At 40.8% G+C, this 72,089-nt stretch overlaps 1 protein-coding gene across 1 annotated transcript; it reads right to left on the bottom strand.

Moving 5' to 3' along the window:
* Positions 1–29,765: 29,765 nt before the first annotated feature.
* Positions 29,766–62,427, bottom strand: KLF5 (KLF transcription factor 5). Its single transcript, XM_073614258.1, has 4 exons — positions 62,096–62,427; positions 57,943–58,795; positions 49,114–49,173; positions 29,766–31,833 (listed from the first exon to the last, which is right to left on the bottom strand). The coding sequence occupies exons 1-4, from the start codon at positions 62,282–62,284 to the stop codon at positions 31,655–31,657; spliced, it is 1,281 nt and encodes a 426-aa protein (XP_073470359.1). The 5' UTR covers positions 62,285–62,427; the 3' UTR covers positions 29,766–31,654.
* Between the last annotated feature and the right edge of the window lie 9,662 nt (positions 62,428–72,089).

Here is a 72,089-nt window from a genome sequence, read left to right as displayed (position 1 = left end):
AAAGGATAACTGTAACCTAATTAAAGGACCACTACCTAAAATAAGAAAGCTAAATATTGTATGAAAACTCTGTTCTCTAACTGTGAGGAATATTCATAAAGATTGGCACAATAGCTGCTTTTAATTTTGATTCATTTCACTCCATTCTGCCACTAAAGTTTAAAAATTAAAGCAGTATTAAACCCAAAAGCAAACATTTATTATATTGCAGCTTACCAGTTCTTAGATGTGGTGGCTGCATTCGTTTTCATTTTAAGGCTTTCTTTCGTCTATTTTCATCTGATGATACAACCAATAAGTCTGTTTTCAAAAGTACAGGCTCTTGCAGTTACATGGATAAGACAAACCATTTAACACTGGCAGAAGTTCCTACAATAGTCAGCGTTTACTTATGTAAAACCTTTATCCCAAAAGAAAAAAAAAGGGGCAAAAAAGGAAAGCATATTCTTCAGCGTCACTGCAATTGAAAATGAATGATGATTCAATGTTAAATATTATCCAGAAAATTTCCTAAGAAATTGTAATTCAGATGGTAGTATCAGTGATATTGATTGATTTGCCTGAGCTGAGATTTGACTCATTAAGACATTTCACAATAACTGGATATTCGTTATCATTCAATAAATGGTTGTTCAATAAATAAACCAGGAGGCCTGGTTTTAGGTGAAAAACTCATCAGATGCACTCCATCCATAAAGACAGATACTTTATATATGGACCATACTTGATTTGTTGTAGCCGTATTAGTGCAATTGTGACAGAGAAAATTGAGTACTGTCCGTGATACTTTTTTTATTTGCACTAACATACAATTTTTCAGGACAAGCTTTTTTCTTTCTTCTTTAACATTCTGCTTAAAAATTTGTGAATCAGTACTGCTTGGACCTTGAAGAAGGGGACATACCCCGAAAGCTTGTCCTGAAAAATTGTATGTTAGTGCAAATAAAAAAAGTATCACGGACAGTACTCAATTTTCTTATATATGGACCAACATTTGTGGAACCAGATCTTCACATATACTGTATATGAGCTTTTTAGACCTTCCATTAGACATCCTATTCCATGGGCATTAACATGGAGTTGGAACCTCCTTTGTTGCCTCCACAGCAAACTTGCCAAACCATCTCTTTATGGACCTGTGCTTAGTGCCAGTGGAGCAGAAAGCATCTTCTCCAAACTGCTTCCCATAGTTGGAACTTAGCACACAACTGTCTATGACTTTGTACTGTATTCTGTAGCACAGGGGTCTCCAGACTATGGCCCTCCAGTTGTTCAGGAACTACAATTCTCATCATGCCTAGACATGTCTGTGAATGGCAGAGTTTTACAATGACTCATGGGAAGTGTAGTTCCGCAACAGCTGGAGGGCTGGAGTTTGGATATTCCTGCAGCATAACCTACACTGGATAAACCTGAACTCAATAATCTGGAGGGTTGTCTACATTATTTTGGTCATACTGCTCTTTAAAGCCATTTTAGCACAAACCTTAACCTTTCATATACCAAAATCACAATATACAATATACTGTATTACAGTGGAAAAATACATTATTTTTGTCTATCCTTTTACAATGATGGGTGACTCAATGAAAAATGTCCCAAAGAGAATAAATGTCCAATAAATGGAGTTCTCCCATAACACACAGGATATCTGTAATGCAAATGAGTCTCATAAGAAACATTTATCAGGAGAAACGCCATGTAGCCATTGTAGTAGCGAGTGCATGTACTGTAGATGGAAAGCTGCAAAGTTAGCAGCAGCATTGAAACAATGGATAAAAAAAATCACTACAAATGTGTATATGTGTGTAAATATACATATACAGAATATGTATACAGTGCCTTGTAAAAAGTATTCATACGCCTTCAGATTTTCCACATTTTAACATGTTACAACAAAAAACGTAAATGCATTTTATTAAGATTTTATGTGATAGACCAACACAAAGTGGCACATAATTGTGAAGTGGAAGGAAAATAATAATTTGTTTTCAAAATGTTTTAAAAATAAATATCTGAAAAGTGTGACGTGCATTTGTATTCAGCCCCCTTTACTCTGATACACCGAACTAAAATCTAGTGGAACCAATTGCCTTCAGAAGTCACCTAATTAGTAAATAGAGTCCACCTGTGTGTAATTTAATTTTAGTATAAATACAGCTGTTCTGTGAAGCCCTCAGATGTTTGTTAGAGAACCTTATTGAATAAACAGCATCATAAAGGCCAAGGAACACACCAGACAGGTTAAAGTTGTGGAGAAGTTTAAAGCAGGGTTAGGTCATAAAAAAAATATGCTAAGTTTAAACATCTCACCAAGCACTGTTTAATCCATCATCATGCTTTTCTTCGGTAGGGACAGGGAAGCTGGTCAGAGTTAATGGGAAGATGGATGAAGGCAAATACACAGCAATTTTAGAAGAAAACCTGTTAGAGTCTGCAAAAGACGACTGGGGAGGAGGTTCACCTTCCAGCAGGACAACGATCCTAAACATAGTGCCAGAGTTGCAATGGAATGGTTTAGATCAAAGCATATTCATGTGTTAGAATGGCCCAGTCAAAGTCCAGACCTAAATCCAATTGAGAATCTGTGCAAGACTTAACAAATTGCTGTTCACAGACGCTCTCTATCCAATCTGACAGAGCTTCAGCTATTTTGCAAAGAAGAATGGGCAAAAATGTCACTCTCTAGATATGCAAAGCTGGTAGAGACATCCCCAAAGAGACTTGCAGCTGTAATTGCAATGAAAGGTGGTTTTACAAATTATTGGCTCAGGGGGCTGAATACAAATGCACACCACACTTTTCACATATTTATTTGTAAAAAAGTTTGAAAAACATTTGTCATTTTCTTTCCACTTCACAATTATGTGCCACTTTGTATTGGTCTATCGCCTAAAACCCTAATAAAATACATTTACGTTTTTGGTTGTAACATGACAAAATGTGGAAAATTTCAAGTGGTATAAATACTTTTTCAAGGCACTGTATAATTACTATATACTGTATTTTTTTTAATCCGTTTATTTATTTATTTATTTACAGTGGTTTATTGTTTATGTCCTTGCTTTGAGCAATCTGTTTTTATTTTTTTCATCTAGAGGCTTAATTACAAAGAACAATGCACAAAGGCATGTAGCATCTGTCTTTTTGAAAGAGAAGAAGTGGGGAAGTCAGATAATGTAGGTCTTACACCTTTTATTAATTGTTCTATTTTTATTCATTAAAACAAATAACCACTTTTTCCCCAGATATTGATCTAAATTCTTTATTCTCATTCTTTTGTCTCTTTCTTCCACATTTATCAGCATCAGCACACAAGACATAGCACTAAAATCACTGAGAGAGCAATTCTGGATGTGTGGCAGAACAAAACAGGATAAATAGTTTAGTAGATAGTAAATAAGTGGTTATAAATTCCCTCTGTGAATGCATTTTTAGTTCTTGGTAAAGACTGGTATACACTATCAGTTTTTTTCATTCAACACAGCAGGCTGAACAGAAAAAAACTGATGTTAGTACAGTGATCTCCCTCGCTGAGCTTTTGTGTTCTGACAGGGGAACGGCCCCCGCTAGAACACACCGGTCATGTCAATAATCGGATGTCGATCGCCAGATGTTTTTCGGTTATGCCCCTTCAACAAAAGCCAGATCATTCAACTGGCTTCTGTCGTACCAGCTGCTATACACACAGACTGAATGTTGGCTGGTTTCAATTGAAAAGGCCAACAGAAAAAAAGGTGAATAAACTGCATATTTGATGTTCTCATTTTGCTGATCAGAGTCTTTGAAAGTCACACATATACAAGACCCATCATTTTCTTCTGATCCAGCATAGGAAATCCCCCATGACACAAGTTTTAGAACATGTGTCATCTTTACGGCAGGTGTATGTTGTAATTGACCTTTAGGCATTTTTCACTGTATCTCTAAAAGCTGGAACCCTTAACATACAGTTTTCAGTGGTATGTAAATATACTTTTTTTATAACTGCCTCTCTAGATAATTGTTAAAGGACTGTAGGGGCACCTTCATTTTCTAATGAATGGCTGAAAACCCGCTATAGTCATTTGTTGCAAACATGTGATTAAGTTATCAGGTGTGGATTATAATGTATTTTCCAAATCACCTGTGGTTCTTTTCATTAACTTCCTATCTCCAGTATAACTATAAGGTGAATAACGTCAAAACAGAAAATGATTTGGACTATAACCAGATAATATAGTGAATTTAGCTGGAAGGAAGGAAACAGCTTTGCATCCAATCAGAGATCAGTATTAGACGCTGAACAGACAATTCTTCCAGAAGAAGTTTCTTAAAGAAAGTAATAGATGGTTCGAATGTCGGTTGGTTCAGCAGGGACCGACTGAGATTCAAACCATGTATGGGCTGAATGTTCTCAGGTTGATCGATTGATCAACTTATGTTCAACCAGCCTGTTGGATTTTACATGTGATTATTGCTCCCCCCACCCTCCTGCCAGGAGAACACAATGGCTTTGTGGGAGGGATTTTCCCATCAGCACTGACTGCAACCCATGGTTGCAGGACAGAAAGTCGCTCCATCTATGGCTGGCAATGCAGAGCTGACCTTTAATTGTCATAACCTTTTCATAAAGGCTGTTTATTACCACTAACCTGGTCATAAGTGGCATGTTGCAAGATCTGTAGTGGAGCTACATTGGGTTGGATCCACCAAACCCATGCACGGGTACCTGTTTGTACTAATTTAGCGATATAAGAGGTCTGCCATGCTTTCTGTAGGGGTTGAATCAGGTAACCTAAGTTGAGTGAAGCCTTAATCTGTCTAGCTTGATCTAGTTTTAACAATTCAATTGCAGATTCCAGCTTTATTCTTTGTATTTACTTTGGCACTGGACATCCCAGTCCTTCACCGCTTTTGCAGATGGTTGTTTTCAGTGTGTGTGTATTGGTTACTCTATTTTATATCAAAACAAAATTGTAATTGTGTGTCACTCAGTCTTATGTCACGGAAGACAATGAGTGGTAAGTGATCTTGTTCTTAGACCTATTGCTGCACCACCAGAACCAGCCGCAGTCTTCTGCATCAGATCAGTGTTAGTGGCATATGAACAGTGCTATGCTCATTCCTCTTTCTTCATAGAGTTATCAAGAATATGGAACATTTCCTCATACCTCAGTCAGTGTGGTATTTCCCATTGGTCTCTGTATGGTTGTATATGATGTTTTAATTAGAGAGAGATTATTACACAGGGAAAAGCCACTGCTGTGCTATCTCTTAAACTGTAGATACAAAACTAGTGTCAGCCCTCGTTCACACCGATGCGATTTGTCATGCGATTTGACAGTTTAAATCACACCCTATTTTTAGCAATGAAACCTTCAACTCGCAGCAACTTTGAAAAAGGTTCCTGCACTACTTTTGTGCGATTTCATTGTGGCTTGCTTTGACTTCTGTTAAATGAAATTGCAAGCCACAATGAAAAGGCAGGTCCAAATGGCACTGATCTGCGGCTTTGAAATTAGGCTGAACTAGGGCTTATGGGAGCACATGGTAATAAATATTTATTTGTAAAATATTTTGTAGGGCAAATTAAAAATATATGTAGCAGCCACCTCTCCAGGGTGATCTAATCAGTAAGCGGAGAGCTGTCTGCTAGCAGACAGCTCTGGGCTTTTTCAACCCCCCTCCCTCTCTTCACACAGACACTCAGAACTGCTGTGTAGGAACCTCCTTATTAGGAGAGACTGAACCAATCATCAGGGAGCAGCAAAGCACTGTGGAATAGGAAGTCCAGCGCAATGCAGCCTAGCTGCCTGAAGTACGTAGCAGGACAACAAATCCCAGGCTGCATTTCATAGCAGGGAGTTGGTGGGAGAGGCAATAAGGACACAGGAACTAGGCCTGGAAGCCTCTCTTTGTTCCTGGACTCCATGAGAGGAGCATCTCCTCGGCTGCTGTCAAAGGGGGATCGCAGCCTACCAAGTTGCACACCGTTTGCAGCTCAACCCCAGAGGTACAGATTGTTCATGCTGGAGAAGGACGCCCTGCAGTAACTCAGAGACTGAACGCCACTGCGACTCACCTGTATCCAAGAGAGACGATCGATTGCCTGCCTGAGGATCGCTGATTGCATGCAGGATCTGGTGAGGGGGCTGGGCCCAGGAACCTTTATTGCTTTTCATAAGACACCACATCTAAATAACGTGCACATGCACCTGTTTTCTGGATCACACAGAGGAATGCTACATCACAGCATCAGCCATTCCACATTCTTTCTCATCACCCTGTTGTATTGAGGGATCCTTGTTCACAGAGTTCCTACATTGCTGGTGAAGATAACAAACGCAAAGCTTTGCTCATAGAACATTGTTGCTGTTGCTCCTAAAGGGGACACAACACGGGTATTGAAATTACTTCACTGTGTGTGTAATAGAGATATCACAGGCCAGCCTGAGGTCCTCCTTTAGTCATAGCATTTCACATACATCAAAAGCTTGTTATAGGAGCCTATATAATCTGTGCATATTGTCATTTATTTCTTTATTGTTGCATAGTGTTACTGACTGTTTTCTTTAAACTGTTTCAACAAAGTCCTGGATATTTAAACAGGTCTTGGCTGACCGGTGTTAACCTGAATTTCACTTTATTCCAAGTAAACTTGAAATACAACATTGTGTTGTGTGTTATTATCAGGTTATCCTGTTTACCACTAGCTAGGTGTGCCAGAGGGGCTGGGACAGTTGGCTGGGGTTGAGAGGCGAGAACAACGGATTAATCAAAAAGCAGCTCCTCCGGGGTTTGCTACATGTGGGGGCTCGCATCCGGGATTTCCGTTGCTCTGCAATCAGCTCCTCTACAAGCATCAGGATGGACCCTGCAGCTGCTATCCAGTGTGTGAGGAAGAAAGCGCCCGCTCAGAATTGAGCGTGGTGATCGAACTCCCAGGGGAGGCCTGGGCTGAGGAACAAATCAGCCAAGCTGTGAAGACACTATCCCTGGACAGGAAGGCGTGGATGATTGCTACAAAACAGATTGTGGGACCTCTCGCACCTATACACTATTAGAGTGCCATGAGAGAATTTGTATCAAAGTATCAGCAGGGCAATCCGGTGTGTTCTGGGGCTGAATACTGGAAGTTAAGGATTTTCTCTGGAAGACAGCCTGTACCCACTGGAAAGAAGGAATATGAAGTCTGGATGGAACAGGCTATACAGGCCTTAGAAGAGTGGGACCTGCCAGAGGCCCAAAAGAAGCAACGCATATTGAGAGTTCGCAGGGAACCGCAGCTGAGGCTATCAGTAACTTGAGATTCAGTAATACAACCTGTACGGCTTATGACTACCTGGCTATGCTACAGGAGGAGTTTGGGCGGACAGAGAAAGCAGCTGACCTGATCTACCAATTTGAACATGCCCTCCAATGCCAAGATGAACTCCTGTCTGAATACATCAGATGGCTGAACAAGATGTTATATCAGATTGTGCTAAAAAAACAGCAAATCTTAAAGGGGGCCCTATGCTTCGAGCCAGTCTGGCTTCAGCTAAAGACTTCTGCGGTCGTTATGTCCCTAAAATACTTTGATCTCATCAAAGTAGTGAGAGAAGAAGAGGCCATGTTTGATGACAAGCGAGTAGCGGTTCGTCAAGCCTCTACATCTCTAGCTGAAGTTGGGTCCGTAGCAGCAGTGGAGCAAAACTCTTAAATAGCCACCCTGAAGTCCCAAATGGCACAGATAATGGAGATGATGACTCCGTTGGCAGCGAAAGTCACCAAGACCCTTAGTGAGTGTGTCACAAAGACAGGACTGCCCTGAATCCATCTACTGCCACTGGCCAGAGGCAGGCGAATAATGCAGTTTGTTTCAAGTGCAGAGGAATTGGACATCATCGACGAGTATGCCCAAGCCCAGTGAAGCCTGAAGCACAGAGCCAAAAGCTGGCGGGAAACTCCAGAGGGCCCCGGTGAAGGAGTCAACCGGGTGCCCATCTAAATTAGCTAGCCCCAGGAAAACCAACGATGCAAAGAGACACGCAGTGGGAGTCCAAACCCCTGCAGAGGGCTCCCGTTGTTGCCTCCAAGCAACCCAGTGCTCCACTTCCTTTTACTCATGCTACCCGGCGTCAGAGAGTCAGTGCACACCAGACCCAACAGAAACTCGAACCAGATCAGAACTTCCGCAAGAAAGGAGTGCAGATACAAGCTACCAAAACAGGCCAAGTCTGCCACTCTCCACAAATTCCCTGCCAAGCTAGTGGGACCCTCTCCGGTTGTCTCCAAGTGGAAGGAATCTATAGCAAGGCCCTCCTGGATACTGAAGCTCAAGTGACTCTTCTCTACAGAGATTTCTATGACAGGCACCTCAAACACCTGCCATTGCAGAAGTTAGAAGAGCTAGAGATACGGGGCCTTGGGACTCAGAACTTCCCCTATGATGGCTATCTACCAGTCAAACTGACGTTCAACCCCTCTGTAGCTGGGAAGGCTGAGACTTTTGACACTTTGGCAGTGGTCTGCCCTCACCCACCAGGGGCTAGTAAAAATTTCCTCATCATCGGGACTAATACTGACCTGGTCAGAAGACTGCTAACACCTCTTGTCCAAGAGCAGAACACTTCAACCACAAGTGTGCACCCCATGTTGAGGCAAGCCTATCAGCGCCTGGTGCAAGAACAGAAGGCTCCAGCTGAAGGAGTGGGAAAGATCTGGCGTTTAGACCGGAGTGAGAAAGTGTTGCAGCCTGGAGAGGTAGTTTGCTTGAGAGCATCGGTCAAGCTTAATTGGCAGCAAGCAGGTCCCTTCATTGTTCTTGAGGCTGACAGTCAGAAAGAAGATACAGGGGTGGGGATAATTCCTGAAGTGGTTCCAACTAAGGCGTTGCAGAGAAGTCACGGGAACGTCTCAGTTACTGTCCGCAACATAACCACCTCACCTGTGAGGATGCCGGCTCGGATGTTGTTGGGCCAAGTGAACACAGCCACCCCAGTCCCACCGTCTGAATTGGTGAAGGGAGAAAAGGATGGGATATCAGTAGAAGAGTTCTATCTGAAGAACACACCTCTCTCTCCGGAATGGAAAGAAAGAGCCAAGACTCAGCTCTTGAGATGGCAGGCCGCATTCTCAAAGAGTGAATTCGATGTGGGGTGTGCAAAGAGTGCTCAACATCGGATCCGTCTGCAAGAGGACAAGCCGTTCAGAGAGAGAGTCCGACGGATTCCTCTAGGGGACTTGGAAGACCTGCGTGAACAGTTGGCAGAATTGAAGAAAACAGGTATCATCCGAAAGTCCCAGAGCCCATACACTTCTCCGATAGTGGTGGTATGGAAGAAAAATGGGTCACTGAGGCTTTGTATCGACTACAGGACGTTGAATAGAAGGACCATTCCCGATCAGTACACCACCCCACGGCTAGAAGACGATTTGCAGAGCTTGTCAGGAGCCAAGTGGTTCAGCGTACTGGACCTGAAGAGCGGGTACTATCAAATCCCCATGCATCCTGAGGATAGAGAGAAAACTGCCTTTATCACCCAGGTGGGGTTCTTTAAGTTCGACCGCTTGCCGCATGGTTTGTCCGGTGCCCCAGTTACTTTCCAAAGGCTTATGGGGAAGACAGTGGTTGACATGAACCTGTTAGAGGTGTTGGTGTACTTAGATGACATCATCATCTTCGGGAAGAACCTGGAGGAGCATGAAGAGCGTCTGAAGAAGGTCCTACAAAGGCTCTATGACGAAGGGTTGAAGCTGTCTCTGGAGAAGTGCCAGTTCTATCAACCCTCGGTCAACTACCTTTGTCATATCATGTCTGCCGATGGAGTGGCCACAGACCCCCAGAAGCTGGAAGCGGTCACTTCCTGGCCGAAGCCCACTAATGTGACTGAACTCAGGTTTTCTGGGATTCTGTTCTTATTACAGGAGATTCGTTGAGGGATTCGCTAAGATAGCCCGCCCACTCAATGAACTACTGAAAACTGAGGAGGAAGATGATGACCTGAAAAGGCCTGTCAGACCAGCTGGAGGGCCCAGAAAACCCAGAGAGTCTATTCAGGAACAGTGGACTGCCCAATGTGAAGAGGCCTTTAGGCAGCTGAAATGGAGCCTAACAACTGTCCCAGTTCTGGTCTATGCAGATACCTCCAAGCCATATGAACTACACGTTGACGCCAGTCGAGATGGGTTAGGCTGGGTGCTGTATTAAGAACACGACGGCCAGCTATGGCCTGTTGCCTATGTGAGTCAGAGCTTGGCACCCGCTGAGAAGAACTACCCCACACACAAACTCAAGTTTCTGGCCTTGAAGTGGGCAGTAGTGGATAAACTGAGAGATTGTCTATATGGAGCGGAGTTCGTGATTAAGACCGACAATAATCCTTTCACCTACATCCTCACCACTGCCAAGTTGGATGCCACAGGTCACAGATGTGGCTGCCCTATAGGGGTTTACTTTCAGCTTGAAGTTTCGACTGGGAGTCGGGAACAAGGATGCAGACGCTCTGTCAAGAAGGCCCCATTTTTCCAGTGACCCCCCCAGAAGAATGGGCCCGGCTGACCCCTGAAGGGGTATGAGCCTTGTGCCAAGGGGCAGAACGCCAAGCTGGAGGAGGATTCAGGGCCGAAGTCATTGGAGTTTCAGCTGCTGGTGTCCCCAAATGTTATTGCAATGTCACCCAAGTCGGGAATGAAGGTCTGCCAAAGCTTTCTAAGAAGGACTTGCGAAAGGATCAGTTGGAAGACCCTCTCTGCAGCCTGGCATTGAAGGCCTTGGAGAACCAATGACCTGATATGCTCCTCACTGACTTGCTGAAGGAGGCCAGTCTCCTGCACCAAGAGTGGGACCGGTTGCAGCTGCATCAAGGGGTGGTCTACCGAAGGGGCCCTTCTGATGAGCTTGAAGAAAAATGGCAGCTTTTTCTACCAGAAAAACACAGGGAGAAAATATTAACCTCTCTTCACGACAACCATGGCCACCTAGGACCAGAGAGGACTTTCCACCTGGTGAGGGACCGATTCTACTGGCCCTGCATGCGGGCTGAAGTCGAGGGCTACTGCCACTCCTGTATCAGATGCATCCAAAGAAAAGCTTTGCCTCACCGAGCCCCAATAGGCCATCTTCAGAGTCAGGGACCCATGGAGCTGGTGTGCATTGACTTTCGATGCTTGGAGTCTTATATGAGTGGACAGGGAAATATCCTGGTAGTGACTGACCACTTCACTAGGTATGCCCAGGCCTTTTCCACAAAGGATCAACAAGCTTCCACAGTGGCTAAGGTCTTGGTGGAGAAGTTCTTTGTACACTATGGCCTGCCCCAACTTATTCACTCTGATCGAGCAAGAGATTTTGAAAGTAGCCTCATCAAGTGACTTTTAGACTTGTTGGGCATTAAGAAGTCCAGAACCACTCCATACTATCAAGGAGATCCTTAGCCAGAGAAATTCAACCGAACCCTCCTGGATATGCTTGGGACTTTGAATTCAGGGAAAAGCAGCACTGGAGCAAGCATGTAGCTGCTATTGTGCACGCTTATAACGGCACCGAAAACGATGCCACAGGATACTCCCCTTATCGTCTAATGTTTGGGTGAGAGGCCCAGTTGCCAGTAGACTTGGCCTTTGGCACATCCTTGGGTCATACTTCAGCAACCTCCCACAGGGGGTATGTAGACCGTCTACGGAAAAGTCTGAAGACCACCTATGACAAGGCCCAAGCTACCTCAGGTGCAAGGGGACTAAGAAATAAAAGGAACTTTGATCTCAGAGTCTGAGTGCAGGACTTGCAACCACGTGACAAGGTGCTGCTGTGAAATCTGGGTGTCCCTGGAAAGCACAAGTTAGCCGACTGCTGGAAGTCACAGCCTTATGTCATTTGCAAGCAGCTGCCAGGACTCCCAGTGTACCAAATCCGACCAGAGGGGAGCACAGGCCCGCTGAAGACTTGGCATCACAACCATCTTATACCCTTATCAGAAGTAGTTTGTTTGCCACCACAGCTAAATTCACAGTCCACACCCACGGCCTCTCAGAGATCCCGACCGGTCACTAGGTCTCAGTCTGTACCTGCCTCTATAGACGATGAGGACAGCGAAGATGAAGAGATGGGGATAGACTGGTTGTGGCCACCTCAAATGCCAGGGTTTGCCACACCCCCTTTGTCTCTGCCTAAAGGGATAGAAACTGGGACTCTCAGACCAGAGGCTCCTGAGTTTGTGCCTCAGAGTTCGCCTTCGAAGAGTTGGAGGACACTCAATCTTCCCTGCTGACAGCAGACCCAGAGGATGTCCAATTACTCACAGAAGGGGGAATTGAGGCTGATATGCAGGAAGAAGAAGAAGCTGTGGATGAAGCCAAGTCCAGTGTGCCTTTAACACCAGAGCCAAAAGAACAGAGAGAGAGAGAGAAGAGCTATTCACCCACCTAAGAGACTGACTTATGATATGTTGGGTGAAAGCTCTGAAGAAGCTGTTTTCACCTCAAAAAGGACTCCTGAGGTGCCTGGTCCTTCCACCACACCTTTAGTGGAGAACAAACCCAACTCACCCCAGGCACATCTAGCTGGGCCACCCCAATTCAAGTGGCCTGTAGACAGAACAACCTTCCCTCTCATGACAATTGGTGGGAAGTTCATCTGTTAACTTTGTGTCATGATATGAGCTGTTTGAGTTTGGGTTCTTCTTATGAAAATGCAAACTATCTGATTTCCTGTGCACACTAACTCGTTGTTTCCACTTATACATAAACAGCATGTAACAGGTTACAGACTTTTACTTCCTTTGGGGACCAAAGGTTCTTTGGCGGGGTAGGGAGTGTGTAGCAGGCACCTCTCCAGGGTAATCTAATCAGTAAGGGGAGAGCTGTCTAGCTCTGGGCTTTTTCAACCCCCCTCCCTCTCTTCATCACCCTGTTGTATTGAGGGATCCTTGTTCACAGAGCTCCTACATTGCCGGTGAAGATAACAAATGCAAAGCTTTGCTCATAGAACATTGTTGCTGTTGCTCTTAAAGGGGACACACCATGGGTATTGAAATTACTTCACTGTTTTGTGTAATAGAGATATCATAGGCCGGCCTGGGGTACCCCTTTAGTCATAGCATTTCACATACATCAAAAGCTTGTTATAAGAGCCTATTTAATTTGTGCATATTGTCATTTATTTCTTTATGGATGCAAACTGACTGTTTTCTTTAAACTGTTTCAACCAAGTGTTGGATTTATACAGGTCTTGGCTGACTGATGTTAACCTGAACTTCACTTTATTCCAAGTAAACTTGAAATACAGCATTGTGTTGTGTGTTATTATCAGGTTATCCTGCTTACCACTAGCTAGGTGGTAAAAAAGTTAGTTTTAAAAAAGCATACACAGACAACACCCACACACACCTATATGTGAAAACATTTAAGGATCTTTTTATAAATATGCTTATGCATTATTGTTAAGATAATAAAAGTAATATTTACTATATAAATTTTAAAATAATATGTTACTCTCAATATTTCATATTCCTGATATGTGGTCAGGCTATGGGTTTTGACATCAGGCCAAGTCATTTCATTTTGTTGCTCCATTATCACTACAGGTATACACATGGGATATCATGCCCACAATGTCTACATTTCATATTCCTGATATGTGCCATTTGTACCATGTACTTACAGTGGGAAAAACATAATTATTTTATCCCCTGCAGATTTTGTAAGTTTACCCACTTACAAAGAAGAGAAGGGTCTATAATTGTTATCATAGGTGTATTTTAACCATTTGGTGACCGGCTCTAGCCGATATACGTCGGCAAAGTGGAACGAGTGCACGAAACGACATACCAGTAACGTCACTGCGTCATCGCGTGCCCGTGGGTCCTGCAAACTCGATGTCCACCGGTGGTCCGCAGTCGTGGCATGGAGGGGCAGAACGGGGAGATGCCAACAAGGCATTTCCCTGTTCTGCCTAGCAACATGACAGGGATCTACTGTCTACAGTGATCTCTGTCATGTTCTAGTGAGCACACCCCCCTACAGTTAGAACACATTGAGGGAACACACTTAACCCCTTGATCGCCCCCCCCCCCCTAGTGTTTTACGTCTTCCCTGCCAGTGACATTTACACAGTACTCAGTGCATTTTTATAGCACTGATCACTATATACATGCCAATGGTCCCAAAATAGTGTAAAAAGTGTCCGATTTGTCCGCCGCAATGTCACAGTCACAAAAAAAATCTCAGAGCGCCACCATTACTAATAATAAAAAAAAATTGTAATAAAAATGCCATAAATCTATCCCCTATTTTGTAGACGCAATAACTTTTGCGCAAACCAATCAATATAAGCTTATTCCAAAAATATGTAGAAGAATACATTTTGGCCTAAACTGAGGAACAAATTAGTTTTTTTATATATTTTTTGAGGATATTTAATTATGGCAAAAAGTAAAAAATATTGCTTTTTTCAAAATTGTCGCCCTTCTTTTGTTTATAGCTCAAAAAATAAAAACTGCAAAGGTATCAAATACCACCAAAAGAAAGCTCTATTTGTGGGAAAAAAAGGACGTCAATTTTGTTTGGGTACAATGTCACATGACCGCGCAATTGTCAGTTAAAGCGACGCAGTGCCGTATTGCAAAAAAGGGCTTGGTCAGGAAGGGGGTAAATACTTCCGGGGCTAAAGTGGTTAAATAATAGAGACAGAATATCAGCCAAAAATCCAGAAAAAACACATGATACAAATGTTATAAATTGAGTTGCAGTTCAGTGAGTAAAACAAGTATTTGATCCCTTACTAACCAACAATAATTCTGGTTCCCGCAGACTGGCTACAGTATGTGCTCATGTGGTACAAAAATTAGTCCTGTCTATTTAAGAAGGCGCTCCTAACGACAACTTATTATGTGTATAAAGGACACCTGTCCACAGAATCTCTTTCTTCCATTCAAAACTTACCATCATGGGCAAGACCAAAGAGCTGTCAAAGGATGTCTGGGACAAGATTGTAGACCTGCAAAAATCTGGAATGGGCTACAAGACCATCAGCAAGAACCTTGGTGAGAAGGAGACAACTGTTGGAGTGATTATTCGCAAACTGAAGAAATACAAAATAACCATTAATCGCCCTTGGTCTGGAGCTCCATGCAAGATTTTGCCTCATAGGGTAAGGATGACCATGAGAAAAGTGAGGGATCAGCACAGAACTACACAGGAGGAGCTTGTTAATGATCTTAAGGCAGTTGGGACCACATTTACCAAACAAACCATTGGTAACACATAACGCCACCATGGATTGAAATTCTGCAGCGCCTGCAAGCTTCCCCTCCTTAAGAAGGCACATGTACAGGCCCGTCTAAAGTTTGCCAATGAACATCTAAATGATTCAGAAAAGGATTGGGAAAACGTGTAGTAGTCAGATGAGACCAAAATTAAGCTTTTTGGCATTACCTCGACTCACCGTGTTTGGAGGAAGAAAAATGCTGACTATGACCCTAAGAACACCATCCCTACAGTCAAGCAAGGAGGTGGAAACATTATGCTTTGGGGCTGTTTCTCTGCTACAGATACAGGCCAGCTTTGCCTCATTGAGGAGCCAATAGATGGGGCCATGTGTTGTAAAATCTTGGATGAGAACTTTCTTTCTTCAGCCAGAACACTGAAGATAGGTCGTGGATGGGTCTTTCAGCATGACAATGACCCAAAACATACCGCCAAGGCAACAAAGGAGTGGCCTAGCCAGTCTGCAGATGTTAATCCTATAGAAAATTTATGGAGGGAGCTGAAACTTCGAGTTGCCAAGCGACAGCCAAGAAACCTTAAGGATTTAGATAAGATCTGTAAAGAAGAGTGGACCAAAATCCCTCTGAGATGTGTGCAAACCTGGTAACCAACTACAAGAAACATCTTACCTCTGTGCTTGCCAACAAGGGTTTCTCCACGAGTACTAAGTGATGTTTTGCTTGGGGATCAAATATTTAACTCGCTGAACTGCATCTCAATTTATAACATTTCTATCATGTGTTTTTTCTGGATTTTTGGTTGATATTCTGTCTCTATCATTTAAAATACACCTATGATAAAAAATATAGACCCTTAATTTCTTTGTAAGTGGGCAAACTTACAAAATCTGCAGGGGATCAAATAATTTGTTTCCCCACTGTATATGAAAAAGTATCCTATTCTCTTTGTTGTGCTTTCCTTGTGTGAAATACCTGGTGAGCCTGTCAGTCCTCTTTTTTTTCCTATTTCAAACTGTCTACGATGGAAGACAACTCACCCATCCCAGTGGGGTCAGTTTCTGGCTGTGCTGGGAGAACAGCCTTCCTGTCCTCCAACGGTCAAGACTTGTGCTGACACGTGCCCCCCACCCTTCACAGCCATTCACTGGGAAGATCAGTGTAAGGGTGTTTCTCCACCCCACCTCTCCAAGCCCCTTATCCCCTTCCCACCGACCATACGCATATATGCGGCCTCAGCTTTCAAGGGTTATACTGGGGTGATGCATGCAGTACCCCGGCTCTTTAGGGATAAAAACCGATGCTGCTAAAAGCCGCTCGGCTGTTATCCCGGAGCAGCGAGAGGGGACGTTCAACCCCCCCACCGCTTACTGCTGCTATTCCCGGGCCTCCCGTCCCCCCGGGAGACCCAATGCGCGATCCAAAACTTCTGCCGGCTAGAGAGAGACTGAATCAAAGCCGGAAATGGCTTGGTTCCAGTCTCCTATGTGTAAACACGGAAGTGACGACATGATGTCACTTGCGGTTTACTCGGCTGCCAATGGCCCTGAATTTAAAAAAAATTACAGTATTCAGAATCGCCGTTTTTGGCGATCTGAATACTTTGAAGTGCACAGGAGGGATTTGGGGTCTTTTTGACCCCCGATCCCTCCATAAAGAGTACTTATCACCACCTATTACTGTCACAAGGGATGTTTACATTCCTTGTGACAGCAATAAAAGTGATCAGAATTTTTTTTTCTTACAGAGACAATGTAAAAAAATAAAAATAAATAAGAAAAAAAAATTTTAAATTTTAAAGCGCCCCCGTCCCCGCAGCAAAGAAAACGCATACGTAAGTCACGCTCGCATATGTAAACGGTGTTCAAATCACACATGTGAGGTATCACCGCGATTGTCAGAGTGAGAGCAATAATTCTTGCAAAAGACCTCCTCTGTAACTCTAACCTGGTAACCGCTAATTTTTTTTAAAGCGTCGCCTATGGAGATTTTTAGGTACCATAGTTTGTCGCCATTCCACGAGTGTGCGCAATTTCAAAACATGAAATTTTAGGTATCTATTTACTCAGCATAACACAATCTTTCAGAATATACAAAAAAATTGCCTAACTTTACTGCTTAGTTTTTTTTTTAATTCATGAAAGTGTCTTTTTTCCCAAAAAATTGCATTTGAAAGACCACTGCACAAATACTGTGTGACATAAAATATTGAAACGATCGCCATTTTATTTTCTAGGGTCTATGCTAAAAAATATATATATATATAATGTTTGGGGTTCTAAGTAATTTTCTAGCAAAAAATACGGATTTTTACTTGCAAGCAACAAATGTCAGAAATAGGCTTAGTCATGAAAGGGTTTTTAAGCAGTTGAGAACAGAGGTCATGCGATCACTTAAGGAAAAAAAGGTATTTATAATGTTTTTATATAAATGCACATATGTTTGCCTTTATTTTTTATATTTAAAATGTAATGGGCTGTTTAAGAAGGTGAGGGTTCACATATACTTAAAGTTTAAATAAATACCGGCATACCCCACTTTTAAGTACACAATAAGGTGTATTTACTAAAGCTGGAAAGTGTAAAATCAGGCTCACTTCTGCATAGAAACCAATGAGCTTCCAGGTTTTATTACCAAAGCTTAATTGAACAAGCTGGGGTTAGAAGCTCATTGGTTTCTATGCAGAAGTGAGCCTGATTTTGTACTTTCCAGCTTTAGTAAATAAACCCCATTGCGTACTTAAAAGTGGGGTATGCCTGTACAGTATACATATAGCTAGACTTAGAGTCAGGGTATAACAGGTCATGCCAGAGGCCAATAGAAAATACCCCTCTTTTCCCAGAATAAACAAATATCATAGCGGCACAGGCACAACATACATACTATGGATGCTACCTGAAACACTGCACCATGTGTAGTTATATATTTTTGTGTCAGCACTTTTTGGGTGTGTCCTGCCAGAACAGTGCACACAGATTCAAGCAGTGATGCAGACAGGTGTAAGATTTAAAGTGATATTAAAACCATTTTTTTAATAGAAGCGGGCATCCCCACTTACAACAGACAATTGTACTTCTTTTTTAAATTGTCCATTTTTAAGTAGTCCATTGTCTTCTCCTCTGGCTGATCTCCAAACTGCTGCAGAGGAGCTTCCAGGGAAGAAGCAAAGAGGAATACTCCAGAGTATCCCTGAATCTACTGGGACTGCTGACATCGCATCCAAGATGGTGGCACCTATCACCAGTCTAAGGTCCTTTAGCTGTCTACAATAAAATACATTACATGCACATATGATCTTATATTTTATATATATTTTATGATCTTAAGATTTTTGCTGAAATGGGAATGGGGTATTTTGAAAAATTAAAAACATGAATACAGTCATTCAAAGAACTTCATATTTGCTGTTGTGCCATTGTTATAAAAATAGAACTCAAATTATTTTTATGCATTGTTACAGAAACATGGAATAAAAGGAGAGCTTGTGGTTTCATCTGTACGTAGCAGGCTGGCCGTACCATGAAATTTTAAACTAATCAATTAGAAGTTATTTATTCACCCCTTGACATGGTTTGCAAGTAATTGTTAGAGCTTCCATATCGAAAGATAATGCGTTGTATATTCTATAGATCATTTAACTAGGTAGGTACATTAATCATTTATGATCCATAAATCATTTCTTAGAACATATTTCCATATAGTTTAAATAACATATTATAGTTATTATGGATGTAGAATCAGCTTTGTCTATTTATGACAGAAGCAAAATGGTTGAGTATGCCTTACTTCTGTTGTCAAGTCATGGGGGATTATGGAAAAGAGCAAATGTGGTAAAGGTGTTTCAAAAAATGAGGAGTCTGGAATTCTGCACTACTGAGAGTCTAAGTTCCCATCTGCATCCACCCCTACCTATTTCCAAAAGGATTTTTAATGTACAAAGACAACCTCTATCCATCAAACTGAAGGATCTCCATCTTGGGTAAAAAAGTAGTAGAGGAAATCAATGTTAACATGCAATTCCATACAAGTGAATTGCTAATGTTATTTAAAAAAACACACTGCAACAGAAAACTCTGCTAGTTTAGCCTACTTTTAAACATGTGCCATTCACTGTAATAAGATCCCAAAGACATTCATATGGTGGGAAAATTTGGGTGGGGGGAGTCTGTTTCCTAAAACCTGTGTTGCGCAAAGTACACTCTCTATATTTGCTAAATGACAGTGAGGTTCAAACATCCATGACATGTTTGAACCTGATTCCTGGGTGAAAGGATCTTCTTAAGGCCCATACACACAATCAGACTTTTTGACAACAAACATGCAAATTAGCTGATTTAAGGCAACATCTGACTGTGTGTATGCTCCATCGAACAAACTTTTTCCTTTTTCATCTGACAAATGTTGGTTGTGCGAACAGACAAACTTGGCAGCAACAAAAGTCCTACGTCGGCTAGTCCGGTCATGTGTACACAAAACCATCGGACTTTAGTCCAAAGTACAAACACGCATGCTCAGAACCAATGCAAAAGATCAGACAACAATACAGAAGTTGACCAAAGGGTGGCGCCGGAGAATTGAACTTCCTCTTTTGAAGTGTCCTCAGTACGTTGAAACGTCACTACGTTCGTGTTTGTTACCTAAAAAGTCCTGCCGTGCGAATGCATACCAAGTTCATGGCCAACGTCCTTTGGGCAGAAATCCACAGAAAAGTTTGTTTAAAGTCCGATCGTGTGTACGAGGCTTTAGAACAGAACTAAACTGCAGCTAAGCACCACAAACCAAAAGTGCTATTTACTTATTTTTTTATATTCAATGCAAACTCTCCCATCCATCCATGGCTATATGCTTTATATTGCTGAGAAATCACTTTGAAAAAAAAAAACCTAGCATTTCTGGCTGTGACCAGATGATTCATGCAGCATTTACTTCTTGGAATCCATCTGCCCTTAGCAGATGCAGACAGCAGGGTGTGCTTAGCTGAGAAAGCCCCTTCTCCCCTCTGCAGACTCCTGGGATGTGTGACATTATTTGCCTAGTAAATAAAGGAGTAAATAAGTAAGTAAAGGAGTAAATAAAGAAATGTAAAAAAAAAAACAAGTAAATATGATATATTTTTCTATGTATTTACTGTGCTAGCAGGATTAAAATAGACAATGTTTACTGAGAGAGTGAAGTTCCACTTTAAGCTGGTAATATACTGTATGAATTGTTACAATGGGGGGCAGCCAATACCCCTTGATTGAACAATTGAAGGAGCCAGGCAGAAAATTGTCAGCCGAAAAGCATCTGTATCCAATCAGATGCAGCCACTGTCAAAATACAAAAGGCACAACTGGAGATTCATCCATCTGCACTGTATAGTGTGGATGGTGGAATCTGTTAGCTGCTGGCTAAATGAAAAATAAAACTATCACCGTTAGGCCAGCTTCAGCACTAACAATTGAATACACCTGGCATCTTCTATGTGAGAGAAAGCAAGGAGCCTTCAGCAGGTTTTTCTGGCCATGGCTGAATTCCAAAAAGATAAGCAAAAGGGTTCCCAGATCACCATGTTAACAAGACAGTAGTGGAATGGACCGAAACAACTTGTATGAAAAGCTACAATCCTAAACAAAAAAGTTGTGTACCCTATATGCAATTCACACACATACTTTTATTTCTAATGGTCTTCTAGCCATTTCTTCCTCTTCTCCTCCGGTGTTGCCAGAGGGTAGTCCTTACAGCTGCACTGAACAATGCTTATTTAATAATGAATGAATGCCATTCTGTACAGTAATGCACTCAGTAATACGCCTTCAATCCATCAGTATCTGCATCCCTTTAGGTGTAGGCAAGCCTTAGGTGAAATACCATTGTATAGGTTGCCTAAAATGTGACTTCTGAGATAATCAGTATTGCAATCACATTGCTTCATGAGCAGGAAATTTCTGGGGGCATTCTGTGTATCAATGATTTATGGAACCTATCCAGGTTGACAATTGTAAGGAAATGACATTTGACAGAAAATTACAAAATGATTCATGTAGCAAATTCTATATGTATGTCAAATTTTTTAAATAAAGAGAAGTTTTTTTTCTTCATCAGATGCATGCATTAAAGCAGCTTTTGTATTATTGTATCTAAAATCCCAGGGTTTTTCCAAAGAGATTTATCGGCGTATAACACGCACAGGCGTATAACACGCACCTTCAATTTAGGAGGGAAGTTTCGTGAAAAAAAAGATTTTTTTTTTTAAATAAACTACTTTGAAGCAAAATAATGGTCAGTGCCCATCAATGCAGCCCGATTAGTGCCCATCTGCAGCCTCAGTGCAGCCTGATTAGTGCCCATCTGCAGCCTTAATGCAACCTGATTAGTGCCCATCTGCAGCCTAAATGCAGCCTGATCTGTGCCCATCTACAGCTTCAATGCAGCCTGATCTGTGCCCATCTGCAGCTTCAATGCAGCCTAATCTGTGCCCATCTACAGCTTCAATGCAGCCTGATCTGTGCCCATCTGCAGCTTCAATGCAGCCTAATCTGTGCCCATCTACAGCCTGATCTGTGCCCCTCTGCAGCTTCAATGCAGCCTGATCTGTGCCCATCTGTAGCCTGATCTGTGCCCATCTGCAGCTTCAATGCAGCCTGATCTGTGCCCATCTGCAGCTTCAATGCAGCTTGATCTGTGCCCATCTGCAGCCTGATCTGTGCCCATCTGCAGCCTGATCTGTGCCCATCTGCAGCCTGATCTGCACCCATCTGCAGCCCATCTCTTATCAATGCAGCTGCCTGATTAATGCCCATCTGCAGCCTCACCATCTCTCATTAGGGCAGTGCAGGAAATCGCCAAGCCGCCATCTCCTGTTTACTCGGCTCTCAGTAGGCAGTCACATACACAGACCCATTGTACCAGCATTGGACCAGCTCCTGTGATAGAAAGAACACTGATCCAATGCCGGTGAAGGAGGCGGGACTGTGTGTGTGACGTGAGAGCCGAGTAAACATGAGATGACGGCTCGTGAATTCTGGCGGCGCTCGTCCCCCTCCTTCCCCTCCAAGGTAAACTATCGCCGTATAACACGCACCCGTGATTTGCCCCCTATTTTCAGGGGAAAAAATGCATGTTATACGCCGATAAATACGGTATTTCCCAGAGTCTATATAAGCTGATTAGCATTAGACAAGGCCTATATAATCGTATTGTCTATGCAAACCTTTAGATCTAATGTGCCTTAATAAATTGCCCCTAAATTAGGTCTATTTCATTTTATTGCTGGCTACAAACACATTTTCAGTTTTTGAATACCAGTAACTCAATACCAGATGGAAATCCCTGTTATTTATGTCAACTGGGATTGGAAACCATAATTTCTTAGCCAACTGTAATTTCTCTCTGCATTATATTAGCACATTTATGTATTTAAATAAAACAGAACTTCCCAAACCATGTGTATTTTCTTTGTTTAAAATTTGTAATGGGCATCTAGTAAAAATTCAATTAAAATCAAAACTTTGGATATGCATTATATTTACTAGTGTCTAACGTTCTTAATAAACTAGTCTGGATAATCAGGTCATTGAGGATATGTGTTTACACTGAATACATTTGATTTGTTTTACATTGGTTTGGAGGCTTGACAACTGAAAAGACCCTTAAAATGGGAAATCCTATTTGTTTAGAATAATACATGCCAGAATGTGTGACTTATTGCCCTAACCAATCGTGCAAACAACCAGGTATAAAACATACACAGTGTGATTGTGTATTATAGCTTGGAAGCCCAAGATCCAAATACAAAATTTCTGTCTATCAAATAGCTATCCTCATTATCAGTTATCCTATCTCATTCTGTGAATGAATGCTATCACATAGAGAATACATTAACAGGGTGAGTCCACTAGATTAAACCACATCTCCCAACCATTTAAAGAGGATTGAGTATCAGATATATATTTTATGGTAAATCCATGCAGGCTAAGTAATGTGCACATGCCTAGGGTAGGCACAGTCACTAGACTGGAGCTCGATCATTGCTTTATGATGATGAAAGGTAGAGCTTTTCTTGCAAAAGCATGCTGTTACTGTATATGGTGACATGTCAGCAGTGTATTCATGCAGTACAATACAGTATTGTTTACTATTTCTGAGGGAATTGTACGGCTTGTATGATGCCCTGTACACACGATAGGATTTTCCGATGGAAAATGTGTGATAGGACCTTGTTGTTGGAAATTCCGACCATGTGTAGGCTCCATCACACATTTTCCATAGGAATTTCCGACACACAAGGTTTGAGAGCTTGCTATAAAATTTTCCGACAACAAAATCCGTTGTCAGAAATTCCGATCGTGTGTACACAAATCCGACGCACAAAGTGCCACGCATGCTCAGAATAAATTAAGAGACGAAAGCTATTGGGTACTGCCCCGTTTATAGTCCCGAAGTACCTGTTTTACGTCACCGCATTCAGAGCGATCGGATTTTTCGACAACTTTGTGTGACCGTGTGTATGTAAGACAAGTTTGAGCCAACATCCATCAGAAAAAATCCATGGATTTTGTTGTCGGAATGTCCGATCAATGTCCGACCGCGTGTACAGGGCATAACAGTGTAAATTTGTTGTCCCCTCAAAATAACTCAACACACAGCCATTAATGTCTAAACCGCTGACAACAAAAGTTAATACACCCCTAAGTGAAAATGTCCAAACTGGGCCCAATTAGCCATTTTCCCTTCCCAGTGTCATGTGACTAGTTAGTGTTACAAGGTCTCAGGTGTGAATGGGGAGCAGGTGTGCTCAATTCAGTGTTATCGCTCTCACTCTCTCATACTGGCCACTGAAAGTTCAACGTGGCCCCTCATGGCAAAGAACTCTTTGAGGCATCTGAAAAAAATCATTGCTCTACATAAAGATGGCCTAGGCTATAAGAAGATTGCATACATCGGTTTAACAGAAGAGGTTCCACTCAGAACAGGTCTTGCCATGGCCGACCAAAGAAGTTGAGTGTACATGTTCAGCATCATATCCAGAGGTTGTCTTTGGGATAAAGACGTATGAGTGCTGCCAGCATTGCTGCAAAGGTTGAAGGGGTGGGGGGTCAGCCTGTCAGTTTCAGACCATACACCGCACACTGCATCAAATTGGTCTGCATAGCTGTCATCCCAGAAGTAAGCCTCTTCTAAAGATGGTGCACAAGAAAGTCCACAAACAGTTTGCTGCAGACTAAGTGCATGGATTACTGGACCCATGTCCTGTGGTCTGATTCAGATGGTGTCAAGAGTGTGTGGCGGCAACCAGGTGAGGAGTACAAAGACAAGTGTGTTTTGCCAGTCAAGAATAGTGGTGGGAGTGTCATGGTCTGGGGCAGCATTAGTGCTGCCGGCACTAGGGAGCTAGAGTTGAGGGAACCATGAATGCCAACATGTACTGTGACATACTGAGGCAAAGCATGATCCCCTCCCCTCAGAGACTGGGCTGCAGGGCAGTATTCCAACATGTTAACGACCCCAGACACACCTCCAAGACGACCACTGCCTTGCTAGAGAAACTGAGGGTAAAGGTGATGGACTGGCCAAGCATGTCTCCAGACCTAAACCCTATTGAGCATCTGTGGGGCATCCTCAAACGGAAGGTGGAGGAGTGCAAGGTCTCTAACATCCACCAGCTCCGTGATGTCGTCATGGAGGAGTGGAAGAGGACTCCAGTGGCAACCTGTGAAGCTCTGGTGAACTCCATGCCCAAGAGGGTTAAGACAGTGCTGAAAAATAATGGTGGCCACACAAAATATTTATTTACAAAAATGTAAGGGGTGTACTCACTTTTGTGAGATATTGTATATTTTATAATAAATCCATGCAGGCTAAGTAATGTGCCCATGCCTAGGGTAGGCACAGTCACTAGACTGGAGCTCAATCATTGATTTATAATGATGAAAAGTAGAATTTCTGTTGCAATAGTATGCTGTTACTGTATATGGTGACATGTCAGCAGTGTATGCATGCAGTACAATAAAGTAAGAATTTTTTTTATATGTGTGTGTGTACAGAAACCGTGATTAGTGCCAAAAGAGACACTGACAGAATCTATTTACAGACTGGAACCTCGGTTATCAGATTTATTGGGGGTACCTTTCATTTAAATCTGTAGGTGCAATCCTAGAGGGAAAGCACTGTAGGCTGTATGAAGAATGTTTTATGCTCTCAAATGGTTAAAGTTTAAACTCATTAAAAGAAAACTTTAGGTATGCTGAGAAAGTCTCCAAATTCGAAAGCCCCATACACACGGGCCGAATGTCGGAAGACATCAGCCGGTTCACTAAAAAACAACCGATATTTGGCCCGTGTGTATGTCAGCCGGTCAGCTTCTGTTGAATAAGCATGCTGGAAAACTAGCATGCCGACCGGCTCCCGATCATATAGTTTTGAATAGGGTCAAGTTTTTACAATCATCACATACACACTATATTAAAACGTATTCCCATTGAAAAATAACAATCATGTTGGGTTTTGGTAATGTTTGCTTATAGTTAACAACTTTTTTTTTAAATATTCAGCTATATGTGCATGTTGCTGTAATGCAAGGTCATTTTAAGATAATGGAGAAATCACTAAATTTCAAAAGCTGAACTCTAGGCAGATACAATATTACTATAATATTACTATATTACTTGGAAATACCAAGTAATGCGGGTACAGTTGTGTGAAAAAGCATTCGCCCCCTTTCTGATTTTTTATTTTTTTGCATATTTGTCACACTTAAATGACATCAAACAAATTTTATCATTACACAAAGATAACCCGAGTAAATACAAAATGAAGTTTTTAAATGATGGTTTCATTTATTAAGACAAAAAAGCTATCCAAACCTTCCTGGCTTTATGTGAAAAAGTAATTGCCCCCTAAACCTAATAACTGGTTGTGCCACCCTTGGCGGTAACAACTGCAATCAAGCGATTGCTATAACTGGCAATGAGTCTGTCACATTGCTGTGGAGCAATTTTGGCCCTCTCTTTTTGCAGAATTGTTTTAATTCAGCCACATTGGAGGGTTTTCCGGGCTTTGACTAGGCCACTCCAAAACCTAAATTTTGCTTGTTTGAAGCATTTGGAGGTGGATTTGCTGTTGTGTTTCGGATCATTGTCCTGCAGCATAACCCAAGTGCACTTGAGCTTGAGGTCACAAACTGATGGCTGGACATTCTCCTTTAGGATTTTCTGGGAGAGCTCCGAATTCATGGTTCCATCAGTTATGGTAAGTCGTCCAGGTCCTGAAGCTGCAAAGCAGCCCCAAGACCATCATGCTACCACCACCATGTCTGACTGTTGGTAGGATGTTCTTGGTATGAAATGCTATATTCGTTTTATGACATGTAACGGGATGCACACCTTCCAAAAAGTAAAATTTTTGTCTCATCAGTCCACAGAATATTTGCCTAAAAGTCTTGGGGATAATCAAGATGTTTTTTGGTAAATGTGAGATGAGCCTTTGTGTTCTTTTTTGAGCCTTTGTGTTCTTTTTTGTCAGCAGTGGCTTTGGCCTTGGAACTCTCCCATGGATGCCATTTTTGCCCAGTCTCTTTCTTATTGTTGAATCATGAACACTGATCTTACCTGAGGCAAGTGAGGCCTGCAGTTCTTTAGATGTTGTTTTGGGTTCTTTTATGACCTCCTGGATGAGTCATTGTCATGCTCTTGGGAGTAATTTTTGTAGGCCGGCCAATCCTAGGAAGGTTCATCACTGTTCCTAGTTATCTCCATTTGTGGATAATGGCTTTCCCTGTGGTTCACTGGAGTTCCAATGCCTTAGAAATGGCTTTGAAACCATTCCTAGACCGATACATGTACATTACTTTCTAATCTGTTCTTGATTTTTTTTAGATTGTGGCATGATGTGTGGCTTTTTGTGATCTGTTAGCGTGCTCTGCTTTGTCAGACAGCTTCTATTTATGTGATTTCTTGATTCAACAGGTCTGGCAGTAATCAGGCTTAGGTATGGCAAGTGAAATTTAAAAAATTGTGGTTAATCACAGTTCATTCATGGTTCAGCATGGGAGGGGGCAATTACTTTTTCACAGGTTTGAAAGGCTTTTTTCCCTTAATAAATTAAATAATAATTTAAAAACTGCATCTTGGATTTACTCTGGTTATCTTTATGTAATATTAAAATTTGTTTGATGATCTGAATCATTTAAGTGTGAGAAATATACAACATACAAAATCAGGAAGGGGGCAAATACTTTTTCACACAACTGTATGTACTCATTCAAACATCATGAAATGTATTCTAAATGCATACATTTATTTGACTTGATATTGGCATTTTGTAATCCACTGTACACATGTACATGTGCTGACAAGGAACATTTTTGCATCAGTATTTGCTGTTCCTTCACTGACCTGGGACAGAGAGGTGATCTAGCTGTTTTTCTTAACATTAGTAGGTAAAATCCAGGTCACTAACCGTGCTCTGCTTTCTGGCAGCAGTTAAATATGGTGCAAAGACAGTCTGAGAAAGAGGCGAAGCCTCAAACACGTAGCCATTCCCCCATTTTGGGTCCCACACTGTCACTTCCAGTCCACTTGCGTTCTAAAGACCTCCAGCTTTCCAATTCCTGCTCCTGGCTGCCTGGATCCTTCTACCCACTCAGGCGGTGGCAGTGAATCTTAGACCATTACCTGCTGAAAGAATGAACCTACCAAGGCCATTATCCAATATGCATTATCATTGACTTGATTGGGGATAACTGTTTTCTTCTACCTTGTACCACCTCATTGCTGTACTTAGTTTGAGCCTGCTGGTGTCTTTTCAGCTTGTTTCAGGTCCTGACCATCTGTTTGCCTGCTTCAGCTGTATTGGTAATGAATAAGCGCACTTGTTAGTGTGTGAAATGCGTCTACCATTTGAACTGTCTGTAACACTTGGGATGTTCGTTCATTAAATACGAATTTTGATGGATCTTGGAGTGCAGCCATTTCTTCAGTGTTGTACAGCTGTATCCAAATACTGCACCTCACCAAGGAGCCCCAGCCAAAGCGGACCATACATTATACAATTTACTTATTTAATTTCCTTTAGATTTACCTTCAATTTTCTTGTTCAATTTCCTTTAGATTTACCTATAACTATGTATTGCAGGGGCCTGCCAGATTGCATACAATTTGAAAGTGTTTAGGTTTGACCTCATATTGTATGGTTTTGGTAACTCTAAAGGAAAGTTGTATAATGCATGGCCAGCCCAAGTCTGATGTATTTGAAGACAAGCATATTTTGTCACTGTTTCATATGAGTTGCCACTTGTCTTTTCTGTTCACAATACATGTATTGCCTACTACACTTAGATTGTACACTCTGCCTCTTCCTATCTGCTTTCTGGCAGATCTGTGTAAATCTCAGGACAGATCAGACAAAATTACAAATCATTTTATTTATTTTATTTGTATTTGCCTGGAATTTAACCTTAACAATCCTACTGCTTTTTCAAAGCAATGGCTAGTAAAGATTTGCAGTTTTACAAGCTTACGTTGTATTTAAAACTTACAGTAATTCCAGACAAGCAGCTAAAACACAAGTGGGTATTTTGCCTAGATGGTAATTTTTTACAAATGATCTGTTATCCTATGCAGCCAGTCTTGTAATACAAGCATCCCTGGCAAACAGAAAAGTCAGGTCCTTAACCCTAACTGCAGTATCAGCCCAGCTTGATTTAAAATACTGGTTCAAAAACGGCATTCACAAAAGTGGTGATGGCAGGAGTGGCCATATGCTAATCCAATGCAAATGAATTCCAATTGTCGGTAAGTATGTGTTTACCTTCTTGGGGGGTACACACAAAAAAAAAATTAATTGCAGCTACTGTGCCATCAAACGCAGCCACTGTGCCCATTAAATACAGCTACTGTGCCATCAAACGCTGTCACTGTGCCATCAAATGCAACCACTGTGCCATCAAACTCAGCCACTGCGCCCATCAAATGCAGCTACTGTGCCCATCAATTGCTGACACTGTGCCCATCAATTTCTGCCAGTGTGCCCATCAATTGCCGTTACTGTGCCCCATCAGATGCTGCCCGGCACTTACCTGTCTCGGAGTGGGTCAGCGATCTCCTGCACGTCCTCCATATCTTCTTCCGTCCTCTCTCAGGCGTCCAATCACAGCGCCTGACGGTAACAAACCCGGCAACCTGATTGGCTGAGAGGCGGATTCAGTGTTAGCAAAGCAAATTCCTTCGCTTTGTTAACACACAGCTGAGTGAACAGTGAACGCAGAGCATTGTGCCCGCTGTTCGCCTTTTTGGGTGCCTTTTAGAGCCTACGGCTCTAATCAGGTGCTTCCACAAAACCACCCCCGCCGCTGTAATTCAGATGCCCGGCGCCCGAAAATGGGCTGGGCACCTGAGAAGGGGGTGTCAGCAGCGACCATAGATAGATTCATGCAATGCATGAATCTATCTATGGTGATTAGAGCGGTGCCAGGAGAGAGGGGGCGGAGCTCCTGCGCCGTTTATGGACGCACCGCCACTGATGTACCTTATTTATAATAATAAGAAAAATATGTATTTTTTTTTTTCTTTTAAAGGTCGTGTGAATAATAATACAAAGGCATAGTTAAGTACTTTGGTTTATTGTTGTTTATAAGTACAAATTACTTTCTTTTGGAAACAGTCTTCTGTCCCTTTTTATAATAACTACAAATATAAAAATACAAGGCAATAAAGCAACAAAAATGTGCACATCTTCATATAAACAAACGATCAAAAGTGTTGTACAAAATTATTTACATTTGTAATGTATTTACACATTCTAAAAGTACATTTGAAGGAGTACAATAATGTTAAGTTATCAAAAAGGTAGCTAAAATACAGTAGCAATCTTACAAAAACACCAATTTTAACCACAAAATAAATAGACAATAAAATACAGCATTTTATAGAACAAACAAGACCCTTTCTGTGAATTGTGTTTTGTCTTTACCATCCTTGGTTAATTCAAGCTTTTTTTGCTGCATCAAACCTTCATCAAATCTATTTTTGGTTACACCATTATGTAAGGTACTGCAATTATACAAGAGTAAATTGCATAGTAACTTTTAAAAAAAAATTACCGTGTCCGATAACATAGGTTGCATAAACAGTTTGAAACAAACGATCACTTACGTGAGTCTTAACATCAGCTTTTAAAATATTTAATGATATCCTATTTGTTAGTTCTGATGATAAGGATAATCCTGTAAAAGTTTACAGATCAAGTGCAAAAAACGTTGTGAAAAATTGACAAAAAGAATGTCACTGCCAACACAAAAATTCAGGAAGGACAGATGTAACTGTAAGGCGTATGTTGCTAGTTCTGAATGCTGTTGGTTATCCATAAAATATACTTGGTAGGTAGTTATATAATTGCATAGATGTGGCTAGTAGTGATATCACTCCTGTAGAAGATGTAGCGATATCACAGATGCACAGGCAAAATGATTAGTACTGTGGTTCCACGCTGGTAATCATTTAAACAGCGGAGCTCCTATTAGGAAACCCAGCAAACATTCAGAGAGTACAGTATTCTATTATGGATCAGATCAGTATCTGCAGTGACATGACACAGAGGAGCCTACAATGTATTAGGCGAGCTTATCAAACTATATATAATCAGCTAAATGCTTGTGTAGTGAACTCCACGTTGTACTTTTACATATAAATAGAAGAAATGCTTCCAAAAGATCAGTGCGGTTTTTTGTTTGTTTTTTTAAAGGCTAATGACATATATTTGGGTAGTTAGCTCTAAAAGACCTCACTTAACTACATTTAAAGCGATGTTAAACATATGGAGAGCCACGTTTTGGATAAATTTAGATACTAATGAGATTAAGAACAATATTAAATTATATAGTGACACTGAAGTGTAAAAAACAAAACAAAACAAAAAAAAACAAATACACATATAAAAAGATGTACTTGCATGCTCAAGTATTAAATGAATATTTCTGAGAATATATATATATATATATATATATATATATATATATATAAAATGGCTTGTCCTTTGCGTGCAGTCATCCATGACCTCATTTCATTTACTAAACACTGTAACAGTAAAGACAGTGCTTTGGTCAAAACATCACTAAACAACCCTTAAAAACCCTTGTGTGTTGAGATGTAAATAAGCTGTATTGAGATGAAACCTGCCAGCTACTGTATACTGCAAAAGAAAAGAAAACAGTATGGTTGTAGCAAACATTCTCTGACTGGTTGATCACGTGGTATTTTAATACGGAGTTATAAATAAAGAGAAAAAAAAAAAAAAAGCATGTTCTATTATTATGTTCCAGTTCCTCTTCCCACCCCACCCTCCTGCAAGTCCATACCACAATAGGGATAATAGGTTTGCATGCAGCAATGACCCTAGCGGCCTAGAGTTACTACAGTCTGCATAGTGTTTCAGCAATGAGGCAGTGGGGAAAAGATTGCATAGCGAAGAAGAGCCTTCAGACAGGATCCATTCTAGTTCTGATGTCTCTTCATGTGTAGGGCTAAGTGATCGGAGCGGGAGAAGCTTCGGTTGCAAACCGCGCACTGAAAGGGCTTAGCTCCTGTGTGTTTTCTGTAGTGACGTGTCAGTTCATCAGAGCGGGCGAATCTCCAGTCACAACCTTCCCACGTACACTTGTATGGCTTCTCTCCTGCAAACACAAATAGAAGACTCTTATGAATACAGAGGTTTCATACTACAAAAAAAATTGTGAAGGTCTATGATACATGCATAAAGATTAAAAAGGGATAAGGTTTACTTTCCCTACAGTGACTCATAGTCAGCCTGGGTGGGCAGTGGTCCAACAGCAGATAGAGCTGTCGGAGCAGATGCAGATCTCTACAGCTATTATAAGTTTTAAAAAGACATTCATGGGAACACAGTTTTATCTTTTGAAACAGGGAAACTTCTTTATTACTCTTTGTAGTAATTTAAAAAGAAGTGTTCGCCTACTCTTAGGGCTCATGCACATTGACGTGAATACAGGTGGTTGGCACTTTTGCCTAGCAGTACTAGGGTCGTTGGTTTGAAGCCCAACTATGGCGCTTCCTGCCTGGAGTTTGCATGTTCTCCCTGTGCCTGCATGGGTTTCCTCTGGGTACTCCGGTTTCCTCCCACACTCTAAAGACATGCTTGTGGCTTAATTGGCTGCTGTCTAAACTGGCCTTAGTATGCGTATGAATGAATGCGAGTTAGGGAACTTAGATTGTAAGCGCTTTGCGGGCAGGTACTGATGTGAATGTACAATGTATACGTAAAGTGTGGCGTAAATTGCTGGTGCTATATAAGTACCTGAAATAATACTGATAATAATAATAATAATAATAATAATAAATAGAGCATAAAATATGTCTGTATTTGCAACTCCCAGGATCCCCGGGTAGTAACTCTGCTCCTAGGAGGGTATTGCACGAATATGCTGCATCCAAATATGCGGCTGTAAACTGTAGTACTTTACAGGCACACGCATATGAGTATAAGTTCCTTAATGCAAATTTCAGTGAACAGTTACACAGCAGCTGGGGCTCCTGGGTGCCCCAAATTCAGGCGTATTTAATACTTTATGCCCATACACCTTTGTATGTCCATATGCATGAACCCTTATAAAAGAATTCTATAAAACTGGAGGAACCCAAAAATGGAAGGTGTGGCTCACAGTAACCAATTAGATCTGAGATTTCATTTTTCTATTATAGCTTACAGTTTTTCTATACCATAAAAACAAAAATGCTGTAATTGGATAGATTTCAAGTTTCAAATTTACAGAAATTGATTTTAAAGTCTTTAAAAATAAAAAAAGTACTAAACTTTCCAACCACCACCTACATTCACACCTAAACAGAGTGTATTCTTAGTGATTTTGAAGCATTTATTGGGGGAGTTTTGTGCACAAGTATCAAGCCTCAGGCATTTGTTTCTTAGCCTGGGCAAAGGGAGGAGAACAGGACTTAAGTCCCATACACACGATCAGAATATCGTACAAAAAAAAATACCGCTTTGAATCGATCGTACAATAATCTGATAGTTAGTACACAGCTGTCGTTCGAAATTTTCCGAAGGGACAAACACGAAAATTTATCCCGTACAACACCAGATCATAGGATTTTTGTTTAATCAGTACAGTTTTCGTCCAAAAATACAAATACAGTACGACGCATTACATCACTTTCGAATTTTTATTCTGTCATAGGAGAATTCTCATACTTTAGTAACCTATTCGTTTCCGATATGGAGATGGAAAAATGATTCGTCTGATAATCTCATCGTGTGTACTAGGCTTAAAGCTGGAGAGAGCAAAATCTGGTGCAGCTGTGCATGGAGGCCAATCCGTTTCTTACTTCAGCTTGTTCAATTAAGCCTTGAAAAAAACCTCTGGTTTTGGTAAATAAACCTCATGTGTTTATAGGTACACCCTTTGAAGTCAATGGGGGAAAAAAAAGCCTGAATACACTCAAAAAAAGCAGGTGTACTCTTTTGAGCATAGGGCGTAGAGCAACTGAGCGTACCAGTGTAAACAGGGACTATTATAAAGAATGGGATTGTGCATGCTGAGCGTAGTAAGGCCTAGGGTAAAAAGATTAAAATGTGTGAATGGGGGCTAAAGCATATGCATTTTCCTTTCGTATTTTCGTAGTTTGGCCCTCTGCTTTCGGCTGCTTTTTCCCCCCAAACTGTTTCATACAAACAAGCCAACTTTTATTATTTTCATGATAGTTTGACCAAAGAGTACAGCTATCTCTATTGACATTCATGATGACACATCATATAGACATGAGGCTTTATGGAAACTCTAGAGATAACACCACAAGCCTATCTGTGCAGGTATTACATAAAGCCATATATTTTAATGAACAATTAACAGAAACATCAAAGGAGTGTGTTAAATTATATCTAATCCCGGTCATTTCTTTAGCAATATGCTGCCTCCATAATCCTCTGTGGGTGAGGAGTTCATATTGCTCTGTCATTGGTGAGACATCACAAAAAAGTGTCTATTTGCGTCTGCAGAAGACGACTTTAATTATAACGGATATGACTGAAGTGTTCACACAAGCCTAATTCCATCAGTCAAGACAATGTATGTAGCTGCTATTTCTATGGCCACCAAATGTTTTCCCATTTAGTCATTACTTTTTGGAATGGTGACCCATTTTATATTATTAAACATCCAGCAACCAACAGAGAGAATATAGAGTTGCCAACGGAATGATTATTATTAGAACACTGACTTTATATTTCTATTTTTTCTTTGCAATTGTTTAACGGGAATAACTGCCAAGCAACAGGATCAATTATCAACATGGCAAAAAACACAGCCATCTGAGGGGTCAATGTCAAAGCACATGTAAACCCATTTGCACATAGATACACTATTGGGTTCCAAAGAATTTGCATAGCTTCATTGCCCAGTGAAAGTGGCTGTACATTTGTTCTATGTAAATAGGGCAATTTTTTTTATGTAAATAGGTCTTATCCAGAGCTGTTCAAATGCAAATCATTGATTTAAAACAGAAAATACTGAACCTGGCCATTAGATGGTGCTAAGTATCATAATTATTTCCTTTAATACTTAGCTCCATCTAGTGGTCAAATGTGGTATCTTCCATTTAAAATCACTCTTTTACATTTGCACAGCCTATATACATTCATTCTTCCCCCCATTCACACAGAACATGCACTCATTTCACTTGGCGGATGGTAGAGCTGCACGATTAATCGCTAAGAATCGTTATCGCAATTTTTTCCCCCTTGCGATCTTGACAAAGTATTTTCCCGATTTTTTCTATGCAGAGAATTCTCTGTTCTGCTGAAGCCACAGCCGTCAAAAGAAAAAAAAATGGGCAGTCTGCCAAGCATCACAACATGCTTTAGCCACTGAACTAAGTATAAATATTGTAACGATTTGTTCTTTAGATCAAAGGAATACACTTTGGTGTGTAAATGAGGGAAGTTTAACCACTTAAACACTAAACCTTTTTCTTACATTTGCTGGTTTCAAGTTAAAATCATTATTTTTTGCTAGAAAATTACTTAGAACCTCCAAACATTATATATATTTTTTTTAGCACAAACCCTAGGGAATAAAATGATGGTTGCTGCAATATTTTATGTCACACTGTATTTGCGCAGCAGTCTTTCAAATGCAATTTAAAAAAAAAATACACTTTAATGAAATTTAAAAAAAAAACTAAACAGTAAAGTTAGGCCAATTTTTTTTTGTATAATGTGAAAGATGTTATGCCGCGAGAATTGTGATCTTTATTCTAAGCAAAAAAATGTTGATTCTCATATTGCCCAGAATCGTGCAGCTCTAGCAGATGGCTATGCAGATTCTTTATAAATCAACCCATTAAAGGCCTGTCCCACTATCCCCTCTTTGGAATTACTATAACTTGTGATGTTTTTTAATTTGGTCATGTGATTGATAGTCTCATAGTTCCATATGTGAGTGGAGATATTTTCTGCCAAATATATTTGCTTATTGTGAATGCCACATTTGATTGCAAAAATACAATATTCATTATAATTATTTCAATGCTTGGGGTGGAGTTTATGATAAAGGACAGGGAGGACTTCCGACAGATGCAGGCTACAGGGTACATCAGGAGCAGTCAATCAAACTCCACTCCAAGCACGAAATCTATTATAATGAGTACTGTGTTTTTGTAACCAAATGTGGCAATTACAATAGGCAAGCATTGCTTACATAACCTTTTTGATTAATAAATTTAAATGTGAATTAGATATTTTTTTTGTCACCTGACTGCCAGAAAAAACGAGGGGGGGAGGAGGGTTGCACATCCAGGAATGCATGTTCATGAGAGTTACATATTACAGGGGAGAAAGAAAAGAGCAGGGAGCATCAAGCCAGTTGATGTAGCTGCCCTTCAAGGTGCAAAGGAGTGTCACGTGGGGCAGCTACCTGGGGAGTTTCAACGCAGAGCCAGCAGTGTTGCCACTCAGATGAAAGTGATACTGTACTAAGAACTGGAAAGATCAACAGGTAATTATTATGTACAAATGTTTTTTGTTTTTTTTTTTACAAAAATCCAATAGTTTGGGAGTCAGTGAGGGAAAATACATTTTTGGGTCTATGGTCACTTTAGTGTTTAATGGTATGTCTGTAGTGCTCCCAAAATGTCCTAATTAAACCTACTTAAAATATTCAAATAGTCTGGAAGGAGTTTTATAAATGTACTCCAGTGTTCTTTTTATTGATTATCACATGTCTGTACTATTTGGGCAGAAAATTGGTTATAATTGTAAGCACCGCATGGCACATTAACATATTATGAGCTCTCAAGCCAGAAGAGGCCACAGTTTGGCCGAGAATAGCACTATCCAGTTCCCTTTTCACCACAACAATCAGAGATCAACTGAAATCTTTTATTACATGATATCAGTCAATACTGGACAACTCCGCTTTGCGAGAGATAACTGTATCAGGATAAATGATGTCATATACATGCATACATCCCTGACCTACATATAATGAGGCAGCATTATAGAACAAGCCAGTTCCTACTATCCCTTTGGTTTACAACTTGATATACCCTGTGGCACTTAATCTGTTAGGTAAATCATCATAGCACATCATTTGCATTTTCTGTTTACGTGTAAGGCACTTCCCGCTTTATCTCACCGCCAATTAAAGGATAACTGGATGATTCGGTTGTTTAATCCTCTGCATTTATTTACAGATAGGCGACATTTCCACCTTACATAAGAACCCAATATTATTTACTTCTTAAAACGCTTACCTACTGTAAAAATACAGGACATTTAACTCTTTCTGCAAAATATATATAAATACACACACACACAGTTCTATGCCATTTCAGTCTCAACTGCCCGTTGAAAGGCAGAGAGGTGATCAGGAAAAGTTTTATATCTCTGATGGTGCTGGGTCATGCTGGAGGGTCTGCAGACATTATTTTTGGGGGTGTCTACTGTTATTAATTTGCCTATCATATGCTTTTTAATTAAAGTGGTAGTTGGTACAAGGGCTAATTAGTTGTATTTGGTGATTTCACTGGCTCCTCCCATTACATGAACATCCTTTAATTAGTTAGAGCAGTGCTTTTTTTGCCAGACCATTTAATTCAACAATTGCCCACTAAGATTATATGTGCATTTAACATCTTTCAGGTACATTATTTAATTGTAAAAGCCTCCTGTGGATGTGATGTCAGCAGCCCCACAGGCTCAGAGCTTTAGTCAAGTGGCACTCTATAGGGGAGGGGTCTGCAACCCATCGATCTACCCGTCGATCCCTTGTATTTTCCTCCTGCAGCAGCTGAGAGCCGGCTTCTCCTCCTCTCCCTCCCTCCAGCATTCAGCTGATGCAGGAGATAAAAACAGTGGATTGGTTCCAGTAAATGCCATCCCCACCGCCCCTCCTTTCCAGGTTCCCCTTCCTTCTGCTGTCCAGCCCCCCTGTGCTCCCATGACTGTCTCAGGATGGAGAGCGGGGGAAGGGGCCAGTAAATTTAATTTACTGTCTCCTTCCTTTTCTGAAAGAACACAGTGGGTGACTGGTACTTTTTTTCCAGTGTTATTACCTGCAATGCTTTAAGTTGGTGTCAGGGTCTCTTTAAAGGCTGTTCATAGCCATACACCACCCAGGTCAGTCTATTTCTGTTGCATCTTCAGCATGTTCAGCTGTGTCTGTTCAGCCTAGAAAAATCAATGACAGGCTCTGCTGCTGTCTGCATGTTATCATGCCTAGAGCAATTACCTGTGGTTAGGGATGGATGAGCATTCCTGGATGCAAACACTCTTTGTACAGAGCTGCCCATCCATCCTAAAGCTGGCTACACATTATACATTTTTCTTGTTCAAGATTTACCTTCAACTATGTAGTGCAAGGGCCTGTCTGATTGCATACAAATTGAAAGTGTTTAGGTTTGATCTCCTATTATATGGTTTCTAAAGGAAAAATGTATAAGAACACTGTATAATATATAGCCAGCTTTAGCCACATGGGTCTAATGTGTTGACAGTATCAGCCCGTCATTGACTGTACCAGCTTCCTGTCCAAAGCTGACCCTGAAAACTTGGCCATACCTGCCACAGAAAAATAGGCTGTTGTGAGCGATGTCCAGCAATAAACAGCCATGTGAATAAGCCCTAAGTAAGAAATCCAGAGCACACGAAAACAAGGCAGACTAGAGCTAGTAGAAGTTAGACACATTCAGCTGGACTTGGATAAGTGATTGTGACTACCAACCTCTACCTATACCATGACCTGAATAAAACAGAACCTTTCGGCTGGGTTCACACTAGTGTGAATTGAATGTGTTTTTTTTACGCATACAATTCGCATAACAGGAGATTGTGAAGATCTCAATGGAGCCAGTTCACATATCTTCGTGGCAGCTGTGGAGCAGCTTGCACAGGAGTCCTGTGTGTCTTTGGATTCAGGTCCAAAATTCGTCACTGATTCGTCCCTGAAACAGAACAGGACCCACTTGCTTTGAACCGCTCCGCACAGAGGTGTGAACCCAGCCTTACAGGCAAACCAGGCTGGAGTTGCTCTCATTTTGATTACTGTTGACTAAAGCACATTTACACAATGTTCAGGACAATTTTTGATTCTTTTCCAGCAAATTCTAAAACACGTTTTTTATTTCTTTTCATGAAATGTCCAGAGTGCTAAATCAAAAATACTATTCTTCAAAGAGTAATGTGTTTAAGCTCAGTTACTGGAACATGACGACTGAATCAAAACAGCGATTTAACTGTGCAGCAAAATGCAGCTACTCCTCCACTTCAGATGAACTTCTATGGCATTTGTTAAAATGTCAGCACTTTAAAAAAAAAAAAAACAGCATGGAGAAAACTGGTACCAAACTGCAGCCAAATAGTACACTCTGCTTGTTTCTTTCCAAGCCAGAAATATCATGCACGCTGCTTTCAAAAAACAGACTTTTATGCTGTGCAGAACTTCACGGCTGTCGGTGCACCCCTTCCACACTCCACTGCAATACTTCTAGGGACTTGTCCGTGTGAAAACACCACTCTCCCACTATGTCAGACACAGGAAACGTTTCCAGAAAGATCCACTCTAACAAATCTGTGGCAATAAATCAGGTACAGAGAAAAGCCTTCTAACAAACAGTTGGGCGTTTACCAGCTACCGTTGTTTCAGTTGAACCTGATAATCGTTATCGAGGTTATTGTGTAAACTGGTGGCCAATAAACACTAGCTACAATCAATTGTATGTGAGCCATGCCATGTCTTCACCTGCATTCTACAAATAACACATGAGGACTGATATATAGTTTGGGGTGTTTATGAGAACACAGGGCCCCCTGTATATATTATTATTATGCAGGATTTATGTATCACCAACAGTTTGCGCAGCACTTTACAACATGGCAGACATTACAGTTACAATACAATTCAATACAGGAGGAATCATTGGTCCCTGCTCGTTAGAGCTTACAACCTAAAAGGGAGGGATAAGTAAGTGATACAAAAAGGTAATAGCTGTGGGGAATGGGCTGATGGAGAAAATAAACGTACAGTTTTTAGGTGGAGGTGAGATAGGCTTCTCTGAAGAGAAACGTTTTCAGGGATAAAAATGGAGAAGCTCGGGAGAAGTCCTGGAGGCAAGCATAGGAGGAGGTGATGAGGGAACTAGAGAGCAGGAGGTCTTGGGAGGAACAATTTTAAGTATTTTAAGACTAGGTTAGTGAAGTAGCTGGGGGCCAAGTTATGGATGGATTTGCAAGCTATTGTTAGTATTTTCTATTTAATTTGTTGAGTGAGTGGCAACCAATGGAGAGACTGGCAGAGATGGGTAGCAGACACTGAGTGGTTTGTAAGGTGGATGAGTCTGGCAGCAGCATTCATAATGGTCTGAAGGGGGGATAACCTATATAAAAGGTAATCCAATGAGGAGAGCGTTGCAGTAGTCAAAGTGGGAGGAGAAAAAAAAATATATATATAAATGTAATATAAATTTTTTTAACTGCACTAGGGCTCTAGACACTATCAGATTGCAGTTTGTATTTTCTTCTTATGTTTACATGGGTTTCCTCCTGCACTTACTGCTTAATTGGCCCTAATATGTGTACATGTAAACACAGACACACATACACAAAATGTAAAGTGCACATTTTCACCTGGAAACATTATCTCACAGTTAGCTGCTTTTGAAGGAGCTTATGCAATAGTAAATCTACTTAATAAATCAACATTTTAGCCACTAATGGCAGTCCTAATTAGTACACTGTAATTACACTGTTAATAAACAAACACACTTTTACAATATATACCATCGTATTCTATCCCTTCAATACAGCTGTGTGAGGCTGAAGAACTATGACAAGTTGCTCATCTACAAAGGTTGCTGCAAGTGAGGTTGACAAATCTACTTATCTTTACAGGTGCAGCTTTTAAGAGCTTGCAATCAAGACTGAACAAGTTAGACTATTAATGACATCATGGCACAGCGCTGGATTTTTTTTTACTCCTCAACATAGTTGTACTTAGTGTTGTAGCTTGCTAAAGTGCAGTAACATGATTCAACTATCTTGTGCTGCCAATAGAAGCAGCAAGTTATCGTTCAAGTCATAAGCTGAACTTGTCCCTGCTAGGTGACCAGCAAGTGTTTCAAAGTAGACCAGAGAGTAGATCTTTGGTCGCCGCAGGAGGTAAGCCAGGTTTAAAATAACCATTGCATCTATGTTTAATAATTGTGGAGGGTCTGTATTTTGGGGAAAACCATCAATGGCTAAAGCCTGGGGCTGCTCAAAAATGTCTGGGGGAATACATAGTTCTGTTAAAATATTTTTTATTCGGGTTTAACAAGTGGTTAACAAGCAAAGGTTCTACCCATGCAGAGGCTAGCATTGAGCTTGAAACAGGTATTAGCTCACAAGAAGATTGAAAATAAGGTGACATATATAAACAGAAAAAATGAGAGCTAACACAGCAGTAGTAAATATAAGTGTTAATGATACCGTAAGAGAGGTTCCCCACAACTACGGGCACCCCGTATGCCCTTCTAAATCCAAAAGGTGGTGCAATGTACAGCCTAAACTTAAAAGGATAGAGGAGCAGAAAACAGAAGAAAGTTAGACAGAAAGGTGAGGCTAAAGAGGGAGGGAGGTTGCTCACCTACTGAGTAGGGAGCTAGAGAAGGGATAGGGGTCTAGGAAGGAAAGGAAGGCCAGAAGGCTAGAGACCAAGAGATGGAGAAAAGAGAAAGGTTCGGGAACATCTGGACCGTACTTCACAGGTGGCCCAAGCTAGCTGGGGGGAGGGTAGAAAAGACATATAACAGCCATGGTTCCCAAATTTTGAGGAACTTGGCATGAGTGTCGTTGCGGATACTCGGGGGAATACATAGTTCAATTGGTGTTCTTTCCTATGAAATAGAGACAATAGGATTGATTTATTAAAGGCAAATAGACTGTTCACTTTGCAAAGGGAGTTGCACTTTTCAAAAGAAAGTTTCCCAAGTTAGCGCCTTGAGGCGATTCAGTTCGCATTTGCAGCGCTTTACAAATCATTCATTCATTCATTCATTCAAGTTTAGTGAATGAGATGAAATTTCACTTTGCAAAGAATACCCAGTCACGTGCAAACACTTGATATGATTGGATGATGGAAGTCAGCAGAGGTTCACCTCGTTCACTTAACTCTGGGGAAGCTTCCATTGCAAAGTGAACAGTCTACTTGCCTTTATTAAATCAACGCCAATTAGTGGTCAGTTGAAATGTTTCACATTACGATTATGCTTATTTCTGTTTGATGTTTACTGAGCTTTGAGATCAAAAGATTGGTCTTGGAGGTCTCATGGCTGAAATCTTGACATCTAGATATATTGCATCTTCCTGCATTAGTTGACTGGCAACTAAAATTGTATAGTGCTCTGCTAACAAACAAATTATGTAATGACTGAAGGAGTCCGAAGTTAAAGGCTTGGCTATTTCATATTTCTGCTCCAAGTGCCATGTATTTTTGTAAGTCACCAAATCTAAAGTGGCAAATAAATATAATGCAGGATACTGCTGACAAAACCCATTGCTGCCATTATATAAGAAAGCATCATTGTTAAATCACCTACAAGTGTATTAATTAAACATAACTGGCAGGTAACTTGATGAAGTTCAGGTATCTCCTGTTCTTGACACATACAAACAATAGGGATGACGTTTACCCTAACCTTCAGCTACAAGAGTATTCACACTTAAAAAAAAAAAGAGCAGCAAAAAAACTGTGGAAAAAGTACCTATCTTCCCTTCAAGAATACGAGAGTCACAGAAAATCTTTACCAACTACATCATCATTACTCATTTGTAATTATGTGCACAGGTCACTAGGACAGAAATTGCAGACATATATGAAGAACCAACAAAACTACTCTTACCCCATTAAATTAAACGTTACTAGCTGCCAACATATCAAAGCTGCACTACAGCAATGTACTGCTGAAATCACAACAGATTGGGGAAGGGCTTGCATCCTGCAGACTTCCAGGTGTTCACTGCACCACATGTTAACTATAGTTGTCCTGTGTCACCTCAAGCACTATAGGTACTTCTGTCCACATCAGTTAGAAAAAGTTTTATCGCAAGGATCTCAAGGATCTTCATATATGTACGGAATCGTTAGGGTGGACATTTCTGTATGGAAATTAAATAGCAGTAATTTAAACACTATGGGGGCAGATTATTGTTCGATAGGCCGATTGAGTGTTGGCAAGTTTAAAGAAAAACTTAGGAGTAAAAACCTGGATGCAGAGTTAATCAGATTGGCTGGATTAAATTGTATTTACTTCCTCACTCTTCTCAAATGTGCTTGCAGAAATAACCAGAGCTTGGGTTTCAGAACCTTTTGGACTTTGCATCTTCCTGAATTTGTAAATCAGTTCAATAGCTCAGTAACATGAGATAAACCTCTTGTAGAATGGACATTTACCAACAGGAGATTAATCTACTGAACAGAACTCTGTGTTCCCCTAAAATTTTGCAGCCTCCCCCCAAATTCTCCTAAAAATCAGACTTACACCTCACACTCTTTACTAATAGATGCAATGATTATGTTAAACTGGCTTAGCTACGAAGCGGTTAAACTTGTGTGTAACTAAAGCCATAGGGCAGCAAATATAATAGACTATGGATATTGTTAAATTGTTGTATGGTTAGATATAAGCTATGTTTTGTATTTGTAGGATCTGTAAAGGACATCAAAGTATACTGAAACTGCATAAACAGAAAATGTCTTATTTCTTGTTAAAGAATGAGTGTGATATTTTATTTGTGATGTTTACTTTTTATTTGCGGACAATCTGGAATGAAATACCAAGTAATGGAAAAACTCATATTCTCATATTATAGAAATGGTAATAAAATAATGCAACCGAGCACTACATTAAATCATCCTTTCTCTCCTGCTCTGGTTTTAGATCGGCTTTCTTCCATTGGGAGGTCATTTATTTTATTTAGAGGAACAGCCTCTCTGATGAGGTTCTGTAATTATGTCTTTTTAAGCTGCTATGTTGTAAAGCTATTTTGCAATGAACAAAATGTTCCCAAGAAGCTGAGTTCTGCCAAGAAACTGGCCAGCTTAGTTCTTAGTGAAATCCTGAAGACTCCATAGAACTAGGATTCTCCCAGCTAAAGAGAGCATTAGAGCTTGTCTGTGTTTGTTCTGAAACAAAATCTATTAGGAGCTATTCAAACTGATTGAAAGGACCAACAAGGTTGAATAAATAATAAAAGACGAAGGGGTTTTTGATACAAAAGAAATTCTGAAAGTGTTTTGACTCCTTACGCCAGACAAACTTTGCTCCGGGCCTTTTATTTTATTTAAAATGACAGATTGTAAAGGGAGTTATCATTCACAGGTGATTTAAAGGCATTGTCATGAAACGAAGATTAGGTAGAAAATGCAGTTTGAATAGTCAGCGATTACTATAGAACAAGTTTGGCCAGATAAACAGGACTGGTGAATACCCCAAGGCCATTTAAGACCTATTAAACAAAGCTTTGTTAAATTGCATTGCATGGCACCATCTTATTAATATAGGATTTGCTTTGAAGGCAACTTAGTTTAATAATAGTGTTTTAAAGATTAAAAAGAAAAAAAAAAGTTTCTAGTACTAAGAAATAAAAGCAGATACTGTATGATAAAGCTACGTAATATATATAAAAAAAGCTTTGGAAATGGCTTGTTGCCTCAACAGAAAAACAAACATGGAGTCATAAGTGCTAAGAACCATTGTGCACACTATTCAAACATCGCTTGATTGATGAAACCTAAACTTGTTAAGGTTAATTAGAGAAGACATTAGGAAGTGTACAACCCCCATGAATAATTCAGCCTAAGCCTAGCATATCACTTACTTTTTTCACGGCTTAGACCAATGCATAAAGAATGGTCAAGCTCAAGCGATTACAGCACCTAGTGTTAGTTTCGGGCATGTATGCCAAAAACGAATAAAAACTTAAAAACATTATATATATATATATATATATATATATATATATATATATATATATATATATATTGTATACATTATATAGAATGGTAAACTTGATGCTTCCTTGGAGGGAGCAGGCAAGAAGATTCTTTAGACACTAACTTCTTGTCTGTGTAGTACTGCAGAGACATCCAGAAGAATAGGTTTTTGCTAATCCCATAAATTAGCCATGATCTCCGCTGAGCCAAGGTTAGTAGATAAAGGAATGACTCAATAACTGTGTGGGACACTGTATAGCAATATGTTTAAGCTGGGATTATGAAAACACATATTGCTTAGAACAGTTTTGTTTAGCATGGTAACAGTCTGCTAAACAGACCTTTGTTCTAGTTCTTTTATTTTTTTACAGTGGCTGTTAGAGATAACTGCTTCAATTATCAAAGCTAGAATTTCCATAGCAACCTCCAGCTTTCAGATACCCTCTTTACACACAAATACAATATTATTTAAATGGACTGCCTAAAACCAAAAACTTTTGCCCATAGCAATAAAAAGGTTGGTTTGTCTGAAAGGGTTGCTGCTTTAACTCCATCCTCTAAAAGGATATCCAGACTGAAAGATACCGCAAAGATGGCACAAATCTTATCTGAAATCATCAAAATCACGTTTCATGTAATTTTTACCTCATGTCTGAATATTACAGGAACTTAAGATTTTTGGAACTTACATATATTTCCTAAAGTAATTATAGCATAACAGTGTTTTAAGCTAGCCAAGTAAAGGGATTTAGGAAATGTACCTGTTTTGGTGTCTGTGGTACATGCTGGCAGACACTGCTTGAGCTGTTGATTTCTGGTGTACAGGAAGACAACAGATTTTGTGACAGGTTCTCTTACCATTTCTCCAAAAACTGACCAGTCACCAAGGCTGGGGGCCTCCCACAAAAACTGTATAGCCACCATAACACAATTGGGTGATTGTCCTCTCAGGTCTATCTGCATGGATTTAGAAAGATGATGAAGGCTCTAACTAGCTCTAAATGTCTATTAGGCACACCCAGACAAGGGTCAACATATGGAACAGTGATCAGACTGGTGTAAAAACCGTCTCTGGTCACTAACAGTTTTCCTTCTGCTAAGCTGTTGCCCCATCTCTCTCAAAAGGGAATAAACCCAAATGGTCACCCAATGTGCAAACTGCCATCTTCTTTTTAGAAAAAAACTGAGCTGATTAATTTAAAGAAACCCCATTCATAGTGGTCACCCTGCCAAGTGATAAAATTGGCCATAGACACTAGAAAGTGGTTAGATGTTCAGGCACAATCCAACATACCATTCTCGGATCCCCCACCTCTTCCTCTTTACAGTCTGTGCCCATAGCAAGTGCTTTTTTATGGGGGCAGACATGCGGGTTCTCTCCCGAGCCAGGCTTTGCGTGTCTATAGACACACACAGACTGACTTGGCCCTGTCCCCCCACTCTCTCCTCACTGGATTTGCTTGACAGCAGCAGGAGTCAATAGCTTCTGCTGATGCCTTCATGTCCACTGAAGAGCAGCTGCTCTCAAGCGCAGTGCTGGATCGAGATTGTGTTTCGGTAAGTACTTAGGGAGGTTGGGCAAGCTAATCTTGTAATCTTTCTTACCTCAATGCAGAGAATGCATTAGGGTAAAAAACCTTCAGCCTCTACACCACTTAAAGTCAATGAGACAAGGGAGGGGTGCTGCAGACACAAGCTTATTAAAGTAAAAACAAGAGTGATTCGACAAGGTTCTGTAAGCCCTATTGAGAGACTGTCATCTAATGACTGTGTGCATCTTAACTTCCATTAACTTTTAAATAAAACCTTAATATACTACCAATTACAAAATTACACAATTCTAAACTGATTTTATATGTTATATATACATTCTTTAACATGTGAGTGTAAGGAAGCCCTAAGGCAAGACTATAACTTGGGCCATATGGCAATTTTCTTTTATTAATAAGGTTAAGGGTATGCATTAAAATGTTAGGAGGTATACTGGCTTATAAGAATAATGGCGTGCAGTATTCCTCAACAAGCAATTAGCATTTAGCTTTTCAACTGTGTTACGGTTGGAAACTACTGTAAACTAATGCACAAGCCTTCCTTGTACTTTGTACAAGGCCAGCATAGCCAAAACGCACATTTAGCCATGAGAGGAACGCAGTTGTACATCACACCACAGTACTAAATCCCTCTATTAACATATATGGAAGAGGTTATTCAAACTTGTGGAACAAGAGCAGAGTAGCCCAACATGTGATACTATAAACTGTAGACTTTGCTTTGATCTTCTCTTTTGGAAGTTCCCATATTGGGTCTCCAAGGCTACAACTGCCTGAAGCTTTAGTGACAGCATGGCAATTAAAAATGAAATGCTGGCCAATACATAACGCTTACTCAAACTGTTTTTAAAATGAATCTTTGTTTGCAAGGTGGGTTACAACACTCTTTTAGATACCTTCATTGGTAAAACAGACTTACGCAAATAGGCATCTATCACTAAAACCCACTATAAAAAGGCAGTATGAATTAATTTGAAGTAAAAGGAGTACACAAATATCTGGTAAATTCATTAAAAAAAAAATGTTCAGTTGACCAGTTTCGGTTCTTCAGAAGATTACAATATATTTAGGAAGTTCCCTCTATTTCTATGTAACATGGTGCTCTAAAGTTGGCCATACAATATTAGATTTCTTCATTCATCCTGCAGACTGAACAGATTCATCCAACTACAATAAACTGACAAACCCCCCTGCTGAGTTACTGTATTCTGAGGAATTTTGGCCAGATTAAATTCAAACAGTGAAGAAGATTTAGTAAAACTGGAGCCCAGAGAATTTGGTGCAGCTGTTCATAGTAACCAATCAGCTTCTAAATGAAGCTTTGACAATAACACCTAGTAGCTGACTGGTTACTATGCACAGCTGCGCCAGATTCTCTGTGCTCCAGTCTTAGTAAATCTCCCCCAGTGTGTGGCCAATTTATGACCATGTGGCTCCTCCTCTTCTGGCACCTAACATATATTCCAAAATGGACCTGATACTTTTTCTGTGATTATGAATGCTTAAATAAAATAAAAGTGGAAAGGAAACTCTGAAAGCTTTTTTTGAGCTCAACAAATCTTATCCAAAAGTATTGCTAATAGCATTCTTGAGAAACATGTAGGCTGTCATTGCTGAACTTCTCACAGGAGTCACAAGACTCTTTGCAGTTTAGGTAACACAATTGTGCTGTTTTTGTGGCTCTCCTAAGTTATAGGAATGCTTATTTTTGTTTGTTTGATCATCAGTGTATCGCGTAATTCGGGAATGTAGGCAACTGTAAAGCTGGGTACACGCTATAAGAAAATGGGAAGAATTTCTGTACAAGGAATGATTGGTGGATTATCTGTTTGTTAGTATAGTGCTTTGGACAGCCGATTCTGACAGCTCGGACAAAGAAAAACAAAGGTGTAAGCTAGAAATTTTTGATCGTATGTGAACACAATGTCTGATTTTCGCTCCTCCCCTAAGCTACTGAAAACAGGCTTTTGTTAACAAAACACTTCCAGACCCCCCCCCCCCATGCACATCATTTGCCTAAGCGAAATAAGTGCACTTTGCCCGCTGTGCCTCCTAGGATATGCATATTACATATCCCAGGAGGCATTAGCTTGCATTGAGAACAGAGGAGGGGGTGGACCTAGTGGTGGTGATGTCATCGGGAAGCTGGTGGCTTCCTGATGACGCCACGCATGAAGATGATGGCGCGGGACAGAGCATGGGGCAAAAGGGAGGAGGATCTCAGCAGCACAACGCTGGATCCAGTGGGTGGGTGAGTATGTTATCTGTGCAGGACCCGCAACAAGGTAAGCAGGGGATAAGAGGGAAAAAAAATGAGGGGGAGGGTTGGGGTAAGGGACCGCTTTAATACCATTGTCGGTTACATCACAATACGCACCTTCATGGAAAATCGGACAATTGTTCACCTGATTTTCTCATAGTGTGTACCCCACTTAAATCATTAATTACAATTCAGATTTTCTGCAGTGAATACTGTATATATAAAGGTGAATACAAAAATGTTATCTGCCACTTTGCAAACCAAGTCACTCATCACTAGTAATTAACTCTACAGCATGACAGGAGCTCTGCATCAAAATCAAATGCAATCCACTAGCACTGGTAGACAGCTCTGCATAAATAATCATGTGGATAAGAGAGACAGAGCCAGTAGGGAAAATAAGTTATCATGCATATGGACACAAGGCAGCATGACCTTTAAGTATATCCATTGTCGGACACATATAAAGCCAGGTGATTTAATTTAACTGTCTCAGTGAATAAAGTGTCTGACTAAATTAGCCCTGAATAAGTGACTTAAAGAGTGGGGGGGGGGGGGGCATACTGAATACACAAACTTCAAAAAGGGAAGGTTTCTATGAATAATATTTACTCAGCCATTAAAATGAACATTAAATGCACATACCAGTATGTGTTCTCAGGTGAGCTTTCAAATGGGATGACTTTGTATACACTTTTGTGCAGCCTGGAATAAGAAAACAAAAGAAGTGCATGGTGAATACAATAAAAACCGGTAATTTATTTTCTAAAGTCAAAAGTAAAAAAAAAAAAAAAAATGTCAATAGGTTTCTAAAATACAGAACAGACCTCACTGGTTGCCAGTAAACAGGCGTAAAAAACTGCACAGTCTATAGAAATGTATCACACTTTCAGTAAAACATTCCTGCACTGCCCCGAATAGAAAGACCCACTGCCTTCATTAACCTTACAACAGATGGAGTTTGTCAGGATGTGTGTGTATATATATTTATTCGTATTATGCCGACTTATTTATCAGAGTTATTCCTAGGCACACGGATTCATCTGCATTCTTGCATTCTAAAAATACCTGGGAAGCTTCCAGTACAGCACAGTTTATCGTTACTTGGCCAGAGCCAAAAGGAAAGTAGGGATTGTTACATTGAAATTTACTGCATTCTTTCCATAGTCTATTAAATTCATTGTCATTTTTCAGATTCGCAATACTATGTCACAGAGCTTTCTCTCTTTATTAGCCTGCCTGAATGGAGCCAATGAAACAAGCATGATTCATTAATTAACGTTTAATGTCAGCAATAGAAAAGCTATAGGATATCTCTAACTGATCTTTCTTAGATTGCTATAAAAATAGAATAACATGGCCATAAAGGTAAATAGGAATTGTTTGTTTTTATGCCATAACTGTTTTTTCCCCTATAAAGAAAGCATCATTCAGTCTATATTCTGTGACCCATCTCTGAACTCATGATAAAAAACAATATGATATTATATGAACATTTTCATTGACTTTAGTGTCCAAAAATTGTGGACTCTGGTCCCTTCATCTCCATACATTGTGAAAGTAGCAGATGGACCAATAGTTTGCATCAAAACGGCTTCTACATCTGGAAGAGATTCTGTTCCCTAAGATACCACTTCAAATTTTTTGCTCTTATGGAACATAATTTGACCGTAGCTTTGTATTTGTTCAAAGATTATGTTTATGCTTACAACTAGAATGAAATATTAATGTATTAACGTTTAAATTAAAAATGTATGAAAGAGAACTGTATTTCCATTTGACTAGAATTGAGTATACAATTGAGTATACAACTACACAGCTAAACCAGGTTTACTGCTGCTTCTATAAAATGAAACTAAAGCTGTTAAATCGAATAGCTATTTACATGGCTCAGTAAGATATAGTTTTACATCATACAAAACCTCTTGAACAGAAAATCAAAAGTTACAGGATACAAAGGATTTTATGCGATTTTGTGAACACCTATAAAATGTACACTATCTCAAGACAGACATTAGACCTTCCTTAGTACCAGATTTATGGAACAATTCTACTTCCTTGCACTCTGGGCCCTACTTTCATTGTGGCTTAGAAACAGGGGTTTAAATGGCTGGGTAGTGGTTAATGCTTATGAGGGGTTTTCCAACTAACCATTTATCCTAAGATAAAAAGCCCCCAACTTTACCTTATCCAAAAGACCCACCTTTACCATTAACCAAGAAACCCACCTTTACTTTACACAAGAGACCCACCTTTACCCTTAACCAAGAAGCCCAACATTACTTTACACAAGAGACCTGCCTTTACCCTTACCCAGGAAACCCACCTTTACTTTACCCAAGAGATCTACTTTTACCTTACTCAAGAAACCCACCTTTATTTCACTCAAGAGATTAACCTTTACCCTACCCAATAAACCCACCTTTACTTTACCCAAGAGATCCACCGTTATCCTACCCAAGAAACGCACCTTTACCTTACCCAAAAGATCCACCTTTACCCCTTACCAAGAAACCCACCTTTAATTTACCCAAGAGATTCACCTTTGCCTTACCCAAGAAACCCACCTTTACTGTATCCAAGAAACTCAACTTTACTTTATCCATGAGACCCACCTTTACTCAAAATACCCACATTTTACCTTCCAGAACTTTGTTGTTGATCGCAATCTACAGTGGTAATTAATGTTTACATGATGACAAGTGTAAATCCCTTTAAATCAATACATTGTTCAAGAAATGCCCCCTCACACATCAGCTGTGTAAGCAGCTACATTATAGCTATTATGGCCTATACCAAGTCCAGATTCAGAGCAATGACAAACATGATTTGGGCCATGACACACCCTTGGCTTTTGCAGTAGAACGAGGAGGATTTGTATGCAGAATTTGATTTTAGTATATACATATCTACTTAATGTTACACACAGTATTCTATATTTTTGAAGCAAAATTAACCCCAGCCTGCTAGTGTAATGCACATAAGTGTCAGCATAGTGAGCCTTAGCGCTGGCTGTATGCATATATGTATCAGCCTGCTCCAATGTTCTGTGATGAAAGTGTGCTCTCAGCAAAGTGACCAAGCTGTCACCAACAGCTCCCTATCAACGTTTATGATCAGGAGCCAGTGAGCGGGGCTCCCAATCATGTGGCCCCTGTGACAGTCAAACCACAGTGATCACATGGTTAAGAAGCCCACCTCTACTTCCTTTCTTTCAGAACCCCTTATAGGGGTAGTGGAAGCCAGTGCAAGAGGGTGAAAGTATATTTAAACTCAATCACTAAAATTTCATATAATGTAAATTTAAAAGTCATTTTCAATATTTTTAAATCTGCAAATATTAGAATAATACCGTGTTATCCTGCCATGAAGGTCCTTGTCCAGGCACTTCCTGTTGTTGGGTGACAACTCTCTGCCCTGTCTCCCATTTGTGCTCTTGTGTTGTCACCCTGTCACAAGGGGTTCCAAATACAAGCAACTTTTTCAACACACATTACACAGGCATGGTCCACTGTTGTCACCATCAGGAAATGACATGCACCCATTGCATATAGACAGGAAGTGGCTGCTAAGAGTTTGCCACATATCATCAGCACTGGGATGCAGCAAAGGATGAAAAAAGTAAAATTAAATGTTTTATTTTAAAGATATGGCACATGTTAATGACACACAGTGCTTTAGCAAACTAAATGTCATTCAGATAGAGTCTACACCTAATTTGAATACCTGTTCTTTTCACTGATTTGATTGTACACAAGCATGCACTATTAATATTAATCATAGTGTAGTAATATTATTTACTTTATCGCTTGCCTATCATTTTTACTCTTAAACCTGCTTTTCTCCTATGCCCCCGACTCTGGTCTTCTGTAAGGCCACACCCTGAAACTTCTGTATTATGAGAGGATTATTAGGCTTGAAGAAGATTGACAGGAGGACTTTGGCAGGAAATAAGGGGATTATTTGGCAGACATAAGAAATTATGACACTTCAGACTAACGAAGCAGGACCTCCAAAACACCTCTGAAGGTAAATACATCAGACAATAAGTACAAAATATTTTCACTTGTTTACCTGGACTGATGAACAACAAAGCCCAAACCATGCTGGTGTTATCACACCTCCAGTATTGTATTTCCAGGTGTGAATAAAGGACTCTGATCTGCATAATATGTTGTGTGGTAATAACACTTCTCTTCCATTTTCCCAATAATCATCTCCCTACTTGAAATTCAGGTAACCACTGAGATCTAGCAGCTGGGTGACATCGATCAAACATGACAGCAGTTACATAGTTACATAGTAGGTGAGGTTGAAAAAAGACACAAGTCCATCAAGTCCAACCTATGTGTATGATTGTATGTCAGTATTACAATGTATATCCCTGTTTGTTGTGGTCGTTCAGGTGCTTATCTGATAGTTTTTTGAAACTATCGATGCTCCCCGCTGAGACCACCGCCTGTGGAAGGGAATTCCACATCCTTGCCGCTCTTACAGTAAAGAACCCTCTACGTAGTTTAAGGTTAAACCTCTTCTCTTCTCATTTTAATGAGTGGCCACGTGTCTTGTTAAACTTCCTTCCGCAAAAAAGTTTTATCCCTATTGTGGGGTCACCAGTACAGTATTTATAAATCGAAATCATATCCCCTCTCAAGCGTCTCTTCTCCAGTTCAGTGCTCGCAACCTTTCCTCATAACTAATATCCTCCAGACCCTTTATTAGCTTAGTTGCCCTTCTTTGGACTCGCTCCAGTACATCCTTCCTGAGGACTGGTGCTCAGAACTGGACAGCATACTCCAGGTGCGGCGGACCAGAGTCTTGTAGAGCGGGAGAATTATAATTTTATCTCTGGAGTTGATGCCCTTTTTAATGCATGCCAATATTCTGTTTGCTTTATTAGCAGCAGCTTGGCATCGCATGCCATTGCTGAGCCTATCATCTACAAGGACCCCCAGGTCCTTTTCCATCCTAGATTCCCCCAGAGGTTCTCCCCCCAGTGTATAGATTGCATTCATATTTTTGCCACTCAAATGCATTATTTTACATTTTTCTACATTAAACCTCATTTGCCACATAGTTGCCCACCCCATTAATTTGTTCAGATCTTTTTTGCAAGGTTTCCACATCCTGCGGAGAAGTTATTGCCCTGCTTAGCTTAGTATTGTCCGCAAATACAGAGATTGAACTGTTTACCCCATCCTCCAGGTCGTTTATGAACAAAATAAATAGGATTGGTCCCAGCACAGAACCCTGGGGGACCCCCATTACCCACCTCTGACCATTCCGAGTACTCCCCATTTATCACCACCTTCTGAACTCGTCCTTGTAGCCAGTTTTCAATGCATGTACTCACCCTATGGTCCATGCCAATGGACCTTATTTTGTACAGTAAAAATGTATGGGGAACTGTGTCAAATGCTTTTGCAAAATCCAGATACACCACGTCTACAGGCCTTCCTTTATCTAGATGGCAACTCACCTCCTCATAGAAGGTTAAAAGGTTGGTTTGGCAAGAACGATTCTTCATGAATCCATGCTGATTACTGCTAATGATACCGTTCTCGTTACTAAAATCTTGTATATAGTCCCATATCATCCCCTCCAAGAGCTTGAGTACTATTGATGTTAGGCTAACTGGTCTGTAATTCCCAGGGATGTATTTTGGGTCCTTTTTAAATATTGGTGCTACATTGGCTTTTCTCCAATCATCTGGTACCATTCCAGTCAGTAGAGTGTCAGTAAAGATTAGGAACAATGGTCTGGCAATTACTTGACTGAGTTCCCTAAGTACCCTCGGATGCAAGCCATCTGGTCCCGGTGATTTATTAATGTTAAGTTTCCCAAGTCTAATTTTAATTCTGTCCTCTGTTAACCATGGAGGTGCTTCCTGTGATGTGTCATAAGGATAAACACTGCAGTTTTGGTTACTGAAGCCCCCCGATTCCTTCGTGAAGACTGAGAAGAATAAATGTAATACCTTTGTCATCTCCGCATCCTTTGTAACCAGATGTCCTTCCTCACTCTTTATGGGGCCAATACGGTCTGTTCTCCCTTTTTTTACTATTTACATACTTAAAGAATTTCTTGGGATTGTTTTTACTCTCCTCTGCTATGTGTCTTTCGCGTTCTATCTTAGCCGCCCTAATTGCACCCTTACATTTCTTGTTGCATTCTTTATAAAGTCTGAATGCCGATGATGATCCCTCAACCTTGTATTTTTTGAAGGCCTTCTCCTTTTTTTATATGCATTTTTACATTGGAGTTAAGCCATCCAGGACTTTTGTTCGCTCTTTTAAATTTATTACCCAATGGGATGCATTGGCTAATGCCCTTATTTAATATGCTCTTAAAGCAAACCCATCTCTTCTCCGAGTGCTTTGTTCCTAAGATTTTATCCCAATTCATGCCTTCTAACAAGGTTCATAGTTTAGGGAAGTTGGCTCTTTTGAAATTCAGTGTCTTTGTAGTCCCCTTATGTTTCCTGTCTGAGTGATTTATACTGAGGCCAGTTGACCTGTGATCACTGTTTCCTAAATTGGCCCGTATTTCCACATCCATGATCAGGTCTGTATTTCTGGTAATCAGTAGATCCAGTAACGCTTTATTTCTAGTTGGTGCAGCTACCATCTGAACCATGAAATTGTTCTGCAAGACATTTTGTAACTGGCGAGCCTTAGACGAATGCGTGGTTTCCTCCATCCAGTCTATGTCTGGATAATTAAAATCCGCCATTATGATAACACTTCCCATCCTTGCTGCTAATCCAACTTGTGATAGGAGATCCATCTCCCCCTCCTCCCTCAGGTTAGGGGGCCTATAGCATACGCCCAGTATTACTTTCCCCTTAGCTTCATCCCTTTGGAGCTCTACCTATAGGGATTCCACCTCCTCCCTAGCTCCCTTAGTGATGCCATCTCTCACATTCACCTGTACATTATTCTTGATATATAGGCATACCATAACCCTATTAGTGTCATCTCACTGTACATATATATGTCCTAAATAGTATCAAGCCATGGCCAGACATTGCTTATGCCAGGGTACAGTGGGGTCTGAGGACACAGTTAAAGCAGATGTGAACCCTAAATGAATGACATTTAGTTTGCTAAAGCATTGTGTATTGTAAAAACTGACATAGTTATTCTATAATAAAATACCATTTTCTCCTTATTTTCATCTTTTGTTGCATCACAGTTCCCACAGCCACATCTATCCTGGCTGCATGAAATTTCTGATTCCAGCGAGTTTTTTGATGGTGACAGTGCAATGTGCATTCACACAGCCATTGTTGTCTCCATCAGAAGCCTGTGTGATAGGATAGCAACACAGGAACACAACTGGGAGACAGTTAAAGAGAGTTGTCACCTAAAAAAAAAGTACCTGCACAAAGACCTTCGCATAATAAACAGGCATTTTTTTATGATAATTAGAGTCAGAAATATGGAAACCACTTTTATAACTACAATAACACATTTAGAGATTAGACAAAAGTTCTAGTGACTAGGTTTACGTGAACTCCTGACAGACTGCCAAGAGTGGGGTGCCTACATGTGCACTTCACTTAAAAAAAAACTGTGTGCAGGCAGCTTTTCACTGCAGAAGAGACATGCTATCTCTCTTCTGAAATAAAAAAACATGCTCGTCTGTTCACAGTCTTCTATTAAATGTACACTGAGATGCGTATGCACGGCTCAGCATACATTCTCGGCACGGTGACTATGTGCTGGGATGAATGAGTCTTGTGCGCATGTGCGGGAGTCATGGCATCCTCAAGAGGCCAAAAACCCAACACCTGGAAGAAGCCTGAGGAAAAGATGTTAGCAGCTGGCAAGGCTTCCAGCAGTTACATTGCTGGAGGTCAGTATTTTGCAGACTGTAGTTCCAGTTTAATGAAGAACTAAACCCTCCAATGCTTTACAGCCAAGGATGGTGCCATCTTAGCCTCTAGATTGACTGTTGACATTCTGCTACACAGCTATGTCTCCATCCCTTGGCAGGCTTGAAAGTTCACTTGAGACCTAACTAAAGCACACTAGCAACTGTGACATGAAATGTAGTTGTTTTGAGAAACAGCTAAAGCAAAACTCCAGGAATTAAACTAAATCTGTCCTGGGTCATGCTAAATTGCAAAGGTTAAATGTTCATTTAGTTTAGGAGTGCAGAAATGAGGTGTAATACCTTCCCTACTCCTGTCTCTGGCATGTTCCTTCAATCCATTGCCACGGCCTCCCTATGGTGCTCTCATCTGCAGTTGCATGCTGGTCTTTTGCAAGTACAATGCAATCTTATTAGCCCTGCATTGTACATGATGATGTAGAAAGACCGACCACAGACTGAAGCTTTAATGTGAAAGAGAACAGGGCTAGAACCTGTCAGACTGAGGCATAGATTAAGTATTACACCTTATACCTCCATCCCTAGTCTAAACTAGCATTCAACTATTCCAGTGCACAATTAAATGTTCTTGCAGGGTTGGGTATCGGTGGCACTGAAAGGGTACATTTTGTCTAATTTCCTAAATTCATCTTTAAATCAGTGAGTTTATTTCCGTTTTAATGTAACAACCTCAGTTAAGGTACTAAAGGCTAGCTCTTCAGAGATCCTATGGTATACTATAGCATTGCAGGGTGTGTCCCCAAATCCCTTCCACAACTTGGTCTTTTTTTATAGGAAGGACTGCACAGTGTAAAATTAAGTGAAGATCATCTTCAACAAAAATATAGTTTTAAAACCAATTCTACAACAATAAAATTTTGAAAAGGTTCCAATATCAAAATATTTTTTTTTTACCTGAAGTGAAATGATAAATTCAACCGTGAAGCTGTCATCTTCTCTTGCTGCTCCCAATCAGTGATGAGCTCCAGCATGTTAGGACAAGGATTCAAACCAACGTGTGCAAGTTTATTGGGTAGCTGTCACCTGTATGGGCCAATCATCTGCAGCTGGTGCAATCCTCACTCTGCAGCCTTGTGTATACACGCCCCTTGTATATGTGGGGCTGTGGCATGGCAATGCTCAGCTGCAGAAGACTGTACAGATGACAACTTCCTTGTGGGCATGGATCCTGGTCCAAACTCACCCAAGCTCATCACTACTCCCAAGGTGCTAATCAGACAATGAAGTCTATGAGGAAAGCAAGTTCAGACGCAAGTGCAAAGTGAAATGTGAGAGCCAATAAAGGGCTTATGCACATAGCCATATCTGGCTGCATAGCATAAATTCAGGTGTGTCTCCCTGCCAGGGAGCCCAAATGTGCTGTGTACAGTCGCCTTTGGAAGTCAATGGCTGTGCATGGCTATGCACCTGACATGGCCCTATTCATGAGCCCCAAGGAGGCAAAGGTTTAATTTTACCCATCTGATACCAGAAATGAAATGAATAGTTTAGAGAAGAATTCTTTTCTCATAGTGTGTAGATAACATACAACAGTCTCATATTATCTTAGTATGTTGTAAACTACAAGCTCCATCTTACCGGGATAATCACAATAGTGAATTCGTCTTTTCTCCAAGTCTGGATTGTTTCTGCGGTTGTAGCGAACAGACTGGATGGTTGCAGGTGACATTTGAACTGGAGTAGTTAAGGCGGGATTGTGTATGGCCATTTTGGAAGCAATGGTGGCTGCGTAAGAAGGTGGTGGATTTAAGCTCTGGAGCAGTTCTGCTTGCCGATCTGGGCTACCAGGTTCTGAGCTGGGAGGGGAAGGTGGAAAGTAGGTCCCTTCTTGCTGTTGCATGAACTGCCCATGCATATTATAGGAACATTGGGGAATGCCCTGAAATGTCTTCATTGCAGTCTGTGTTACAGGGGTGGGGAGTGTGTTGAATCCTCCAGTTAGTTCTGTAGACAAGGAAGCATTGCTCATAGTGTCCATCACCCCTGTCTGATTTGTGGAACTCAGGTCCATATCTGACGAACTCAACAATTGATACAGCTGACCGTGCTGGTGGTTGATGGGGATCTGGATTTCTGGCGATGGCATCTCTTGTTTGATGTAAATGTTATTTAGATCTGTGTTCTGGTGGTTGCTGAAGATGCTGTTAAATTCTGGAAGAGGCTGAGTGGCCACTTGTTCGCTCTGCTGGCTGAAAGGAGGTTCCGTCTTAATGTGGGTGACTGTAGGCCTCTGAGCCTTGTACAAGTTTGTTCTGAGATGAGTGATGTCCGGGAGGAAAACGTTCATGTTGATACTGTAAGGCAGTCCATCGCTGTCACTGAAGAACTGATCAATACCCGATGCACTGTCCCGCCTGTATTTCTTCTGCTCTTGGATCATGCAAACTGAAGCTGCGTGAGGTGAAAGATACTTATCCATTTCGTATCTAGTCTGCAGATGAAAGAAGAACATCAATTATTTACATGTACTGAAAATTAAAATAACATGCTGCATGCCAATTATATTCCACTTATAATAAGCAAATGTTGTCACAGGTATAACTGATCCACGCCTTTCTTTTTTCTCAGGACACATCCCATTGGGACAATTTGAAAATATAAAAAAAAAAAAAAAAACGGCAAGCTGGATAGACCCCAGCTAATTTTTGTTTGGAGGAGCTATCTAGAAAAACTGGGGTACTGTACATGGCAGCCGTCACGAAATGACAGTCAAACATTACTTTCCCTTTTCTCCCAGGGCATAAGAAATAAAATAAAAGTAACATATATGAAGTATAAAGTAAAGGATAAATAAGATGGGCAGTACAGTGGTTGGTATTTCTGCCTTGTAACACTGAGGTCCCTATATTTGAATCCCAGTGAGGACACCAACTGCATGGAGTTTGCATGTCCTGCCTGTGCTTGTGTGGGTTTCTTCCAACACTCCAAGGACATCCTGGTAGGTATTTTGGCCCTAGTGTGTGCGTATATGAGATAGAGACTTTAGATTGTAACCTCCCTAAGGGCAGGGGCTGATGTGACTGTACACTGTAAATGTAAATTGACGGTGCTATATAAATACTTGAAATAAATAAATATTTTGAAAAAAAGGATATATGACCTGCGTATTGTGCATCCTTTCTTTATCCCTTTCAATAAAAGTTGAATGATAAAAAAAGGATATCATTTTGGCCACAGAACTCTCCAGACTGATAGTAATGACATTGTTTGGCCACCCCCGGTCCAGCATGACCCACTTAGTTCTCAAAAAAACAATACTAATTGTGTAAGGTGAAGAAGTAATCAATGCCTGTGCAGTATATATATATATATATATATATATATATATATATATATATATATATATATATATATATATATAATCTGTGTCCAGATACATATCAAGCAGATCTGCCGATCACAAGTGGTGCATTGTAGGCCGTGGGTGGCTGCAGGCTGATATTACCAGTACAGTCATCAGAAAAACATTTATCATGTACTCTTCAATGGACAAATGCTACATTCCCCCTTGCACTGTAAAATCTGTCATTCCTAATCCCCTCAGCATTCTCCAAAATGAATCAGCTGACAAATGGAAAACAAGTGTAAGAATTCACTGGGAATCAGCATGGAGGGGGAAGACGTCTCTGCCCAAAAAACAAAACACCCGCAGCTCCTGTTTGAAAGCGCTCAACAGAAGGGAGTTACACAGCATGGTGTGGAGTCAGAGCATGCAGATTTCATAATGATAGGAAGACACACTGTATGGGCAACGCCAGTTATACTTCTCCTATATCTCACTGCTATATCATGAGAAAGGGGAGAGGGGGGGGTGATAGAACGAGGGGGGGGGGGGGGGTAGAGAGAAAGAGATATGGAGAGGGGAGGTAGAGACAGCGAGAATGGGGGGGGGGATAGAGAGAGGGGGCAGGGAGAAAGAGGGAGACAGAGAAAGAGAGAAGGGGAAAGAAAGAGAAAGAGGGAAAGAAAAGGAAAGAGGAACAGAAAGAAAGAGAGGGAAAGAAAGAGAAAGAGAAAGAAGGAAAGAAAAAGAAAGAGGAAAAAAAGAGAAAAAGAGGGAAAGAAAGAGAAAGAGGCAAAGAAAGGCTTCATGCACACTGGACATTTTGCCATCTCTCCTAGGCTCCTTTCCTCCTGGTCGCAGTGTTTTGGCAGAAAAAAAGACACTTGACGCTTGTAAGCGCATTGATGTGAAATAATTTCATTGGACAGAAAAATAATTTATCCTGGCCACTGAAATGAATTAACACTCAAGGGCTAAAAATGTACCTAGCATTAATGTGTGTTTACTGCGTCAAGTGTTTTTTTTTTTCTGGCAAAATGGTGCTGGCCCTCAATGCAATGGATGTGGGTTTTTTTCTGCTTGTAAATGCCATGTGTGCATGGACACATAAGATAACATGTAGGGGCATTTACAGGCAGAAAAAAAATGTCAGATGCCCCTAACAACCATGTTAAAAATGTCCAGCGTGCATAAGACCAACAAAAGAGAGAAAGAAAGAATGAGAGGGAGAGAGAAAGAGAAAGAGAGAGGGGGGCAGAGAAAGAAAGAATGTAACAATAATAATAATACTAATAAAAAGAGAGAATGTAACAATTATAATAATAACACACACATACCCCTTGCATAGGTAATAAATGGGCACACGCATACAATATATATACACACGTGGGAATGTTCGCCCTGTATTCTTCTTCTATTATCCCCCGGTGTGTGATGTGTACAGGAGACCCCCCCCCCATTACACACAGTCCGGGCACAGGGCGCACACTTTGCGGTCAGTGTGGATTTAGCACGGCCAGCTGTTGTGTGTGTGTGGGGGGGGGATAGGCGGCCAGTTGCTCCCCGTGCAGTGTAACGGGATGAGTATGGGGTGATCGCTCCATGTCACCTATATGATAATACAGGAGATCGGTGCACAGGAGATCAGTATAGAGGAGTTCGGTGCACAGGAGATCCGTATAGAGGAGATCGGTGCACAGGAGATTGGTGTATAGGAGATCGGTGCACAGGGGATCCGTATAAAGGAGATCGGTGTATAGGGGTCGGTGTACAGGGGATCAGTATAGAGGAGATCGGTGGAAAGGAGATCGGTGCACAGGGGATCAGTATAGAGGAGATCAGTGTATAGGAGATCGGTATACAGGGGATCAGTATAGAGATCGGTGCACAGGAGATCGGTGTACAGGGTATCAGTGTATAGGAGATCGGTGTACAGGAGATCGGTGTACAGGAGATCGGGGTATAAGAGATCGGTGTACAGGAGATCGGTGTATATGAGATCGGTGTACAGGAGATCGGTGTACAGGAGATCGGTGTACAGGAGATCGGTGTACAGGAGATCGGTGTATAGGAGATCGGTGTACAGGAGATCGGTGTATAGGAGATAAGTGTATAAGAGATCGGTGTACAGGAGATCGGTGTATAGGAGATCGGTGTACAGGAGATCGGTGTATAGGAGATAAGTGTATAAGAGATCGGTGTACAGGAGATCGGTGTGCATGAGATCGGGGTATAGGAGATCGGGGTATAGGAGATCGGTGTACAGGAGATCGGTGTATAGGAGATCGGTGTACAGGAGATCGGTGTACAGGATATCGGTGTGCATGAGATCGGGGTATAGGAGATCGGGGTATAGGAGATCGGTGTACAGGAGATCGGTGTGCATGAGATGGGTGTAGAAGGGAGGAGGTCGGGCTGTGCACCTGATGCCCAGGCTCTGTCCCTTACCTGTGCCATGTCCTCGGGTAATAGCCGGGAACTCTTGTGCATGTCCTCTGGGAAGATCGCTCCCCCGGAGGAGGGATCCCCTCTATTGGGCGGTTGCCCCCCATTCCCAAGCACAGGTTTGAGTTGTGTGAAGACCGGTTCGTCCAGGCGCCCCATCCTGCTACTCATGGTCAGCACCGTGGTGGCCATCGTGTGTTGTGTGCAGCTAGTCCAGCAGAGTTGGAGGAGGGCGAGACCGCCGCGGGCCGGGAGAAGAAGCGATAGAACAGTGTGGAGCGGGCTGGTGTCAGTGGATCGGTGATGCTACCTGTACAGGGTGTGTGTGTGCCACTTTATTCCGGGGCCGGACACAGGGAGGGGCTTCCATACCACCCCGGCCAATCCGCTGCGAGTGGAGGGGCGGCGCTGTGTGGGTGTGAGGTGGATGGGGAGGGTGGAGGGCGCCAATGGACCCGGGATCCCTTGAACTGACAGCACAGGATACAGGGAGGATTATTATTATTATCAGCTGTACACATGGAGGACACAACACATACCTCATATAAGGAGGAGAGACAACACCACATTATACACAGTGAGAGCAATTTACAGCTGGCTACAGTAACCAATCAATTTCGAGCTTCAGCGTGTTTAGTTAAGCATTGAAAATGAAAACTAGAAGCTGATTGGATGCAATATACAGCTGCCTCAAACTCTAACTGTTCCTCGGACAATAGACACATAGGAGGACACAGAGCTGCTACTACACTAAAACACCGACAGTAAAGTTACACAGAAGGAATATAAATACTATATAATACAAAAGTAATCCACCTACAAAACACAGACATAGATATGCTATAGTATAGAGAGTACAATCACATACAGATCACAGAACAGAGAGTTCCTATAGAGAAGGGCAGCACATATAGAATCACATAGAATACAGAGATTGAGCTGCTATACTTTTAGTTTTTTCTAAATCACCTTGTGCTGACAGCACCCTGGAGAGCAGGACCGCTGCACTGACATACAATGAGATCTCTGGCTGCCTGACACGCCCCCTACACACTGCTCCAATCAACAGCACTGTTGATTGAAGTAGTGTGCAGGGGGCGTGTCACTGCTTGTGTGTGAGCACAGCAGTCCGACTCTCCAAGGTGCTGCCAGCACAGGGTGTGTTGAAATTTAGGTATTGATTTTACACAGTTACATGCTTACATTGCTTCAGGCTGGACAAATGTATCATACTCATTGGATCCCCGTTGAAGCTGGAAGTCACTGTTGTAGAAGCCAGTGCTACAGTGATTTCCACTTTATTCTGAGTTCCATGCTGAACAGTTGCCCTACTGCATAGTGATCTGCTGCTATACAGAATGAACACAGACATAGATCTGCTGCTAAACAGAATGAACACAGACATAGATCTGCTGCTACACAGAATGAACACAGACACAGATCTGCTGCTACACAGAATGAACACAGACACAGATCTGCTGCTACACAGAATGAACACAGACATAGATCTGCTGCTACACAGAATGAACACAGACATAGATCTGCTGTTACAAAGAATGAACACAGACACAGATCTGCTGCTAAACAGAATGAACACAGACATAGATCTGCTGCTAAACAGAATGAACACAGACATAGATCTGCTGCTACACAGAATGAACACAGACATAGATCTGCTGCTACAAAGAATGAACACAGACACAGATCTGCTGCTAAACAGAATGAACACAGACATAGATCTGCTGCTACACAGAATGAACACAGACATAGACAAGTGCCCCCCCCCCCCCGAGAAATTAGTGATGGGCCAGCCAGTCAAAGGATGGGTTAACGAGCGGGTGGGCTAGCCAGCGGAGGTCGGCTGGTGTGTGTGCGGGCAGGCAGGGCAATCATTAGGTGAGTGAGTGGGCGGGCCAGTCGGCAGGTGAGCGGAAGTGCTGGCCAGTAGAGAGATGACATCATCTCTCACCGCCCGCCCGCCCTGCATTACTGCAGTCCTGCCCTCACTGTGCAGCCGTGGGCAGCAGAGAGATTACATCATCTCCCTTACTGCCTGTCTTCACTCTGGCAAGTGACAATCTGCACCTTAGCAGGCCAATGACAATCAGCAACGTGTGGCAGGTGGCACAGCAAGTCACAATCAGCAACATGTGGCAAGTGACAATCCGCAATGTGTGGCAGGTGACGTGGCAAGTGACGATCCGCAACGTGTGGCAGGTGACCTGGCAGGTGACGTAGCAAGTGACAATCAGCAACATGTGGCAGGTGACCTGGCAAGTGACAATCCACGTGTTGCAGGTGACATGGCAATTGACAGTCATCAACGTGTGGCAGGTGATGTGGCAAGTGACAATCTGCAACGTGTGGCAAGTGACAGTCAGCGACATGTGGCAAGTGACAATCCGCAACGTGTGGCAAGTGACAGTCAGCGACATGTGGCAAGTGACAATCCGCAACGTGTGGCAGGTGATGTGGCAAGTGGCAATCAGCAATGTGTGGCAGGTTACGTGGCAGATGACGTGGCAAGTGAAAATCTGCAACGTGTGGCAGGTGATGTAGCAAGTGACAATCAGCAACATGTGGCAGGTGATGGGGCAATTGACAATCCGCAACGTGTGGCAGGTGAAGTGGCATGTGACATTCAGCAACGTGTGGCAGGTGATGTAGCAAATGACAATCAGCAACATGTGGCAGGTGAAGTGGCAAGTGACAATTTGCATCTAGTGGCAGGTAAGTGGCAATCCGCAACTTGTGGCAGGGACGTGGCAAGTGGCAATCCACATCTGAAGGCAAATTGATATGGAAAGTGACACACTCAGGGCTCCCACTGATTCTGCATTATGGTGAGTTGAACCAGTTCATTTTATATTACAATGTAATAATAGAAATAATGCGCTTCAATCATCCTGACACCATATTAACCACGGTGCCGTGATGATGAAAGCGCCAACACCAGCCATTGCTCCAATAAATTGCTCGCAAAAAAAAATATTTTCTGGCAGTGCCCCTCCCGAGACTAGACTCTGGATCCACCCCTGCATGGATCTGCTGCTAAACAGAATGAACACAGACATAGATCTGCTGCTACACAGAAGAGAATGAACACAGACATAGATATGCTGCTACACAGAACAAACAGACGTAGATCTGCCGCTACACTGAATGAACACGGACAGAGAATGAAGACACGCAGGGCTGCTGTTACACAGAGTAAACCAACATAACACAAGGTATAGAGCTAGTGCTTTGGAGAATGAGAACATAAAGAACTCAGGTCCAAGAGCCGCTTATATAGAGAGTAAGCAAATTTATTTTCAAAATAAATAAATTTTATATATATATATATATATATATATATATATATATATATATATATATATATATTTTTTTTTTTTTAATCACTAAACTTTCATTACAATTTTATGCCTGGTTGCACTATCTTTTGGTTTAGAAAGAGAGAGTATTTTACGAATTAAGTATTTGAGTGTAAATTAAATAAATTGCTTTTAGATCCAGCATCACACTGTAGTTGAGCAATCCGCATACAATCCTAGTAATCAAGAAAGATAAGAGAAGCAAAGAGGGTTAAACTCATGCCTCATGTACATTTCTGAACACTGCTGTCCCACTTTGTTCCTTTAATATCTTATTCTGCTCATGCACTTTGTTTCTCTACTACTTTATGCTGTTCACACACTTTGTTTCTGCAATATAATCTGTTTAAACACAGTTTCTGTTTTGTATTATTTTGTTTCTGTTACATATTACTCCACTCACCCACTTTTTTCTGTAGCATTTTATTCTGATCATCCTCATCCTGCATTCCCTGCTGCACATAATTTATAATAATTCACTTTTGTGCCAATAGTAAAAATGTAAATAGCTAGCTATTTTATGTGCAGTTCCATGCATTTTGTAAGCATGTTAAATGGAAGGGGCTTACAGCGAATTTCAATCCCCCCCCCCAAAAAAAAAATACTTGACAAACATGACATGGGAGGTGGGGAACTTCCCTCTTTTGGGTGGAGTTCCGTTTTAAGCTGGCCATAGACCAGTAGAATTTAATTTTACATTTTTTGTTTTATGAACATTCGTTCCTTTCTAACAGTTAATGGGGTCAAATTGATGTTCGTTTTCGACTACAGTGCCGAAAAAAGGAGCAGGATGGTTTTTTTTGTTTGTTTTTTTAAAGAATACATTTCTAAGTAAATGTGATTTTTATTCTGGAAAGTCCATTCATTCAAAAATCAAGTGCTAAAAGCAAAAAAAAAATCTTGACGTATATATGTCAGGTCACTGAGTGTACTGAAAATTTGCAGTGGTTCTCTCCTTTAAAAAATATCAATAGAGTCACTTTAAATGTACCTCAATGATAAGCAAAATGACATAAAAATTGCACATTAAATACACAATAAATTGCGTTAAACATGTCCTCATTGAAGAAGTTTGACCAGACCCATGTTTGACTCAAAGGCGTAGTTCCAGTTTTGATAGAGAAGACAATATCTATGACTATTTTTCCATAAAAAAAGATTAGTCATTTTCAGTTCTCATTGCTGAAAAGAGTGATCATTTTGACAAAAAATTAGTATAGTTATTTATGCCTAATTTCTAGAAATCCATATCTAAAATAATTCAAATTAAAAAAAAATATGCTGGTAATATCAATCATCTGTCTGTCCATCGCTTGGTAATTAGAAATGTACAATAGGTGCAAAATATTAACATTTTTAAAGTGTCAGTGCAGGTGAAACATTTTCTCATCTATTTGTAGACTTGTTAGTGTGTTTATTAATTGTAATTATGCATTGGCTAAAATGTGTGTCCAAATTATTCTTGTATATACATCTGTATCTCTAGAATTTATCTTCGCATTTCACACTCATTGATCATCACGATATTGATAATTGAGATAATAATTTCTTTCTTGTTAGGTCACCTTAGCATTACCAGGCCCTAAATGTATTTTTAAATAGTTTTTTAAATTTTTTTGCATGGTAATTATAAACTATAGCATAGTTTGTATTCTCATTTTGAAGGAGGGTTAAAGTAGAAGTAGAGAGGGTGAATCTCCTTAACAGGGGCCACAGAGAGCAATAAAAACTGACAAGCATTCTAATCTCTCTCCCCTCTGAAAAAAAGTTTTGCCTTTAGTTATATTTTAAAGAAGAAATTTGTGGTTTGCAAAATAACTTCTGTACTTACCTCTATGCTGCAGGATCAGTATGATCATATGACTGCTGACAGTTCAGCTCTCGTTTTTTTCTGAGCGGAGAGCAGTGACTGTCCATCACCTCTCCCCATTCTGCTCCACTAGCGCTCACTGGAGCGCCGAGGTAGGAAAAGGGGGCGGGCGCAGATTGCTCTGGCTTTCAGCTTTGCACTGAGAGGCAGAGCCAGCTGTATGTCAGGCAACTGGATGGATCCCTACAAAATGGTCGGGATCTTTCCAGAGCCTGCAGCAGCTTTGCCACATCCACTGATAGGGGGATTTATCCTGTTGTCAGCTGATTGTGGGTCTCAGGAGAGGAAAAGTTAGTTCACTCCTGTGACCCACAAGAGAATTATGGGCGAAAAAGCTTTGGCCTTCCTTCTCTTTCAATTTCAAACGTTTTTCCTGTTGTCTCTAAAGAAAATTGTTGACAGAGCTCAGTAACTCAATATGATTTTTTCATATACCAGTGAATGAGTCATAACAACAGGGTGGATGTACTGTTGTAGGCTGTTCACCTGTCTAAGTTAATGTTCACTTATTAAAATAAATGTTAGTGAATAAGGTGAAACAGCATTCACTTTGAATACCTCATATCGTGTGCAAGGAAAATAAAAAAAAAAAATGATTGGAAATTCAAAGTGAACATAACTTCACCTTATTTACTAACATTCACTTTACAAAATGAACATTCACTTTGCTAGGTGAGCAGGCTCTAAAACTTTATTCATTTAATCCCATTCACTCTAATTTATCAGATGGCTTTGTCCAAGGTTTCAAAAAGAGACAGCCTTGCCTAAAAGTTGCTGACTTTAAGTTTGTAAAATGGTATATTCCATGTATATTATATCCAGTGCTGGTGCTGTGTCTGCTGAATGTTCACATTTTTTAGACTTTTTTGGTCTGGCCATTTACTTTTTGTCTCTCAAGCTATTTGTCACTGAACTCAATGCAGAGTTTTCCATAAAAAAAAAAGTGTTTATATAAAATACTTTCCAAAAGATTTAATAACAATTCAAAATTGTTCTTTAAATTATTCTATTCTTTAAATCAAGATACATTGAACATGTGTTCTTATGATTCATACTACTAATGTTTCATTTGTATGGGCAAGCAGTACTAGAATACTCATTTACAGCCAGTGTGTCATCAAAACTGCGTGGGAGCCACTTATTGTGAATGGGCTCTATAACCAGAGTATCACTTCACTAATTCCTACATTACTTGGGGACATCTCATGGTATTGGGTGAGATTTAAGCCTAGTACACACTAATCCGAAAAAAAAACTGACAGCTCAGGTCTGAGCTGCTGTACTAACAATCCAATGTTAGTACAGCAACCTCCCCTGCTGTTCTATTGTGTTCTGACAGAGTTCAGACGGGGGCGCCCCCCCACCCCCCCGCCAAGACACTCTGGTCAGTGCTCTCAGCCATTGGCTTAGAAAGCTGATCAGAAGCCAGTCGGCAGACCCTTTTCGGTCATGCCCCTTTGACAGAAGCCGGCCAAACGACACACGCCAGTACATCTCACCCAGATCCTGTTGCTGTGATGGTATTATTGTGAATTTTACTCCAATAAAGCTTCTTGGATTTTTGGAATTTTCTACTTCAGAGTGCAATCATCCTCTTTGCTTTCTACATATTTAAGTTAATGTTTTTGTGCCTGGATTTCAGTTTTGAGCTTCCAACCCTTACCCACTTGATTTTAAAGTAGAAGTCCACCCTAACACTAAAATCTCTGCATCTACCGACAACCACAATCTAATACTTACCTATCTAACCCCGTAAAGAAGAAATCAGTATGCATACCTTCTTTGAAGCCAATCCGACCCGATCCCACGATGAGCTGTCAGCCGCGGCTTCCCTGTGGAGGCGGGTGCAGAGGACACATCCGACAATGGAAGCCCCACAGTAAGTCTATGGGTGACGTCACTCCCCATTCATTTCACAGCCGTTGCCGGGCTGTGTCTTTTGCAGAGCTCCTGCCGCTGGAGACCGGATCGGACCGGCTTCAAAAAAGTTATGTATACTGATTTCTTCTTTACAGGGCTAGTGAGGTTAGTGTTAGATTGTGGATGTCTATGGATGCAGTGATTTTAGTGTTAGGTTGGACTTACACTTTAAGGTTCAAAAACTGCCAACATTACATTAAAAGGGAATTGGACATTGAGGCAGATTTACTAAAGAATTACCAAAAAGAAAGACACTGCCCCCCCCCCCCCCCCCCCAATAACTGCAGCAAGTAGCATTGGAAGGCAACATATGTTAGAAAAAAAGCCAAGGAAAAATCCAAGGAAAACTCCAAGCTCACTTACCGACCAGCCTGCGGACAACCAAATCAACCTCTCTAACAGTATGTGTTAAAGACAGGGGTTTACTAAAGTAGTTGAGAATATTCTTTAACTGCTTTCTGTCTGGCCTAATGCCTGACATCATATGACGCCCCCCAAGATTGCTCCTTGCTTGTGTGCCACGAGCTGTGCTCTGGTGTGATCTGACAGATCAGTGTACCGACTCGCTGCTGGAAAAATGTGATGTCTGTGACCAATCACAGCAGAGCACATGACAATTGTACACAATGAATGGCTTTGATTCATGCCATTCATTGTGTACTATTGTGCTGATTGCTTATAACAGTAAAATTCCCTGTTATAAGCAATGATAGTGTGTGAAAAAAAAATCCAGATCACTTCCCCAGAGTAGTACATTGTTACTAAGGTACAGTGTTACTATGATAACACTGTATTGCTATGGTCACTGTATGTAAAAGAAAACTGTAAAAAATGAAAAAAAAAATTATGAACAAAGGAAAGAAAAAAAAATTGAAAAAAAAATATTACAATTTTTTTTTGTTTTTTTTACATACTGTCACCAGTTATTGTCCCTGATCACTGCCACACCAGTTATATGATGACGATGTACTGCACTGGTGACAGTATGCAAACATTTTTTTACATTTTTAATTTCTTAATTTTCTCAAAAATTGTGACAAAAAATTACTACTTCAAAAAACTCGCCATGCCTCTTACCAAATACCTTAGACTGTCTACTTTCCAAAAAGGGTAATTTGGGGGATATTTGTACCGTTCTGGCATTTTTTGGCCTCAGTATATTGATTTAGGATTGATTGATTTTCAGATATACTGTATATACCATAGTTTGTGGACTCTATAACTTATCTACAGAATAAATAATATACACCATTTTGGGTTATCTTCACCAAAGAAATGTAGCAGTATACATCTTGGCCTAAATTTATGAAGAAAGATTATTTATTTGGTCTTTTTTTTATTTATTTAGCAAAATATATATATTAAAAAAAACCTGGGATGATTAAATACCACCCAAAGTAAGCTCTATTTTTATGAAGAAAATGATAAAAATTGAATTTGGGTACAGTGTTGCATGACCACGCAGTTGTCATTCAAAGTGTGACAGTGCTGGAAGCTGAAAATTGGCCTGGGCAGAAAGAGGGTGAAAGTGCCCAGTATTAAAGTGGTGAAAAAATTGTGTGAAAATTTACTTGATTTTTCCAGTCATGTGAAAAGCAAATTCCTGACCATTTTGAATACCTAGTCATGAGCAGATGCTTTTGACATGATTGAATAATTGAAGTGAATATTCACACAATTTTTGTGATTCTAACTTGTTTTGTAATGTCTTGTTACTATGTGAACGCCGCAGTCTTGCTTCACCTGTGACACGTTTGTTTTAAAGACACCAACCTTTCTTTTCTTTTGTTGATGGATATTAGTCAGATTTTATTCAGGACCCAAGCATGTACTCTTTGCTTGTACTCTTATTCTAACAACTTACGCCAGCTAAATCATTTTTAACAGCTGAGTTGATGGGAAAGTTCCAATTATCAAGATACATGCATGGGTGTGTCCTAATGTTAAAAATGAGTCAAGCATAGTTCATAAATATAGCAAATAAGCCATTAACAAAAGGAACACAGGTGGCAACCTAACCTCAAGGGTTCATTTTGTGTGTTTATACAAGTATTACACAGACAGCTCACATGTTGGCATTCCGGACTTCTGCAGGTCATTACGTTGTTGCTTCCTCCACCAAACAAGAAGATTGAGGTTTTCAGACTCCCTCAGTTAGGTCTACAGCAATCTTGATTAAGTAACACACTAATTATTTAATTATTTCATTACACAGTAATACAGATGTAGCTGAAGCATTGAATGTCATCTTCATAAAGTAAAAGGTGAACAGGTTCATTACATGACTTCATTCTATGATTAGCACATCAACCAGTACATCTTAAAAGTATCTGTAATGTTCTAAAACAGCACTAAGTTACACATTTGTGTTTCTATACAAAGCCTGTATGGATTCCCCACACAGATGCATCGTGGACCCATTCCCCATTGTTAGGCCCTCAACTGAGCCTGGCTCCAATGTCTGAATCGGCAATGGGTCCAGAAGGCCCAACTACTGTGGTGAGCACTTCCCAATTGCTACTAGAGTGCTTTAGTTCCATTGTGGTGGGCCCCACGATCTCCCTAGGCCTGGGATCCCTCCAGTTGTTATCCTGTGTAACCAGAGCACCCTGGATTCCGCCATCAACTCTATGGCAGGCCTTAGGCAGCTGAAGGTCTTCAGATTATCACCATTGTTAAAGGATCTAAAGAGTATAAGATGTGTCTCTATCAGAATCAGACAAAAATCTTGGTGGAGGTGTGGGCAGGGCTTATAGTGGGAGTAAACTCCCATGCGTGAATTTTACTTAGACAGTAGGAAAGCCTACTGTATAATAAGGCTTACCTATAGGTA

This window comes from Aquarana catesbeiana, linkage group LG02 (genome assembly GCF_042186555.1).
Source record: "Aquarana catesbeiana isolate 2022-GZ linkage group LG02, ASM4218655v1, whole genome shotgun sequence".
Classification (NCBI taxonomy): Eukaryota; Metazoa; Chordata; class Amphibia; order Anura; family Ranidae; genus Aquarana; species Aquarana catesbeiana.
The sequence above is the reverse complement of the archived record's forward strand: the minus strand, read 5'-3'. Positions and strand labels throughout refer to the sequence as shown.

Excerpts from the sequence above, each read along its gene's own strand:
- KLF5 (XM_073614258.1), bottom strand. The coding sequence starts at position 62,284 with ATGGCCACCACGGTGCTGACCATGAGTAGCAGGATGGGGCGCCTGGAC. Across the intron at positions 58,796-62,095 it reads TACCCGAGGACATGGCACAG|ACTAGATACGAAATGGATAA; the intron begins GTAAGGGACAGA and ends TTTCATCTGCAG. Across the intron at positions 49,174-57,942 it reads TCACTATTGTGATTATCCCG|GCTGCACAAAAGTGTATACA; the intron begins GTAAGATGGAGC and ends TTCTTATTCCAG.